General features: G+C 34.2%; 2 protein-coding genes and 5 long non-coding RNA genes across 8 annotated transcripts; all 7 read right to left on the reverse strand.

Moving 5' to 3' along the window:
• Nucleotides 1-2,844: 2,844 nt before the first annotated feature.
• Nucleotides 2,845-6,927, reverse strand: LOC123923494 (WRKY transcription factor WRKY24-like). 2 transcript variants are annotated; one of them, XM_045976183.1, is made up of 5 exons: nucleotides 6,415-6,927; nucleotides 5,750-5,941; nucleotides 4,594-5,270; nucleotides 4,154-4,312; nucleotides 2,845-3,547 (listed from the first exon to the last, which is right to left on the reverse strand). In XM_045976183.1, the coding sequence occupies exons 1-5, from the start codon at nucleotides 6,739-6,741 to the stop codon at nucleotides 3,127-3,129; spliced, it is 1,776 nt and encodes a 591-aa protein (XP_045832139.1). In that variant the 5' UTR covers nucleotides 6,742-6,927; the 3' UTR covers nucleotides 2,845-3,126. The 2 variants fall into 2 exon arrangements, with proteins under 2 accessions (XP_045832139.1, XP_045832138.1); XM_045976182.1 differs by having other exon boundaries at nucleotides 4,594-5,267; nucleotides 6,415-6,846.
• An 11,047-nt stretch (nucleotides 6,928-17,974) lies between these two features.
• LOC123921941 lies at nucleotides 17,975-18,673 on the reverse strand. Its single transcript, XR_006814199.1, has 2 exons — nucleotides 18,206-18,673; nucleotides 17,975-18,113 (listed from the first exon to the last, which is right to left on the reverse strand). It is a non-coding gene; the product is annotated as an uncharacterized LOC123921941 (long non-coding RNA).
• An 8,457-nt stretch (nucleotides 18,674-27,130) lies between these two features.
• Nucleotides 27,131-27,829, reverse strand: LOC123921914. Its single transcript, XR_006814197.1, has 2 exons — nucleotides 27,362-27,829; nucleotides 27,131-27,269 (listed from the first exon to the last, which is right to left on the reverse strand). It is a non-coding gene; the product is annotated as an uncharacterized LOC123921914 (long non-coding RNA).
• An 8,043-nt stretch (nucleotides 27,830-35,872) lies between these two features.
• LOC123924522 (U2 small nuclear ribonucleoprotein B'' 2-like) lies at nucleotides 35,873-41,937 on the reverse strand. Its single transcript, XM_045977451.1, has 5 exons — nucleotides 41,796-41,937; nucleotides 40,521-40,693; nucleotides 39,905-39,998; nucleotides 36,633-36,712; nucleotides 35,873-36,482 (listed from the first exon to the last, which is right to left on the reverse strand). The coding sequence occupies exons 1-5, from the start codon at nucleotides 41,866-41,868 to the stop codon at nucleotides 36,207-36,209; spliced, it is 696 nt and encodes a 231-aa protein (XP_045833407.1). The 5' UTR covers nucleotides 41,869-41,937; the 3' UTR covers nucleotides 35,873-36,206.
• A 4,221-nt stretch (nucleotides 41,938-46,158) lies between these two features.
• Nucleotides 46,159-52,938, reverse strand: LOC123923589. Its single transcript, XR_006814427.1, has 3 exons — nucleotides 52,847-52,938; nucleotides 52,376-52,543; nucleotides 46,159-46,435 (listed from the first exon to the last, which is right to left on the reverse strand). It is a non-coding gene; the product is annotated as an uncharacterized LOC123923589 (long non-coding RNA).
• An 11,516-nt stretch (nucleotides 52,939-64,454) lies between these two features.
• On the reverse strand, nucleotides 64,455-65,043 carry LOC123923725. Its single transcript, XR_006814484.1, has 2 exons — nucleotides 64,888-65,043; nucleotides 64,455-64,597 (listed from the first exon to the last, which is right to left on the reverse strand). It is a non-coding gene; the product is annotated as an uncharacterized LOC123923725 (long non-coding RNA).
• Nucleotides 65,044-69,062: 4,019 nt separating this feature from the next.
• Nucleotides 69,063-70,674, reverse strand: LOC123924692. Its single transcript, XR_006814817.1, has 2 exons — nucleotides 70,494-70,674; nucleotides 69,063-69,399 (listed from the first exon to the last, which is right to left on the reverse strand). It is a non-coding gene; the product is annotated as an uncharacterized LOC123924692 (long non-coding RNA).
• Nucleotides 70,675-72,089: the final 1,415 nt, after the last annotated feature.

Genomic DNA, 72,089 nt, shown 5'->3' on the forward strand with positions numbered 1-72,089 from the left:
AAAAAATTTAATGCTTCAAAGATATAATACACATATTTCGAGAGAATATTTCTATAATTATATTCTTAACATGTGCCTTAGATGCACATGTTAACATTTGTCTTGTTGCAAATTGCTGACATTATTAGTGGTGTCATTATACGTCACCATTATATTTATGAACACGACATGAACTATTTAAATTAGATCACAAAATAAATAAATATTAAATTCCCTGTTAATGTATCGTATAGTTCTGTTTTGGATAATTCAATTCTAGTCAATTTCATTTATGGTAATTAACTCTCTTCTTAACGTGAAAGAAAATTGTAACCTAGCTAACATTCGATTGGAAGTTAATAAAAATCATTACGTAGAAATTGAGTTCAGGTGATTATGAGTGTAACAAGTTGGTTTAGTTATGAAGTTGTTACGATAATACTATTAACTACTACAAAAATGTGACTTGTTATCAATAAGTTTAGTTCAGTTGACAGAGAATGATCGCATCATATTTTTATAGAAGTTAAAGTTCGAATCCGAACATTACACTTATTCACCTTTAATTTGAAATTTAAAAAAAAAAAAAATTGTGAATAAAAAATGTGTCTTGTTAAAATAGGTGATACACGGAATGTCTTTGCCTGAAGTAATCTTATCCAATTTTTTATTTCTACAATAGATGGCAAAGCCATAGAAAAAGTATATATTCATAAGAATCCATAAAAATACTAAAATTTATAAGCCCATTAATTAGCACTCATGTTGCTAATAAGGTGAGAAATGCGCTCTTCAACACCATGTCGAACTCAAGGTAGAACATTTACACATGTGGACGATCACAAGCACCAATCTTCCTAATGTATCATTTAATCATCATCCATTTAAGCTCACCTTGAAAGTGAGCAAGATATATCTCTACAACTTGAAAGCTCATCTGCTCCCTTGTAAGCTCTATCACATTTGAGTTTAATCTTTTGTGTGGTCATTTTCAATTTCAACCAATGTAGAGAATAATCTTCTATTTTTGGATTCTATACAAAGATTGAATAGTATTATTTGTCAATCTTTTTAGTGAAATTTTATATCACTAAAGAGGATTATTAAACCTTCTTCAAATATAACTTTGTTGCGCCATATCCACAAGAACCGGAGTATAGTCCTGAAAGTTGTTTGTCATCTCCAAATTAGGTCATCACTTGATAGTATAATACAAATTTTTTAGGTCGTAATTCAAAATTTGATTTATTACTTCGTCACTCAATAACAATATATTATTTTATTTCAGACTTCACTCCAACATATTTATGTTCCTACCAAGTGTAGGCTCATCTCTATATATACAAAATATTATAATATATGTTTAAATAAAAAATTAATGAATTACTCCAATATGACGAATCATTTAGAGGAATCTAAATTCAATTCGCCAACAATTTTTTGTCAGACTTTATAACCTCATTACCGAATTCTAAATTATCAAAGATTGATAATGAGAAAGTTGATATAAAAATAATAGAATAACTATAACATAGATTTAAATCTTAAACAACACTATATGCACTAGATTATTTGCGTGAACCCCTCTTCTGTCATTCAATTTAATATCCATGATGTACGGCAAAACATAATTGGATGGGCTCAAAAAATATGCTAGGTCGGCGGGGAGGGAAACTTGGGAAGGCATGTGTACCTACGTGATGACAATGAGCTAAGGACAAATCAATTTGAAATATTTGGCATCAAGCATAGCATAAGGATATCAATAACGTGTGTATCACGTAAATGTCTCATTCATTTCCACTTGTCATGCAATATACTCTTATGCAACTCATTATTATAGAAAAAGTTCCAAAAGTGATTTTTTTCCAAAATTACCCTTTTTTAATATGGCATTTAGATTTTGTAGTAAGATACGGCAAGAGGTTAATTGTGTCATTTTGATTGTAAAGGACAACATTGATGAGAAGACTGCCCCACTTCATGGATGGATAGATGAAGATGCTAGTAACCTCGAAACATCCATTTATGTATAGAGAAATTAAAAAAAAAGTTAGGAAACTACCAAAGTTGACCTTGACCCAACCTAACTATCAAAAAACCAATTTTATTTGGTATGAAGAAAAAAAAAACAATCTAGCACACATATTTGACCAAAAATGTAAATTCGTGATAAGAGTCACATATGCACTTCCTATGTATGAACATAGTCACCCTCTTTAAAATACATTTCTACTTTAAACCTCCTGATTCGATGTCTCTTTAGTTCATCAATTGTGAAGTACACATTTGCATCTCCTAGCACAAATGTAGACAACAACATTGAAGTTTTTGATGTCTTGAGACAACTTCATCGAAATGTGATCGATTACTTCAATTTAAAATTTTGCTTCAAAATGTTCAATTTGAAATTAAATCATTTGAGAGAATCTTAATTTAAATAGTTTTGTCATACTTTAATTACCTTTTGATACTTTGAATCACTAGAACTCCTTCCTCTAGAAATCAAAAAGGTTAGAATATAAAAGGTATAATCGTTAAAATAGTTTCAGTACTGCGCATTTCTTGTGAAAGTGTGCTATTTACGGATTGTCTCCAGACATTCTCTTCATGTTTCTTGTCCTACGCTGATTTGAATCGTCCATCTATCATTTTGTACCGTTGACTGCTACAATAAATTGAAATCGATGGCCGAAATTTGTGCAGGACCCTCCACTGATGTGAGATGATCCGGTTCCCTATTTAGCTTGTGAACAATGGCCAAGATAAATGAAATAAAATTAACAAAATCCTACAAAACATTAAAATGAGGCAAGCAATCCTATCATCCAAACTAGAGTCAAGCCAAGATAAGCCACAAAGTAATTAAAAAATTGCACAAACACCTTGTATAGGAAAATAAAATCTTTGAATTGTATACTAACCACTCCTTTGGCTATGAAATGTAAACTAAACCAAAACCAATCCTTTGGCGATGAAATGTATACTAAAACCACCCCTTGTGGTTGTCTAAAATTTACATAAAAAAAAACAAATGCAATAAATGGAATGAAGTTTATCTTATTTGTCAAAATACCTAAAATCCAAAACCCACTTCCCAAAATTTCCAACCTTCCATGTATCTACTAAAAATGAAAGAATCCTTTTTCAGCACAACAAAGATGCAAGGAAATCTTTAGGTTCATCATTAGCTCTAGAGGAAAAACCATTTTCAGTCATGTGTTGCTGCTGTTGCTGCTGCTGATGATTCATGTAAGGCATCATTTGATTCCCAAATCCTGAGATACCATAGTTTCCTTGACCAAGAAGCAAGTCAGGGTGGAAAGGACGTACTTGCCCTTGTGGCAATTGCATCTGTAAAGGCCTTATGGAATAGGGAACATTGGATTGATGTAAAGGGTTGCTTGGAGTTGGTCTGTTCATAGAATTGCTTCCGCTTCCACGAGCTGCAGGAACATCATGGGTGTGTTTTCCCTCATAAGTTGTGATCACTGCTTTTATATCATGTGATGCACGTTCAACATGTTTCCTTACAGGACAACCTTGGTATGTACATTTGTAGTAACTCCTGCAAGTCATAATTGAAACACAAAATTAGAGCGAAACACCGAAACAGACACAAACAAAGTATTGACACAACATTGACACTAATACTAACAAGTCGACACTAGTAATCACAAAATAGTGAAAAAATTTATAAGTGAATGTAATCAGATACTATATTGGTATCACTGACATTTGTTACATTTGTCGGACAATGACACTTATCAGACATTGACGCATCTCCAATAAGAAGTGTCGGCGTTACATAATCTTTTCCTAGATGGCATGCATTTGAGGAAAAAAATACTAAAGTTGCCAAATTGGACCAAATAGTTAAATTAGGATAGGCAAAGAAAATTGGTACAAGTGTAGATATAGTTGATTTTCCAAAAGAGCAAGCCTTTAATATGGTAAGTACCTAAAAAAGATAGACAAATAAACACAATTCATTGTAAAGTTGTAATGTTTTTACCACATTTGACTAGGTACATTTGTGTATTACTTGCATGGGAGTGAGAAAATCTATCATTGGATACTCAAACTAATAATAGAACTACAAAGCAGAACAAATTTCAAGAAAAATAAGACAAAAGTAGAATCTAAAGTTAGTAGTATTATTTATTTTTTTTACCTAGGATTTGGATTTCCCTTGACAACTTTCTGTCCATATTTCCTCCATTTGTAACCATCATCAAGGATATCAATGTCACTTGTTGTCTGAACAACAACTCTAGGTTCTCTCACTGTCCTGTGTCCAAGGACTATACCCTGATTTTCACTTTCATTTCTCCTAAAAAAAATTATGAAAAAATAAATTAGCCATGATTAATGAACAAAAAAAACTACATAAATGATCATATTAAGAAAGGTCGATGTAGTTTTAAATTATAGTCCGCAATCACAATATAACAATTTTTAAGAGTCTCAGACATCGTAACTGCAATTGTGGTCGGTCACATTTGCCTGCATTTTACCGTAAAATATATAAAAGTTCGCAGTATAACACAGTTGTGACTGCATTTAAACCCGTTATTGAATAAAAAAATAATCATAATAATGATAAAATCTTACCATCTTTTAGGTTCAGGTTCCTCTTCAACAAATTCATCAGCACCAACAGATCTAGCCCTCTGAAGAGAACTCTGCTCGAAATCATCATCTCCTCCGATTGATATCGATGAATTCTCAGGAGTAGCAACAGAATCCATTTGTCCATTACCATGTGAACCATATGAATGATCATGGATTTCATTACCATTTGGATTAACAGGAACAATAACAAGAGAATTAGAAGATGATGATGAGTTTCTCCTAAAACCAGCTTGAGGTTTAGGATGATTATGATTACCCTTATAAACTATCTCAGTAATTTGCCCTTCAATTGATCTCTCAACTTTCTTCTTTGTAGGACAATTAGGGTAAGTGCATTTGTAATAACTTCTTGGATTTTCACTTCCTCGAACTTGTTTTTGTCCGTATTTTCGCCAATTGTATCCATCATCTGATCTTCTGCTTAAGATTGTGTAATTGGTGTTATGATCTAATTGGAATCCATTGTTGTTTGTGATGGTTTGAACATTAGCAATCTCAGGAGAAAAACTCTGCATTGAAATGTTGTTTTCAGCTTGGATCATATTGGTTTCAGGTGAAAAACTCTGCATTGAAGAGTTGTTTTCAGTTTGGATCATATTGTTTTCAGGTGAAAAACCATTCTGATTTGTGATTTCTTGATAACTCCATGGTTGCTGCTGTTACATGAAAAAATTGAACATTATTAGATAAGAGAAAACATAGGTTTTTGAATAAATGAGTAAATGTATGTTTCGATTGACGGTAAGTTTAACGAAATCAAACTGTCATGTCATTTTATTGGACTTGGATTTGATGAAATTACAAATCCAAGCATTCACGCAGTCAGCACATTGGTTACATCGTGACAGTTGAATCAAAATCGGACGGTGCAAAAAGAAAACAAATAATGTTGCTTGAAATTTAGACCATCCGATCATGATCCAACCATAAATAATGTCGACAAACAATGTGTTGACATGTGAATGCACGGAATTTATAACTGCACGAAATCCAAATGCAATTTTATTAAAACTTTAAAGCCTACTATAGTTTTTATCGAAATCACAATCGGACACGGTAATTTTGTCAAACACACCACGAATCCTCACAAATACAAGAATGCAATAAATGCATTTAAAATTGGTTCCAACAGTACCTGTTCAACTGCAACTGTTGATGATTTTAAAGTAGTATTGGATCCAGTAACAGCAGGTCCTTGTTGGGTTTGAAAAGAGAAATTTGAGAAGCTTTTGTCAGATTCCTTTGGAATAATCTGATTCTCTTCAGAATTGTTCATCCAATTGTAGCTTTGACCAGCAAAAGAACCAGTTGTAGGAGATGGCAAAATCTGCATTGGAAAAACAAAAGTCACGAACCAAAAGCAGAACATAAAATCAACTAAAGCATGTTCAATGATAAACCTTTCGATTATAAGTAAATGAAAAAAATAAATTAAAGGTGTTAAAAAATAAAAATAAAAACTAAAGCATGTTCAATCACAAACCAATGATTTCTTAATTATTTAGTAAACTCGTGTCAAAAAAAAAAAATGAAAACTTTCATTTGTTCAAAGTTTTCTTAAAAAAAGAAACAGTCAACAAAACAAAAACAAAAAACAATCTTTGACCAAAAAACATGTTCAAACTTCTCATGTTTCAAATCAAACCCATTAAACATATCACTAATAAGATTATGAAAAAACAAGTCAACCCAAGTCAAAAAAATTAAAAAAGATCAAAACTTTCATTTCTCAAGAAAATTCTTTTATCAAACAAATATAAAAAACAAACAAAAAAATGAAGAGAATCAACAAAAACTAACATTGGAAGAGTTAAGCATAATAGGTGAATCAAGTAACTCAGCAGGACTCAAACCAGGAGGAATAGAAAAGTAAGAAGAAGGAGAAACAGGTGGAGGTGACAAAGGCAAAGAAGGAGGGGGTATAGACTTAAATTTTGGCACACCCCCACCATTTCCACCACCACCATAACCATAACCATTTCTTTCACCACTTGATTTCTCTTCTATAGTAGAAGCTAAAAGGTCAGAGAAAGATGAAGTAGTCATAAAAGGGTGTGTTGAGAAGGTAAAATTGTTTAAAAAATTGTTATTGTTATTGTTTTCTAAACTACTTGATGAAGATGTCATGGTGGTGAAGTTTTTGGTTTTGGGTTTAGGAAAAGTTTGATTTTGAGAAATGAAAGGGGTTAATATAAAGAAGAAAAGAAATGGGTCATGTTCATAGTACTACGTAATGTACAAGGTTAGTGTTTCTATTGGCTGACGTTGTTTCTTAGAAAGATGTAATTAAAAGGAATGCTTTTGTTTGACCATGGAAAGTTTTCCAACGTGGATTTTTTTTATATACTATCGATATCCGGACGACTGAACCGCTTAATTTGGTTCGGAAATAAGTTCTAACATCAAATGGTTCTAGTCTCACAATCACAGTGGCAGATAATTGAATCATGGTCCTCCCTACTAAGTTCAGGACCATCACCATTGAACCAACTAACGATTGGTTCAACGTGGATCTATGAAGCTCAAATACGTGACACGATACCGATATAGCGATATGGGAATATTTTCAAAATTCCTGATACGATATGGTCGGATACGTTATTTAAAAATAAAAATTAAATATATATAAATGCACAATATATAAACATATCTAAAATCGAAAAAATGATAAAAAAATCAACATTCAAACTACTCAAAATAAGCAAACCAGTGACAATTACGTATCAACCTTAGTACTACCCAAAAAGGACAATTATTACCCAAAAAAACATCATCAATACTACCAAAAAAAGACATAGTAGTTGGTTATTCATAAAGAACATCATACTCTAATATTCACCACTTAAGAAGAAACATGAATTGTATCGATTTCATCTCCTCCATTCAGTTTCCATTATCAAAGAGCATTAATTGTCTAATACTTCTCTAATACGCGTATCGGAGAAGTATCAGACATGTATCAGTTATATTTTTTTTAAAAAAATAATATTAATTGATAATACTTCTCCGATACGCATATTGAAAAGTATCTAACGAGTATCGGTATCTAATACGTGTTGGACACGATACTTCGTCATTTTTAGAATATCGAGTTTCATAGATGTGCATATTTATTATTGGGAATTTCTTTTTATTTTATTTTCATTTAATGTTTTTTATATTTATTATTGTTTTTTTGGTCAAAGGTACGTGAGTTTGACTGGATTGGCAGGTACTAGCACTAAGATATGCTGCTTTGTGAGTGTAGGAAATGGAATGTAATGACACTTTTCCATAATAATTTTAATATTTGTAAAAAATATTTGAGTTAAATACGTTAAGAATTTTACATTGTATAAGAGATAATTTGTAGATATGTTTATAAGTAGGGATGATTTTTATTTTATAAATCGATTTTGTAGAGATAAACTCAATCTAAATATAAAGAAATTTTTTTAAAGTTTTTAATGTAATTTTAATTTATTTTTTTGCAAATATGTATTTTTTTTTTAATGAAATTTCACCATTTTTAGAATATCGGGTTTCATAGACATGCATATTTATTATTGGGAATTTCAAAGATCTTATTGAGTAGATCAACTCTACAAATTTTTATAAAAATTCACAAAATGTAGTTATGTATTCAGACTATTGAAATTCAACGATTTTTTAAAAGTTTGGCGTACGTTCAATTGAAGTTGTTAGAAAATGTATCAAACGGTTTTGAATTTTTATAAAAAATTGTGGAGTTGATCTACTAAATGAGATCTTTGAATTCAACGGTTAGATTGAAGAAATATAATGTCGATATCGAGTTATTAAGCGGGGTAAGTCAATGGAGACTTACTCTTGGAGTCAATGGATCCCTCCTCTGAACTAATACTTGCATAAAAACACAATGAAAATGATTTTGCTTATTAAAAAAAAACAATGAAAATGATTTTTTAAAAAAACAAAACAGATAAATTCAAAAATAGAGTCAGGACTCAGGAGGACTCAAATTGGCACTTCACTCCTAAAGACACAAACTTTAACCACTTGGCCAACTACATTTTCGTGTTACTTTGTCACGTTTATTAATATTTGTAGTGTACCCTTATAATTTTATATATGTATATGGTATCTAAGTAATTTCCAATTTATGGGGGTGGGCCATGACCCACCCCCAGCTCCGCTACTGAAAGTGGAGAATATAAACTGAGTGATGATTACTATAATAATTGGAGAGTAAAATTTAAAAAATAGCAATTAATTTTACATTGGAAAGTAAAATTACAATTATTTTGGACAAATATTCGGATTATAAGGGGCAAATGGATTTACGGTAGTCGACTTAATCAGCTAAGACGCAGTTAGTGCATGTCCGATTAAAATTAGAAGGCTTGGATTTTAAAATAGTTTTGAATTTTTAAGATATTAAAATTCTGATCATAAATCTAAACTGTCTGATCTTTGATTAAACGGTCTTGATTTCACCGATCGCATCCAATTCAGATTTATTATGAGGGCACTAGTTAAGAAAAAAATTTACATTGAAAACAACATTTTATATTTTTAAAAAATAAAATACACAAATTTTAAGACTTTTTATCATATTTAATTCCTTAAGTAGTACCACATTAAAAAGAAAAATTCCTTAAGTGGTACCCAAATATATTTGTTAGTATTTTCTTGTTTTAAAATGTGATAATTTTCTTGTTTTCACCTGCGCTTCTGCTCAATCCAGTTGGCAAGTGGCTGGACTGTCATCTTTCTTGGGTTCCACAGCTTGTCAGCAAGGTAGTGCGGCAGATAGAGTGTTTGTCTTGTGTCGGAATGAGGATTACGCTACTATAGGTAGAGTGGCTATGCTGTTATGGTGTATATGGCATAACCGGAATGATAAAATTTGGAATGATAATGTTAGAAGCCCAAACCAAATTGGCTGGGCTGCGTTTGATCATTGGAACGAGTGGATTGCAGTCCATAAGTTGTGAAGTAACGATGATCATGATGTTCCGCTTGTCAGCACAATTCGGTGGGAAAAGCCTCGTATAGGATGGTTAAAGTGCAATGTAGATGCATCATTTTTTGTCGGTGCAGATAGGACCGCGATGGGTGCTTGTTTTCGTAATAATTCTGGTGAGTTTATGGCTGGAATTACGCAGTGGCAGCAACTGACTTTATCAACAGAGGAGGGTGAAACATGGACACTATTGCAAGCTATGAATGAAACTAAGAGTAGAGGTTTTGAAAGCGTCCAGTTTGAAAGTGACTCTCAAGTGTTGGTTGATGCTATTCGTACCAAACGGCGAGGAAATTCAGAGTTTCTTTCAATCGTTAATGAAATTATTCTTGTTATGTTATCATGTGTGAACTTTGAAGTTAAGTTTATTAGGAGACAAGTGAATTCGGTTGCTCACACTTTAGCTAGGGCGACCAATTCCTGAACTAGTTTCCATAGATTTGAGATTATTCCTTCATGTATTGAACTTTTGATAATTAATGAAATGCAGTAAGTTTGTTTGGTTAAAAAAAAAAATGTGTGTTGGACATAAATTTGGTATTTATCAGTTAAATATAATTGGTGGGTCCAACATTTATTTTGAAGGTTATATTGTCAAAACAAAACTTTCAAATATTGTGTCGAGGTGAGACTACATCGAAACACAAGAGCGCTTCGAGGGCGTCGAAAGGCGTACGTTGGGTTTGGCTTTGCCAGGAATCTGTCGAGAGAATGAAATAAAGTCGACGAGGTTAGTTGGGCCAAGCCCAAAGGAGCAACAACGGCCCAATAAGCATTGGCGCGCATTGAAGGAATGAAAGATGAAAGTGGAGAACGTGGGTCGACGTGGCAGAGCGAAGAGCGTCCAGATGATCAAGAAGCAGATACCACTTCGTTGTAGTATTTATAGCAGTTTTTCATTCAGAACAAGGGTCACAAAAATTTTATACAAACACTCTCTCTAAAATTCTAAGTACTCAGCGATCGAACGAAAGGAATTCAGAGGAGAAATGTATGTTTTGTGAACCATCTTTATTTGTAATTGCTTTTCATTTAATGCAATTTACTTTCCAGCAATTTTCTTTAGTTTAATTCGAATACTTGCTTGAGAAACTGCTACTTCGAGGCGATTCGAACTAGTTTCTCTTGTATTAATTGAAAACGTTTCAATCTCTAAGTGTTTGTTTCCTTGTTAAAACGAACATTCAAACATTTCTCTTAAATAAATAAAACACAAAATTGTCCTGAGATTTACTAGTTGGTCTCGCGAGTTTAAATACTTAAACTAGCGGTTGTTTACCAAATTTCCACGTAAACAAATTGGCACGCCCAGTGGGACTGGTTTTGTGTTTATTTAAACTATTTTCTTATGTTGTGGAATGAGAAACTTGTTACTCGCATATAACTGATGATAAGTTAGGTTATGGTTAGAACTACTCAAAGATCTAACTCTAATAAAAATCAAAATTCCAGTGCGATGAGTAGCGAAGCAAGTTCGAGCGGTGGAGTCGATCCACCTCCACAGAGTTTGGGCACATCTGAGTTGGTAAATGTTCCAATATTCTCCAGCCCAGCCATCTCGAATGTGCATGATGTCATTCCAACTTTGCCAATACCAACTATGGCAATTCCGTCCGTGACTGCTGGTCCTGGACGTTCGAAACCACCATCAGGTCATAATTTTATGTATGGGCCTCCCCCTACACTTGGCTTAGGGATGCCAGTTTTCGAATCTGATAGGTATACTTCATCAAGGGTGACTCCCACACCCTTAACGACTGCGTCTGTGTTGTCTTTGAGGCAACAAATGGATGAGAGCAACCATGAAATGGTTAATCTCTTAACACAACAAATTAGTACTGTGTTTAATCCATTAATTCAGAATACCAACGAAAGTTATCAAATGTTGGCATTTCAAATGAGTCGAATTGCTGACTTTTTTGGGACTCCCCCACCACCTCCTAGAGTAAATCCTGTTACTCCACAAGTGATATTACCTGCAATGTCTTCAACTCCAGTACAGCAAAGGCCAACTTATGTGGCCAATGAAACAGTTCCTAACCCAACACCTACACCAGTTGTACAAGAGGAAACTCATTATCCTCACGAGGTTAACCAAATTCCTCAAGTAGTCAATCAAAATCCTCCTGTTGTTAACCCAAATCCACAAGTGGTTCATCAGAACCCCCCAGTGGTAATGGTTAGGAGGAACCAGGATCCTGATGAGGTAGTGCGAGAAGTTCAGAACAATAACTTACTTGGCCAGCACAATTTGGCTAACATGGTCGAAACGATTTTGGCCCAAAATGGCCTAAATACGGGTTGTCGAAGGCCAAATTTTGTCTCTGCCTTCAATGAATATGTGCTGCAAACAGAGTTACCAAGAGGTTGGAAAGTCCCAAAGTATACTAAGTTTGCTGGGGACACTAATGAGTCAATCGTAGAACATATTGCTAGGTACTTAGCTGAATCTGGGAATTTGGCAAATAATGAAAATTTGCGAATGAAGTATTTTCCTAATTCGCTTACCAAGAACGCGTTTACTTGGTTTACAACTTTGCCTCCCAATTCGATCCATAGTTGGGCCCAATTGGAAAGAACTTTCCATGAGCAATTTTATATGGGCCAAACTAAGATAAGCCTGAAAGAGCTAGCCAGTGTAAAAAGAAAAAACCAAGAATCAATTGATGATTATTTAAATAGGTTTCGTTTGCTGAAGTCCAGGTGCTTTACCCAAGTGCCTGAACATGAACTAGTAGAAATGGCTGCTGGTGGGTTAGACTATTCGATTCGAAAGAAATTGGACACCCAATACCTTCGAGACATGTCACAGTTAGCTGACAGGGTGAGGCAAATCGAAAGACTAAAAGCTGAAAAAGCTAGAAATTCTAAGTTTCAGAAAAAGAAAGAAATTGGTTTTGTTGACTCTTGTGATAATGAAATTGATTATGAAATGAGTGATGAATACTTAGAATTTGAAGATAGTGATATTAATGTCGCTGAATTAAAGCCTGGGCCTCCTTACACTTGTAAGTTGTTAAGGCCGTCGAATGGAAAAAATCCAGTCGAACCAAAAAATGATAAGTTCGTTACGAAAACTTATACCTTCGACATTACTAAGTGTGATGAAATTTTTGATTTATTGGTGGCTGACGGCCAAATTATTGTGCCAAAAGATATGAAAATACCATCGATAGAGCAAAGAAAGAAAAGAGGTTATTGTAAGTTTCATAATTATTTGGGACATAAAACTTATCAATGTGTTGTTTTCAGGGATTTGGTGCAAAAAGCGCTGAATGAAGGAAGGCTGAAGTATGCTGATAAGGCAAAGCCTCCAATGAAAAGAGGGTGCGTGAAGTGTATCCCAATGTTGAGGAAGAACTAGTGGACTTCCTGAATAGGTGCAAGCTGAAGAATGCTGAAGTGATGCTTTGCCCTAGATGCAGTGCTGTGTGCGACAAAGAGGCCACTGCAGGCCTTCAGAATGTTGTACCTTACACTGAAAATAAGAGAAAATGGCCAAAAGCTAGGCCAAACCAAAAAGCTTGGCCTTACAAAGGAGCCAATTGGGGAAAACCCATCACCAAAGGCCTTTCGATCCAGCAAAGGCTAGGCCCCCAAAACACTTTCAAACCATCTGGGAGAGCACCTGTTAACCAATGGGTAAGTGGACAGCATGTAACTTTCAATCGAAGAATGATGGAAAATGGAAGTTCTAGCAATGTCAATGTGAACATTGTATCTGAGCCCAAGGGTTCAAAAGTGGTAGCTGGAAAAGAAACAGTAAATGCTGCCACAGAAGTCAACAAATACTCTTATAGGAACAACTATAAAGGAAAAAATCCTATGACTCGCACTCAGTGGCGAAGGTTTCAGAGGAAACAGAAGTTGACAGCAAAAGATGCTGAGGCTGGGGGCAAGGTTATTGCAACCCAGAAAGCTGAGAAGGTTGAAATGGCCAAGAGGTCAGCGAAAGAGAGACTTTCCATAGTATTGGAAGAGTCAATTGCTGAAAATGCCCAAGAAGGGGCAGAAGGTGAAGATGACATGGAGGATGATGATCTCCTGGATGAGGGGTCTGATTTCGACGTTATGGTTAATGTAGTGTCCATCTTGCCGTTGGAATATGATGTGCCTACGGAAGTCAACGAGTTGGAAGAGGACTTCGAGGCCCTTAATTTGGCTGATCATAAGCCAATGTGTTACTATGTTATGCAGAATGGTTGTGTCGAAGAGCAAAAAGCTGTCTTCGAAAGGCCAGACCTGGGAATGCAGAACCACTTGAAGGCTTTGTTTATTAGAGCAAAAGTCAATAATGTGGGAATCAACAAGGTCTTAGTTGATGGAGGAGCTGTGGTGAATATCATGCCCCACTTCATGCTGAAGAAATTAGGTCTCTATGATACAGACCTTCATTCCCACAATGTGGTGTTGGCCAACTATGAAGGAAAAACTGGCCATTCCCTGGGGGCAGTGCAATTGGAAGTATGTGTTGGTAGCACGGTTCGAAAGACCTTGTTTATGGTCATAGCTGCCAAACCCAATTACAATCTGTTGTTAGGCAGAGAATGGATTCATGGTGTTGGAGCTGTTCCTTCAACCATGCACCAGAGATTAATCATCTGGAGAGAAGATGGTTTAGTCGAGAATGTGGAAGCAGATCAAAGTGCGTATGTTTCAGAGACAGGCACTGTTACTTTGCAGAACTTCGACAAGAACCTGGCTTCAATTGCTCCTTGTGGTGAGCAAGATGCTGCCTTCGATCCAAATGAAGTGGTGTCAAAAAATGTATACCATTCAGTTAAGCTGCATCCAACCCATGGCTTTTGTTGGGAAAGGGAAGACATAGAGAAGCCCTTGTTTGAAGATGCATACCCACCAGTGTCTGGATGGGTCAACCATAATGAGCATGATGATTAAGTCCCTAGCATGATGATTAAGTCCCTAGCATGGGATCGAATTACGGCTTACGCAGCCGAAAATAGAATCAAGATGGCCCTTGAGGCCATTAACGTTCAAGATGATATGGCTGTCGAAGCCAATGGTAACTTAAGAGGTGAACTGGCCTTAGAGGCTAGTGAAGTAAATGATGGAAAAAAGCAAAGGTTAGACTGTATCTATGATGATGAGCCTTTGGGTTTTGAAAAAGATCCACACAGTTCGATTCAAAGAATGCAAGCCCAAGATCCTTTGCAAGAAGTTGATATTGGAGATGGCTCTGTTAAAAGGCCAACTTATATTAGTGCCAATATTGATCCAACCCTAAGGGAAAGAATGGTCGAGTTGCTTAAGAAATACAGAGATTGCTTTGCATGGGATTATAACGAAATGCCTGGGCTGAGCAGAAATCTGGTGGAACATAGGCTACCCCTTCGACCAGATAAGAAACCTGTGAAGCAGCTTCCAAGGAGGTTTGCGCCAGAAATCATGACAAAGATCAAGGCAGAAATTGAAAGGTTGCTCAAGTGCAAGTTCATTCGAACAACCAGGTATGTAGAATGGTTAGCTAATATTGTCCCTGTCATTAAGAAAAATGGGTCACTTAGGGTTTGTATAGACTTTAGGGATTTGAATAATGCTACACCAAAAGATGAATATTCCATGCCTGTAGCCGAAATGTTAGTTGACTCAGCAGCAGGACATGAGTACTTAAGTATGTTAGATGGCTATTCAGGTTATAATCAAATTTTTATTGATGAGGACGATGTGCCAAAAACCGCATTTCGTTGCCCTGGTGCTTTAGGCACCTATGAGTGGGTAGTGATGCCTTTTGGTTTGAAAAATGCTGGAGCAACATACCAAAGAGCCATGAACTTGATTTTTCATGATTTTATTGAAATATTTATGCAAGTTTATATTGATGACATTGTTGTGAAATCCTCTTCACAGGATGAACACATTGAGCATCTTAGAAAATCATTCGAAAGAATGAGAAAATGTGGATTAAAAATGAATCCACTGAAATGTGCTTTTTGTGTACATGCAGGAGACTTCCTTGGCTTTGTTGTGCATAAAAAAGGCATAGAAATTAACCAAAACAAGACAAAGGCTATCATGGAGACCAAACCTCCAGGAACGAAAAAACAGCTTCAATCCTTGCTAGGAAAGATCAATTTCTTGAGAAGGTTTATATCAAACCTAAGTGGCAAAGCTCAACCTTTTTCTCCACTGCTGAGGCTCAAGAAAGGTGATGTGTTTGAATGGGGAACGGAACAACAAAAGGCATTTGATGATATTAAGGCATATTTGTCGAGGCCTCCAACTTTAATGCCTCCTATTCGAAACAAAGCAATGAAGTTGTTTGTCGCAGCATCAGATTCGACTATCGGAAGCATGCTCGCGCAAGAGGATGAAAATGGCGTAGAAAAGGCTATTTATTATCTAAGTAGAATTTTAAATGATGCTGAAACTAGATATAGTTCAATTGAAAAACTTTGTCTATGTTTGTATTTCTCTTGTACCAAACTTAAGCAATATATCAAGCCAGTTCATGTTTATGTTTATTCTCATTTTGATATCATTAAGCATATGTTGTTAAAACCAATCTTGCATAGTCGAATTGGGAAGTGGGCTTTAGCTTTAACTGAATATTCATTGACTTATCAACCTCTGAGGGCTGTAAAAGGCCAAATAGTGGCTGACTTCCTTGCTGATCATTCAGTGGTTGAAGTTCCGATAACATATGTGGAATCTGAGCCTTGGGTGTTATACTTTGATGGCTCGAAGCACAAACATGGTACAGGAATTGGAATCTTAATCATTTCTCCCTTAAGGATTCCAACAAAGTTTAAGTATAAGATTAGTGGAACATGCTCCAATAATGAGGCCGAGTATGAGGCTTTAATTGCAGGCCTAAAGATTCTTTTAGACTTAGGGGCAAAACATGTTAAAATCAGGGGAGACTCTGAGTTAGTAATAAAGCAATTGGCAAAAGAATACAAATGTATTCAAGAACACTTGATGAAATACTTTGTTATTGCCTTCTCGTTACTAAAACGGTTCGATTCATGCGATATTCAACATGTGCCTCGGATCGAGAACCAAGAAGCAAATGATTTAGCCCAAATTGCTTCTGGCTATAAGGTAACAGGAGAAAAATTAGATGAGTTAGTTGAAATTAAAGAAAAACTAATCTCATGTGAAGTAATATCCCATCAGCTGGGGGCAAACGAACAAAGTGTTGAAATGGAGTCAGAAATGGCAGATGCACACTTTGATGAAGTGATGACCGAAATTTTCGTAATTGACAATTTGGCTGATGATGATTGGAGGCAACCCATTGTTAAATACCTAGAAAATCCAACAGGTATAGCCGATAGAAAGGTTAAGTATAGAGCCTTAGGTTACACAATCATGGGAAATAAGTTATTTAAGAAAACACCTGAAGGAGTTTTATTAAAGTGCCTCAATGAAAATGAGGCGTACGTGGCAATTTCGAACGCCCATAGTGGGGCTTGTGGTGCCCATCAAGCAGGCCACAAAATGAAATGGCTTCTGTTCCGACAGGGATTATATTGGCCCTCCATGCTTAAGGATTGCATAGAATATGCGAAAGGGTGTCAAGAGTGTCAAAAACATGCAGGGATACAACATGTTCCAGCTAGCGAGTTGCACTCGATTGTCAAACCTTGGCCTTTTATAGGCTGGGCTTTAGATTTAATTGGTGAGATTAGACCTGCGTCATCAAAAAACCAACGTTATATATTGGTTGGGATTGATTATTTTACCAAATGGATAGAGGTTGTTGCCCTAACAAATGTGGATCAGGAAACGGTGATCAATTTTATCCAAAACCATATTATTTATAGGTTTGGGCTTCCTGAGACGATCACTACAGACCAAGGAATAGTGTTTGTTGGTCGAAAGATGCAAGATTTTGCTGAACAATCAGGTTTTAAACTAATAACTTCGACGCCTTATTACGCTCAAGCAAATGGCCAAGTTGAAGCATGTCGTACCCCAATTTTTGACCTAAGATCCCGTTGCATTCACTTTTTTTTTTCATATCTTTTGTCCGGGATATTCCTTTATTTTTTAAACGAAATTTCGGCAAAGAGGTATTTTAAAATACCTCATTTTCGTTTTGGTTCAAGTGTCCTTTCGTCCTTTTTCTTAGTGTTAGTCTTTTTGTTTTATTTTTATATCTTTAGTTCTATTATTACCATTATAATTATTATACTTATTATTATTATTATTAAAAATAAAAAAACATATAAAAGAAAAGGAGCAGCACGCTGCTTTCCCTTCCCCTTTCTTTTTAAAAAATTTCCTTTTTCCTTTTTATTATTATTGGTATTATTATAATAATGAAAAAAAACAAAAATCAAAAGGAAAAAGAAGAACAGCAACAGCACGCTCCCCTCCCTTTTATTTTATTTTATTATTTGTTATTTTTTGTTTAATTTTAAACAATACAAAAAAAGAAAAAAAAACACGCAACAGTACTGCAACCGGTACTGCTGCGCCTCCTTGCCTCCTCTTTCTCTTCACCTTTTGCTGCAACTTTAACTACAACAAGCAACAGTACATCCCTTTCCTGCAAAAAATCTCACTTTAATCAACAAGTTCAAACAGCAGCAGACCAAACATTTTGCTTTTGTAATTTTCCATAAAACTTTGTTCACTCACACACTCTAGATCAAATGTCAACTTTGATCTTGAAAGCTCTATAAATAGAGCCAAAACACACGCAGAAAAAAAAAAAAAAAGGAGAAGAGAAAATTTCAATTGAGAGAAAACACATAAAATTTTCACAAGAGTAAAAATATATCAAAGAAAGAAAGCAGTGAAGAAGAGGAGTCCGAATCTTTTGGTCTTCAAGGGTTAGTTCGACCTTAACTTATCTTTTTTTCCCTATTTTGTTTAAAAGTCTTCCTTTTGGGTTTGTTTTGATTTTTGTGTGTTTACCAGAATAAAAAAACGAATCACAGAACTTAGATCAAATATTTTGAATAATTGCTTTTTGTCTTGGTTCGGATTTGGATTCGAAAAACAGTTTCTTGGGTTTGATTTTGGGTGTTTTGAGGGTGGATTTAGTGTTTAACACCAAAAAAAATAAAAAATAAAAATAAGAAGAAAAGTGTTCCGGCGGCACCGCCGTACTGTTACGGCAGCCGCCGCGCCGGAATCTAAGCTCCGTGGTGGCAGCCCACCGGAGAAGATGAAGATTCATCTCTCCTTATGAACCCTAGCAGAGAAGAGGGAACTGAGAAAGAGAAGAAGGAGGAAGTGAGAGAAAAAAAAAAGAAAGAATGAAAAAAAATCGGTAGGATTTGGGTATTTATACCCCAGCCTGATCCTGTGTGCGCGTGTCTATCGCAGCACGCCATAAGCCCTTTTGTTACTGCCGCTGATCTTCATCACACGGCTTATATTCTTTTCTTCCCGGACCAGATCAGGACTGTCTGATCAATCACACGGTCAGATGTGATTCCTGACTTTTGTTTGTTTTTTTGGGCGTTTTGGGCCTGTCTGGTCTTGGGCCTGTGTGTTTTTACTATACTCGCACCCCCTTTTATTACAGGTTTGCACTCCCTTATCATTTCAATTATTTATTTAATATAACAAAACAAAAAGATCAAAATATGTTTTATTTAGGGTTTATTTTTGTTCGGGATGCTTATGTCCATGTCCAAGGGAATAAATAAATTCTTTTTTTTTTCGTTAACCTCGCGTCACGTTTTTTTTCACTTATCCCTTCAAAATAAAAAAAGTTTTTGTTTTCTAGTAAAGAGGATTTCAACAAAAGAGGAGTGGTCGGACGGATGACTTTCCACCCCTCGGTTGCTTTGGATTTCTTGCCGGATGGCTTGCGGTCCGAGTAATCGACGCTAAAAAATAATACTTTTCTTTAAAAGATAATAAAAAACTTTCAAATAAATCAAAAATACTTTCAAAAAATAATCTTTTCCTAATAAACTTCGACTTTCGTCGAGAGACTTTTTTTCAACCTTTTTTCCAAATAAATGCTTTAATACACTTAAGCATGTTTAAATATTTTTCAAAAGAAACTAAAAAATAAAAAACAAATTCAAACATTTTTGCCGCTTGGCTTTTAATTTTAAAACATTTTCACAAAAGAGTTTAGATATGAGTCATCTCTATGGTCGAGAATTCTAATATTCTCCATAACATTAAAACAATGAAAAATGTGATTTCTTCTTCATTTAGGAGAGTTAGTGGCATACTCGACGATGAATTCCGAGTGAGAGCCCTTCCCTATTATGAAGCAAAAATCTCATTTTAGCATGTTTGTGGTGGATTAAAAGGAGTTTAAAACTTAAGATGACGACTCGTCTTTCCTCCTAAAAAATAACCAAACAAACCATTTTACAATTTTTACCCCGAACTACGGGATTTTGATCCTTAACGGGTACGTAGTGCAAGAGACCTTGCGTCTTCTCAAATCAAAATTAATAAAATATATTTTCTTTTTCTTCTCATTATCCCAATTATTTATAAATAATTATTTACAAGCAAATCCTTTTTAGCACAAAATACACATAAGCACAAGAGGTTCCCGTAGAGTACTACGGATACAAAGGGTGCTAATACCTTCCCTTTGTATAACTAACCCCCGAACCTTTTAATCTCTAAAAAATTTAATTTTGGGTTTATTCGATCTTTTTCCCTTCCCTTGGATAAATTAAAGTTCGGTGGTGAATCATTTTTTGAGAACCAAAGCTAGCCAATAGCTTGGCGTCCGAAAATCACCGCGACAGAAATGGCGACTTCACTGGGGAATCCCCAAGAGGGTTAAGCCTAACTTGTGTATATGTCATTTTGTGTTATATTATTTGCTTGTATATCTTGTTTATTTTATAATACTGATTTATTTGGGCTTATTACTTATGAGAGAAAAGTCCTCTACCCGGACTTGAGCAAACACTTAAGATAAGTTAGTGGCTGAGTGTTGACCTTTGAGGTGGATGCCTCGTAGGGTTAACATGAAAACCACGCCTAGAGTAGACTCTCTTGGAGATGTCATTTGTCTTGCGAGGATTTGCAATGACGACGATATTTTCTCGTTGGGTCCATGACTCTAGGGACCTTTTTTGAACCGGTCTAGAACCTTGAAACATGTTATTAAGGACTTATTTCTAGAGCCCTAGTTGGTGGTTAAGCGTTGACCTTCGTGGTGGATATCTCGTAGGGTCGACGCGAAGGCCACACCTAAAAGAGATCGTTTGTAACGATTGCAGTCTTGTGAGGATTTGCAATGGCTGCAATATTTTCAAATAAAGATCAATGATTTTAGGGACCATTAAGAAACTTAGAACCAACGTGTGAGGGGGTGGTAGTCCAAATGTTTTAAAAGTTAACACTAGATGACTTGAAATTATCCCGGACCATACCCTTGCATCCATAACCATGCATCCATGCATTCATGAAAATTTTTAATTTGGTTTTCAAAGAACTTGGGATTCCCTTTGCAAACGTCATAGGTTCTGTAATCCTTCCATTATCAATGAAATGAAGTTTTTTCTCTTTTCCACCTTTAGAAACGTTGGTATGCTTTGTTACCATTCATACTCGTTTTTTCTCTACCATTAGTAAATGTTGGTACGTTTTTCTCTTTTCCTTCAGTAAAAGGTGGCACGTTTTTCTAAAAAAGGAATTGTGTCCTTATGATGTTTGCAATTAAAATATTGAGTTCCTTGAAAACCAATAAAAATAAATCATGGGCATTGCATTTCATGCATCATTCAAGTTTTCAAACTCTGGGAACTATTCGTGCCTTTTCTCTCCAATCTTCGAGTCGGTCACAAAGTACAACACCGTGCAAACCTGAAAAAGAGAATGGACGCATCCAAGAAAATATTGAGCTTCATGAAGAGGTAACAACGTTCCAAACAATTGTCAGTTCAGAAATTGTTGCTACTCCAGCTTCTGTGCCTCCATTTAGTGTTTCCTAGCATCAAATAACCAATGAATTTTTCGGGGGCATGCCTTGAACACCGATGCAATCAAGAAATACTTCGCCAAAAAAAAAAAAACAGCTCGCTAGGTTGAAAACCCGAAAGGGCGGCTTAGGCAAAAATGAGCGTCTCGGTGGATCGAAAACCTGAAAAGGCGGTCTAGGCAAAAATTAGAGACATAAACAGAAAATAATCATCCCGATAGATCGAAAACCCGAAAGGGCGATCTATACAAAAGTTAGGGATTATGGCAAGTAATCACACTTGGCAAAGTTTGACCATCTTGGAGGATTCTTCACCAAAGACTCCCAATTCAATGCCTAAGGGATACCGACCTGCATGCTTATTTGTAATTTTTCTTGTTTTGATCAATAACAGATTGCATGCATAACTTGTTTATATTTGAATTCTAATCTTAGTACAATGAATATATTTGTCTTGAAGAAATCCATTTGTTTCACTCATGTTTGCTTTCAATTAAACTGTTTTTTATGATACCTACCAATCCTCTTGCTTAGGCAGAAATTGGAGGGAGGATGATGATTGAAAACGCAAAAACTATGATTGTGTGCTTTTGAATAAAACCCTGTTGATGATGTACAGGCATTGTTTCAATTCCCAAACACCGGAGATATAAGGAAGATAATCCCTCGTTAACCTTGTTGAGCCTTTGAAGTAGGAGTTTCTTTTCAATACAAAACATAACCCTTTCATTTAACCTGGGGCATGGGTAGTATTCATTTTATTTGACCAAGTGTTCAGATTTCATTAAGATATGTACCTATGAGGATCAACCGCAATAGCTATCCTTCATTCTTCAAGAGATGAAAAAGGGGTGTGAAACCACAATGGTTATCACTCATCCATCAAGGGATAAGGCAGACAAAACCCTTTTCAACTTAAGACAAAGTGATACGATTTGTTCAAAATCAAGATATCAAAAGACCAATCAAAAGAAAGAAGCAAAAAAAAAAGCCCGCTAAGACCAAGCTTGAAAACAAGTGGCTTAGGCAAAAATTAGGGCATCCCGCTGGACTACCAATTCAAAAGAAGGAGTTCAGGCAAAAGTTAGGGAAAATGAAAAATGAAAAGTGAAAGGGTTACTAAAGCCAAGGTCTTCAATACCAAAAAGAACAAATCTGTGTGACTACAACCACAAAGACAAAAAAAAAGGGTGACTGCTACACCGAAAGCCTCATTGATTCTTTAAGCGTCAAATTTTTTTTTTTTTTTTTTTTTTTTTTGAGAAATGAACACTCTGGTTGAATGAAATGAACATAGGACTGAAGAACATCACGAAGAATGGGTGGGCACAAATAACCTTTGAGCCTTAAAATCTTTTTTTCTAAAAACCGTGAACCAGGCCACGTTACAACCCTCAAAAGTCCTAATTGAAACAAGGTTTATTTCGATAGCACACTTTTAAGCGCTCCTGGCTCCCATAAGTTTTGCTCAAAATCTGTGATGGTATCATATGCTTTTGTATATTTGTTTTTCAAAAAATCAATGTCATATCTTTACCAGTGATTCAATCACAAGGTTTGGCGACATCCTTTTAATAAAATCTTCAAGACTCACATAATTGTTGCATTAGAATTCTCATTCTTAGAATAAACTTTTTTTGCTTGTAAAACATTTGTTTGATATCAAGGAAACTTACAATTAAGCATGAGCAAGGGGCATTTTGTCTAGAAGATTTGTTGAGAAAATAATACGTCAAGCACCGTCAATCTGGGGCAGTTACCTCGAGATTTGATGAATCTCTCTGTGAATCCATTGATCAAACGGTTTATCGCAGAGGCCATACGGTCTGGGGCAAGTTGTGAATTGAAGGCTACCATGATCAGCACAATGAACTAGGGGCACCCGAAGTGGTTTCTAGGGGCAATCCAGATCTGTCAAGATGGTTGTTGTGTTTCTTCCTCTTTAAGCCAAGAATCATTCTCCGATAGAGTTGATCTTTTGGGACATGTGCAATTTCTCTGAAGTAGAGTGTTGGGTATATGATCCAGCATTTCCCGCAACTAAATACTGAGCTTGAACGTTCCCCAGTGGTCCCCGACTAAGCCTCGAAGAAGAATCCTCGTTGTTATCCTTTCGACAGGATCTGAGGTATTAGAGGTTCCTCCCCACGAAAGTATTATCCTCTCCCCAGTGAGAGTTGAGCATTGTAGAAGGACTCTACTTATCGGTGGTCTGATCTCTCTCTAGTGATGTTTCCATCTTGATTGAGAATGGCTGAGTGTTCAGTTGTACTATATTGTTTGGTCATCGCCAATTTGTCTGTTTTGTCTGTTTTGTCAGCGTATACATGATACACATCATAACATTCATGCATTTATTCATTCATCATGCATAGCCGAATGTATATTCGTTGCTCTTTTTTGCATTTTTGATGTTTGTTCCTTCTCGTCATAAGGTGTATGTACTCCTCTCAATTAGAGTTTACCCCTTAAGCAGAAAATTCCTCTGTTTTGAATCTCCATTAAGTTTGTCCCTTATGGAAGTATTTTATTCAGTGTTCTGCTCCGGTTCACATTTGGATAGAACAACCCCTTAGTTGAGTTATTTTCTCACTAAAGTCTTCTTTGACTGTTTCTCTCCAGTTCATTCCTGGATTGAATGTTGTTTCCCCAGCAGTTACTGTTTGGAAAGTGGTTCAGGAGATTGCATTTATTTTGCAAACTTGATATTTCACAACACAGCTTTTATTTCCCCAGAGGAATCACCAACATTAGCTCGCCTTGCAAAAAATTATCAATTATATCCCCAACAAGTGGTAGTCTCTTTATTTGGACAGCTTGTGTCTTATGGATATCTCAACTATCAACAGCAAATGGCAATCTCTTTGAGAAGTTTGCTTATCAACAGCAAATGGCAATCTCTTTGAGAAGTTTGCTCACCGACATCAAATGGCAGTTCTTTATTTGAACAGTTTGTTTGTCCCCGGATTATCAACAGCAAATGGCAATCTCTTTGAGAAGTTTGCTTATCGACAACAAATGGCAGTTCTTTATTTGAACAGTTTGTTTGTCCCCGAATTATCAACAGCAAATGGCAATCTCTTTGAGAAGTTTGCTCACCGACATCAAATGGCAGTTCTTTATTTGAACAGTTTGTTTGTCCCCGGATTATCAACAGCAAATGGCAATCTCTTTGAGAAGTTTGCTTATCTACAACAAATGGCAGTTCTTTATTTGAACAGTTTGTTTGTCCCCGGATTATCAACAGCAAATGGCAATCTCTTTGAGAAGTTTGCTTATTGACAACAAATGGCAGTCTCTTTCTGAAAAACAGTTTGTTTGTCCTCGAATTATCAACAACAAATGGCAATCTCTTTGAGAAGTTTGCTTATCAATAGCAAATGGCAATCTCTTTGAGAAGTTTGCTTATCGACAACAAATGGCAGTCTCTTTCTGAAGAACAGTTTGTTTGTCCCCAGAAAAAGGGTAAACCTCATAGCCGGACTCTGCTCCACCAATGGCTTGTACTCCATCTCCAGCAATGTCTGCACTCTGTCAAGATCTGCCGAGTATTGTTGGCTTATCTCTTGTTTCAATTATCCTATCAGTTTTGTCAGTATACACAATGCATACATGACACTCATACATAGCATTCATACATGTTCGCATCAATTCATGCATAATTGCATTTGGTTGTTCAGTAATTCAATTGTCTTAATTGTGTCTATCCCAGAACTTGTATGCCACCAAATATCTCTTCATTCAATTTCCTCAAGTGTTTTTATCCCTAGTGAGTCTTGTCTAGAGATTCTGTTTAATAACCTTACAAACGTTTTTACGATCTAATCCACCCGCGTCACTCTTAAAGGTCCCCGGTGGAGTTATTGATTCCCAATTCCTAACAAGTGGCAGTCCCTTTAGCGGGAACAGCTTGTATTTGTTACCCTCAGTAAAAGTTGGTAATTCTCATCCTTTCTTATTACCTTGATAAGCAGGTAATTTCGGTCTCATTGTCTTGATAAGCAGATAATGTCCGTCTTTTTCATATTACCTTGATAAGCAGGTAATTTCGGTCTCATTGTCTTGATAAGCAGATAATGTCCGTCTTTTTCATATTACCTTGATAAGCAGGTAATTCCGGTCACATTGTCTTGATAAGCAGATAATGTCCGTCTCTTTCTTATTACCTTGATAAGCAGGTAATTCCGGTCACATTGTCTTGATAAGCAGATAATGTCCGTCTCTTTCTTATTACCTTGATAAGCAGGTAATTCCGGTCACATTGTCTTGATAAGCAGATAATGTCCGTCTCTTTCTTATTACCTTGATAAACAGGTAATTTCGGTCACATTGTCTTGATAAGCAGATAATGCCCGTCTTTTTTACCTTGATAAGCAGGTAATTCCGGTCACATTGTCTTGATAAGCAGATAATGCCTGTCTTTTTTACCTTGATAAGCAGGTAATTCCGGTCACATTGTCTTGATAAGCAGATAATGTCCGTCTCTTTTCGTATTACCTTGATAAGCAGGTAATTTCGGTCTCATTGTCTTGATAAGTAGATAATGTCCGTCTCTTTCTTATTACCTTGATAAGCAGGTAATTTCGGTCTCATTGTCTTGATAAGCAGATAATGTCCGTCTCTTTCTTATTACCTTGATAAGCAGGTAATTCCGGTCTCATTGTCTTGATAAACAGATAATGTCCGTCTTTTTTCTTATTACCTTGATAAGCAGGTAATTCTGGTCACATTGTCTTGATGAGCAGATAATGTCCGTCTCTTTTCGTATTACCTTGATGAGCAGGTAATTCCGGTCACATTGTCTTGATAAGCAGATAATGTCCGTCCTCTTTCCATATTACCTTGATAAACAGGTAATTTTGGTATCATTATCTTGATAAGCGAATAATGTATAACCTTTTCCCCCAATGAAGCTGCGTTGCTACCCCAGTGGAGTCGGATCTTTTTCTTCTCCCTTTCATTGTTCTTCTCCCCCAGTCGGGTCACTTTTGAACATCCATGTGTTCCCCAGTAATAAAATTTGTCTCTTATGATCCCACTTTCCCACAGGATCCAGAGTCTTGCATTAACATTACATAAGCATTATCGACATCTTAGGTCCAAAATTGGGTACTCTATATTTAAGTCTCTTCATCCTGTCGAGACGAAGATTTCATCTTCATATCTCCAGATGAAGAAACTTAAATAGGGGCATCTGTCGTACCCCAATTTTTGACCTAAGATCCCGTTGCATTCACATTTTTTTTTCATATCTTTTGTCCGGGATATTCCTTTATTTTTTAAACGAAATTTCGGCAAAGAGGTATTTTAAAATACCTCATTTTCGTTTTGGTTCAAGTGTCCTTTCGTCCTTTTTCTTAGTGTTAGTCTTTTTGTTTTATTTTTATATCTTTAGTTCTATTATTACCATTATAATTATTATACTTATTATTATTATTATTATTATTATTAAAAATAAAAAAACATATAAAAGAAAAGGAGCAGCACGCTGCTTTCCCTTCCCCTTTCTTTTTAAAAAATTTCCTTTTTCCTTTTTATTATTATTGGTATTATTATAATAATGAAAAAAAACAAAAATCAAAAGGAAAAAGAAGAACAGCAACAGCACGCTCCCCTCCCTTTTATTTTATTTTATTATTTGTTATTTTTTGTTTAATTTTAAACAATACAAAAAAAGAAAAAAAAACACGCAACAGTACTGCAACCGGTACTGCTGCGCCTCCTTGCCTCCTCTTTCTCTTCACCTTTTGCTGCAACTTTAACTACAACAAGCAACAGTACATCCCTTTCCTGCAAAAAATCTCACTTTAATCAACAAGTTCAAACAGCAGCAGACCAAACATTTTGCTTTTGTAATTTTCCATAAAACTTTGTTCACTCACACACTCTAGATCAAATGTCAACTTTGATCTTGAAAGCTCTATAAATAGAGCCAAAACACACGCAGAAAAAAAAAAAAAAAGGAGAAGAGAAAATTTCAATTGAGAGAAAACACATAAAATTTTCACAAGAGTAAAAATATATCAAAGAAAGAAAGCAGTGAAGAAGAGGAGTCCGAATCTTTTGGTCTTCAAGGGTTAGTTCGACCTTAACTTATCTTTTTTTCCCTATTTTGTTTAAAAGTCTTCCTTTTGGGTTTGTTTTGATTTTTGTGTGTTTACCAGAATAAAAAAACGAATCACAGAACTTAGATCAAATATTTTGAATAATTGCTTTTTGTCTTGGTTCGGATTTGGATTCGAAAAACAGTTTCTTGGGTTTGATTTTGGGTGTTTTGAGGGTGGATTTAGTGTTTAACACCAAAAAAAATAAAAAATAAAAATAAGAAGAAAAGTGTTCCGGCGGCACCGCCGTACTGTTACGGCAGCCGCCGCGCCGGAATCTAAGCTCCGTGGTGGCAGCCCACCGGAGAAGATGAAGATTCATCTCTCCTTATGAACCCTAGCAGAGAAGAGGGAACTGAGAAAGAGAAGAAGGAGGAAGTGAGAGAAAAAAAAAAGAAAGAATGAAAAAAAATCGGTAGGATTTGGGTATTTATACCCCAGCCTGATCCTGTGTGCGCGTGTCTATCGCAGCACGCCATAAGCCCTTTTGTTACTGCCGCTGATCTTCATCACACGGCTTATATTCTTTTCTTCCCGGACCAGATCAGGACTGTCTGATCAATCACACGGTCAGATGTGATTCCTGACTTTTGTTTGTTTTTTTGGGCGTTTTGGGCCTGTCTGGTCTTGGGCCTGTGTGTTTTTACTATACTCGCACCCCCTTTTATTACAGGTTTGCACTCCCTTATCATTTCAATTATTTATTTAATATAACAAAACAAAAAGATCAAAATATGTTTTATTTAGGGTTTATTTTTGTTCGGGATGCTTATGTCCATGTCCAAGGGAATAAATAAATTCTTTTTTTTTTCGTTAACCTCGCGTCACGTTTTTTTTCACTTATCCCTTCAAAATAAAAAAAGTTTTTGTTTTCTAGTAAAGAGGATTTCAACAAAAGAGGAGTGGTCGGACGGATGACTTTCCACCCCTCGGTTGCTTTGGATTTCTTGCCGGATGGCTTGCGGTCCGAGTAATCGACGCTAAAAAATAATACTTTTCTTTAAAAGATAATAAAAAACTTTCAAATAAATCAAAAATACTTTCAAAAAATAATCTTTTCCTAATAAACTTCGACTTTCGTCGAGAGACTTTTTTTCAACCTTTTTTCCAAATAAATGCTTTAATACACTTAAGCATGTTTAAATATTTTTCAAAAGAAACTAAAAAATAAAAAACAAATTCAAACATTTTTGCCGCTTGGCTTTTAATTTTAAAACATTTTCACAAAAGAGTTTAGATATGAGTCATCTCTATGGTCGAGAATTCTAATATTCTCCATAACATTAAAACAATGAAAAATGTGATTTCTTCTTCATTTAGGAGAGTTAGTGGCATACTCGACGATGAATTCCGAGTGAGAGCCCTTCCCTATTATGAAGCAAAAATCTCATTTTAGCATGTTTGTGGTGGATTAAAAGGAGTTTAAAACTTAAGATGACGACTCGTCTTTCCTCCTAAAAAATAACCAAACAAACCATTTTACAATTTTTACCCCGAACTACGGGATTTTGATCCTTAACGGGTACGTAGTGCAAGAGACCTTGCGTCTTCTCAAATCAAAATTAATAAAATATATTTTCTTTTTCTTCTCATTATCCCAATTATTTATAAATAATTATTTACAAGCAAATCCTTTTTAGCACAAAATACACATAAGCACAAGAGGTTCCCGTAGAGTACTACGGATACAAAGGGTGCTAATACCTTCCCTTTGTATAACTAACCCCCGAACCTTTTAATCTCTAAAAAATTTAATTTTGGGTTTATTCGATCTTTTTCCCTTCCCTTGGATAAATTAAAGTTCGGTGGTGAATCATTTTTTGAGAACCAAAGCTAGCCAATAGCTTGGCGTCCGAAAATCACCGCGACAAAGCAACCAACAAGGTCATAATTGGTTTAATTAAAAAACACATTGCTCAAAAGCCAAAGAACTGGCATAAGACCTTGGACCAAGTCCTATGGGCATGCAGGAATTCTCCTAAGGAATCAACAGGTTCGACGCCCTTTCGACTAACGTATGGTCATGATGCTGTGTTACCTGTTGAGATAATGATGCAGTCAATTTGAGTGCAAAGGCAATTGGAACTACCTCCTGACCATTATTGGAATTTAATGTTAGACGAATTAATAGATGTGGATGAGGAGAGGTTACAGGCGTTGGATGCTTTAATTCGCCAAAAGGAAAGAATTGCTAAAGCATATAATAAAAGGGTCAAATCCAAACTCTTCGACTTAGGAGATCTCGTCTGGAAAGTTATCCTTCCCATGGACAGAAGAGATAGAGTCTTTGGAAAATGGTCACCCAATTGGGAAGGGCCATTTAAGATTTCCCAAGTATTATCAAATGGGGCTTACGAGATTGAAGAGTTAACTCCTGAGAAACGTTCAGTCAACATGAATGGCAAATATTTAAAGAAATACAAGCCAATGTTGCAAGAAATATGCATAAAAAGTGAATAACGCAAGAAAAAAAAATTGCGAAATGGTAAAAGAGAATGCCAAAAAAGGATAAATTTTTATTCATAAAAAAAATCAACATTACAACCAATCATTCAAGAATATTCAAGAAAGTACAAGAACTGGTTGAATGTTGAAGAGTAACCACTTAGGGTTTACCCTGAGCTTGAGCTCCTTCATCCTTTGAATCAGAATTAGAGAGTTCTGAAATCTGAGAGTCTTCGTCCTCAGAAGAGGGAGTCGGAGTTCCTGGGTACTCTTCGTCAGGCTCTAGGGTGCTGAGGAACTCAAGGTAATCTTCATCTTCATCATCCGAACTGGAGCTTGAAGAGTCAGAAGAGACAATGATGGTTTCTACCACCTTAGCTGTTGCCGGCCTAGGGCGAAGGATTCTAGTGCGTGGAGGTTTGGAAGCTGGAATCTTGATTCGTCCCCTTCCAAGAGGACGTGGAGTGTTTGAATCTAGGGTGGAAGAAGAAGGATTTTTCTTGTTATCCATTCTTTGTTAAGAGATGTTGATGCGATGGTATGTGAAGAGTGATGAGAAAAAAGAGTTGCAAGGCATGAGTATTTATAGAAGGATTTAACGCGCGTTAATGCTTATGCAGTTACAACTAACCATGGTCAGTTTTCATAGGGAAATGCCATGGCATTAATGCCCAAAGCCGTGTAGTTAATTATGTTGACTGCTTTGGAAACATGTTCGCTTCATTCCTTACAAAATGCCATTAATAAGGCTTGGGATAATGACCCAAAAGAGGGAAGCAAACAACAACAGAGAATAAAATACTTAGCCAAAATATAAACATGCAGCATTAAAAAGCCAAAGAGGGCATACATTAAAAAAGCATGCCCGAAATTGTTCGACAATTCCTAGGGTTAAAGGATTCACAATTGAAACATTCAAAAGAAAAAAAAAACCTAAGACTGAAAAATTACAAAGTCAAGGTTGTTGTTGAGATGGCGAAGGAGGCTTTCGATTGGCTGCTTGGAATTGGTAATACTGGGTTCGAATGGACACCAGTTTACGTTGTAGCATCTCTTTGTCACTGGTAAGATGATCAACCCGCTTCTGGACAGCTAGACCATCACTGTAATGCTGGATGCCTTCGCGTGTTAGCTCATCAAGCTTGACCTTTTGTGCTTCGATAGCTACTGTAGCTAGTTTTTCCATCTTAGCCTCTTCCTGTCGAACCTTTTCCTTCAACGTTTTGATTTCAGATTTCCATTGAGCAATATTGTTCTCACAAGTCACAAGCTGTTCGAGAGCCTCATCAGAAGCAGCTTTAATATTTGTGACTTCTGCATTGCAATTATTGGCTTGCTCGAAATGGTGTTGCTGTGTTGCAAGCAGAGATGTCAGAAGGTTGCTGGTTCTGGTCAAGAGTTGAGTTTGACTAACGAACTGTTCTAAAAAGGTTTCAGCTTGAGTCACTAGGAGGAACATTGCTTCGTTAGTCATTGGGTTCTGGAGTTTGCGGAAAAGGGCTTTGATGTTGTAGTATATGGAAGAATCACGTTCAAGCAGGCCCAGCATATCCCCATTAAGAATCTCTCGCCTAAATCTGATTTCATGCCCAAACTGTTCCTGCGCAAGCGCATCTTCTTTGCCATTTGTGTCTTCAGCAGCAGAACTAGAGGTGCCATGGCTTGACAAAAGCTTGTTGAGTGCATCGGCTGGAGTTAAATCTTTTAACTCTCGAGCAAGTTCAGCTGGCAAGACAACAGTATGGGGCGGCTTCGACACAGAGGTCCCTTCTTCACCAAGCGAATCACCAATGTAAGAATTACCATCATCGGAGTCGAAAGTACCAGCACTTGTCGAACTAGACTCATGGTTTAACCCACTTAGTTGCGGTTGATTGGTAGTGGAATGTTCGCCATCAACTGTTGGCCTTTGTTCAGTGGAAAGATTGGCAGCAGGGTCAGCTTGAAGGTTGGTTGGAGGATCATTATCAGTTAATACTTGGGCAGGATTTGACAAAGGATCTTGTTGCGTTAGGCCTTGGTCAGTTTGGTTCTCTTCATTGTTAGGCCTAAGAGTATTATCTTCCAAAACACGGTGAGGCGAGACAGGCGCTTTGGGTGATGATGATATTTCATTGAGAATGGTCGTTTCGACAGGCTGAGGGGATGGAGATTTTTCTAGCACACCTTCAGGCTGCGCACCAGTTGGTCCTTCGACCACTCCTTCAGCTGCTTTGCTAGGAGAAGGATTATCTTGAGGAATAGCTTGAGCGGAATTTTGTGGCTGAAATAAATGAAGCCATAAAAGAATAAGTAACAAATTCAAGAGCTAAAGAAGTAATAAGAAGTGGAAATGGCTTACTTGGGCTTGATGGGCAACAGAAGCCTCAAGCTGTGAAGTTGTTTCTTTTGCAACAGCAGGAGCCTCGACAATAGTAGCTGTAGCAGGAGATTTTCTGAACCTGACGCCATTGATGAAGGTTTAAAGATTGTGTGAAAGAACGACGATTAGGGTTGAAATTGGGAATCACAGGTTGTTTGGGACAGTTTAGAAAAATCAGAGGAAAAGGAAAGTCGATGATTTGGTGATAAACAGAGTTGTGGAAATAGGAGACCTTTGGAAGCAAGAATCCAAGAAGAAATCGCAGAGGATGAAGAAGAAGATGAACAGTTGGAGAAGCAGAATTGGGAAAAGCGTAATGAAGAGAAAATCCAGCTATTTATAGAGGCGTGTGATTTGAAGATTAAAATAATCCAAAAAGGGAAAATAACAAATTCTTCAACTTCCTATGTTGAGAAGTGTTCAAATCCCTTGACAAGTGGGAAAGAAACAATTTTTGGAGCCAATCCAAAGTTTTGAATGTCAGCCTAAACGATAGGAGAGATAAATGGAAAAGAAAGATATCCATTAACACTTTCAAAAATGCCACTTCCACTTTTGATAGACACAGTCGAAAATGGCATTTTTGGGGGGCAATTTGTTGGACATAAATTTGGTATTTATCAATTAAATATAATTGGTGGGTCCAACATTTATTTTGAAGGTTATATTGTCAAAACAAAACTTTCAAATATTGTGTCGAGGTGAGACTACATCGAAACACAAGAGCGCTTCGAGGGCGTCGAAAGGCGTACGTTGGGTTTGGCTTTGCCAGGAATCTGTCGAGAGAATGAAATAAAGTCGACGAGGTTAGTTGGGCCAAGCCCAAAGGAGCAACAACGGCCCAATAAGCATTGGCGCGCATTGAAGGAATGAAAGATGAAAGTGGAGAACGTGGGTCGACGTGGCAGAGCGAAGAGCGTCCAGATGATCAAGAAGCAGTTACCACTTCGTTGTAGTATTTATAGCAGTTTTTCATTCAGAACAAGGGTCACAAAAATTTTATACAAACACTCTCTCTAAAATTCTAAGTACTCAGCGATCGAAAGAAAGGAATTCAGAGGAGAAATGTATGTTTTGTGAACCATCTTTATTTGTAATTGCTTTTCATTCAATGCAATTTACTTTCCAGCAATTTTCTTTAGTTTAATTCGAATACTTGCTTGAGAAACTGCTACTTCGAGGCGATTCGAACTAGTTTCTCTTGTATTAATTGAAAACGTTTCAATCTCTAAGTGTTTGTTTCCTTGTTAAAACGAACATTCAAACATTTCTCTTAAATAAATAAAACACAAAATTGTCCTGAGATTTACTAGTTGGTCTCGCGAGTTTAAATACTTAAACTAGCGGTTGTTTACCAAATTTCCACGTAAACAATGTGATAATTATTTTGAGAGAGAAAATACTTAATAAAAAAATAATATTGGTGATCTAGAATGTGTAACTCTAGAAGCCTTATCTTTTCTACGGCTGAGACAATGGGTGTGAGATTCATTCACCCAATGTGACAACGGTCATGCATATATATAGGTTAAAAATTTGCACGGAAAAAATGCATATAGGTTAAAAAGGAAAAGAAAAATAAAATATAGTTATTGGGTTATTTTCAAAGTAATATTCTATGTAAGACTTTTTCTTAGGTCATCATTTTTTATTTTACTCTAATCTTACTTACGTTGGAATTTGAAATTGACCTTAAGAAAATCATACACACACTATATATATATATATATATATATATATATATATATATATATATATGTATGTGTGTGTGTCTCAATAGTGTTAACCTTGTTTTTATTGTATTTTAATTTAATACTCTAAAAGAATTAGTTAACTTTTTTACCAAAAAAAAAAACTATATTTTCTTTACAATAAAAATTCTATACTTTTAAAAAAGAAGAAAATTCAAACAAGTGTTATAGAGTTTGTTAATTTTGTATCTAATTTATTACTTTGAAAATAAGTTGGAATAAGCTATATCGATGAACTTATGAAAATAAAATAAAAATAAATTATTTTTAATATATCCTACGGAACTATTTTTATAAGCTTTTTTTTGTTTTATGAAAATTGTCCTATTTTTATAAGTTCTTCGAAAATGTACTATAAAATTTTAAATAAATAAATCAATTCAAACAGATTTTCTTGATTAAAGATGTTCTTGTTTAAACCTTTTTATTCCACGAGTCAGATCAAATTGCAAGAGACAATGAATATAAAAACTAAGTTTGATCTAGTAGTAAGAGATTTGGATATATATGAGGTCTTGGGTTCTATCTTCAAATCTATTGTAAACAAAAAAAAAAACATATCAAAAAAATTATTATTCTCATTACAATTGAAAGCAAAAATACATTGAAATAGATTTTTACAACCTAAAAAAAATTAATTTTTAAATTAGACAGAAAAATTACATCAACTTATAGGTTGTGCGAATGAAATCTTCCTCCAAAGAAAATTAGGCATTACACATTAGATAGAAAAATCACATCAAATTTAATTAAATTAACAATAAGGACCATAAAGAGGAGCAGGGACCATAAAGAGGAACATGTTCCACCTGCCGATGTTTATCGACTTAATGGAAAAGAATCAGGCCAAAATTTTCATCACTTTCTACAGGTTTGCACTCAAAAGGCCCAGGTTTTATTTTTAGTCCTGCAGGCAGCCACTTAGCTACTACCACGTATCAGTTTAGCAACATGGGACAATCAAATTTGTGCATGGAAAAGCCCCATTAGAGTAGCATCTGTTTCGGCTAGTCATATCGTTACCAATTTGGCCACAAAAAAAATCCCTCGTCGATTACCATAGAGTTCCCAATAATGTTGACTAAAGAACACCAGTTGAAATAGTATGAGTAGCCGACGACGGACTATGCGGCTGATTTCACACGAAATAAAAAAAAAAAAACTAATAAAAACTAAACTAACTAAAAAAAAACAACAGAAAAAAGGGGCTTTTCTAGAAATTTTGGCTACCTCCCGTTGGTGAACGACATGTCACGGCCGCACAAGTCGCCAATCAAAATTGGCCACTTGGCAGGCATTAAGACTTGACTACCAACCGATCCGCTACTTAGCGGACGATGTTTTCAAAATAGCATTAGGATAAAATAGAAAACAAACAGGCGCACGAGAGCAGCACCGCCAAAAGAAATTCTTTTCCACAATAGACACCAATTCCGATTGACCTGCCTTAATAAAAAATTCATTGACCCAGTACATAGCTGAGGAGAAACACTCATTGACTGACTAAAATATACACTCACTAAAATAAGATGAGCGATATATTTTAATATGATCCTAGTACAGAAAACATTATGAAACAGGTTTATTTTTTATAGTCAAAAGTGATTGTCGTGCAACAGGGTCAATCGCCGAACCGAGTTAGTTCAACAATAAGAAAACCATTTAAAAGTTTTGTATTGATGGATGCTATTTCTGGGAGAAAAAAAATGTTAGATCATAAACACCAGAGTATTTTCCAGGCCGATGAAAGGAAACAACTCATAGAATCTAGTTTACAAAGTTAACAAGAAAATGTTTTACAGAGAAAATAACAATAAAGCACATACAATCAACGGACACAATTATACGAAGCACTATCTCAATCATCCCACAAATTTGGTAGATTTCTCACTTTCTGTCTACTTGTATCTAACTTCCTGTAAATTACAACTTCTGCAATTGGTTTTTAAAAGACCTACACCAATATAGTATGCAAAATTTACTTCAAATATTGATTGCAGAAAATCGATTAGTTGCTTCTTGGAAAAGTTGATAATCATGAGACTTTGCAGGAAAAATCGACTAGTTACTTCTTAGCAAAGTTTATACTCATGGGATTTTGAGGGGTGATTTTGAATCCTTGAAGAGCCTGCATTGCCATGGATGATTGCACATCGTCTTCAAAATCTATGAACGCGATACCTGGCTTTGCATCAATCAAGCGCACTTCCTTAAAACCTGGGTATTGTTCGAAGAGCATTTCAAGCATCCTTCCGGTAGTTTCGTAAGGCAAATTTTCTATGAACAAAATATTGTTAGGAGCAACTGCTTCTTGGGCATTAGACCCTGGGCGAAATGAGGCCTGCAGATATAACAGTGCATATCATGTGTAAGTTGCATGTAATACAAGATAAGCACGTGAAATCCAATATTATTATCATATTTATAGACTGAGTTAAATTGAAAAACTACCGACAATCATCATCATCATTCATAGACTAAAGAAACTTACTGCTGGACCACCATTACTTGCACCATGTGTTCCATTAGGCACGGCAGATTGTTTTGATTCATCATGCCTCTTTCTCTCAGCTGAACAGGCAAAATAAAGTCAAACAAAAAAGAGAAAATACTGTCAATTCAATGAAGAAACTAACATTAATTCTTAAGCAACAAGATCAGAAGGTGATGATGGAAGCGATATTTAAGATCTTTAAACTATATAGTATATGCAGCTTAGCATTTGACGTCCAAAGTTTTGATATTGTTCTCTTAAAAAATTTTAATATGAGCAAATGAAAATACTAGTAACTTATGTTTAATATGAATTTGTAATCACAACATGATATATTGATCACATGTGGGTTAACTTCACATTAAACAGTAAACTTACAACAGAATATTTCAAACTTGTCATAGGCCGATGAAATCCAGTGATGTTAGGTAAGATTGGTCACAGTTCAGAGTCACCAGAAAACCGACCAGACAGAACCAAACCAGAAATGTGCTTCAGTTGAACTGAACAGAACTGGTTCTTTGGGAAGGAGATTGTCTCCAGTGAAAAGTTTCTCCTGTTAAATCTCAACCCCACATATTTTTTTGCAGCAAATGATTATAATATTTAATAAAGTATTGAATGGGCAAAATAGTCACTGGACTCCCTCCCGTTAAATCGTCACGGGAGAGGATCTGCTCCTGGTTCTTTGGTATGATGAACCAGTTAGGAAACCAGTTCTTGGCCTACCAGACCAGACCTAATGATAGGATAGCTCAAAAAGCTTGGTTAGAGATGAGGTATAGGACAAAACTAAAATTTGATACTCAACAAACCAACCATGAGATAATTTGCCACTCCTCCCTCCCCTCTTTTTCTCTCGTATACACAATATGGACACATGTTTATGTATTACATTATAAAATACAAACATATTTAGCGCAAAATAAATGTTATATAGTAAAAAGGTTATTCCTGTAAATTTTACATAATAGCTTCGTGGTGTATCGACCTCCAACCACTAATTGAGACAATTGTGTTGTAACTGTAGTATTTGATCTGCTCGTGTTGCACTACTCCAGACACATATAAGCAAATGGCAACTAATTTATCTACATTTAATGTTATTATTCTAATAGTACCAATATATTAATTTCTTAATGTTGTGAGGAGATGACCATTATATGTAGAGGTAAGTTAGGAAATGTGTTGCTCTTTACATGAAATCAACAAAACTAAATGCACCATAAAATCATTTTTAATAAGTGTGAAAGTAGTTATTTTTGCTTGCAATTGAGTCCAAAGGGAGCAGTGTATCATAGTGTGCCTAAAATGCATCCTGAGGTTTTTTTTTGGGGATAAAGGAGTGGGAGGGGAAAGGAGGATAGCTTTCCTTCTTGCATTGGGGTTTATATTTCTTCATAGAACTAAAACCCGGCAATATGGGGGAACTCAAAATATGAATTGAGAGAGGACCTTGGAGTGTTTTGGATGTCTTTGAAAAATTCTCCAAATCCTTTCCCACTTCTTATACACTCCCAAAATAAAGAAAACACCACTCATAAGCCTCTTTTTCCTCCCTTCTAAAAACACTCCTAAACAAGGTGGGGGATTCCACTGTTTTTCCCTCTCTCCCCTTCCCCCAAAAGCTCACCCCTCCCATTCTCTCCTAACTCCCAAACAAAGACTATGGCTCTATTTGGGAGTTTAGGAGGGCAGAAGAGGGCTTTGGAAAAAAAGGAAGGGTGAAGTGGAAAGAATGAAGGACCAGGAATTCATTTATAATTCTTTACAAAAAAGGAAGCCTCAATCTATGTTGTTAAAATACTCTCGGTATTAAGAATATAATCACAGCATAGGAATTAATTTATAATTCTTTACAAAAAAGGAAGCCTCAATCTATGTTGTTAAAATACTCTCGGTATTAAGAATATAATCACAGCATAGGAATTAATTTATAATTCTTTACAAAAACAATAAAAAAAAAATATGAAACATTTTTCTATTTTATTCTCTACTCCCTTCCAAGGTAGTCATAGTCGAGATCCTATGCAGGACCAGGTAACGGTCACAAGATCGTGAGTCGGATGATCATAACACGGATCGTAAAATAATTAAATAAAAAAACTTCAAATCACACCCATAATAAATTAGGATTATTAGAATCATAACATAAAGTCATAAATGCCACCAACAACTAAAACAGTTCCAAATAAACAAATCCAAAACCCGAATTTTAATCGTAGTCATAAGTCACTCAAGTCGCACGGTACAAACAGTAGCAAGGAAGAGAATTTTGTTGTTTTTCATAAAAAAAAAAAAAGAAAAATTGCAAAACAGAGCCACAGACAGTAGCAAAGAGAACTCTGTTTTCTAGTATCCGAAACAGAGCAGAGCACAACATGTGAAAGGGTGTTCGTACACAGAAAATTTGGACGGTTTCCCACAACTAAATAGGATTACTGATTAAGAAATAAACCCTCCCATATAGTGAGGTATATTTTAGGTTTTTTTAATCCCAAAAGGCTTGTTTAATGAACCCGGTCGGGTACAACCCACAAACACAAATCAGGGAAACCCAAAAGCATAATCAGCAGTCTCACGATTCCAGCGTTTTCACGGTTCTGCGCGGTGATCCCAGCTGTGCCCACCAGACTGTGTTTCCAATCATGCACGAACACGCCCATCAAGATTGCAGACTCGCGCGACTTTATTACACTTTGACTCATGATTTTGACTACCATCATCCCCTCCCTCCCCTCCCCTAAAGGGAAGGGGAAGGAGAAGTGGGAGTAGTAATCCACTCATCCCACCTTGATTGAGATTTTATCTTTCTTCATTATAGTAAAACCCTCCAATATGGGGGAAATAAAAAAAGCATTGGGGGAGGATGATAGTTATGACAGTTTTATAAAAGGAAATGTGGGCAGAAGGATACAGCTAATCATACCCTTATAGGAATGTTTCCTTATTCAGAGAGGGAAGAGAAAGTAGATCTAAATCTGATTGATTAAATAGTAGAATGTTCCCTGCCATTGTTTTTTATGCAATGATTTTAGTAGTCACTCTACTTGGGAGATTCTAGGTGTCTCGAACTACCTAGCCTATCTTTACATTTTCTGCATTTTATCATTCTATTTCAACTGTAATTTCAGCCATCGCAAACTGACACTAACACTTCACAGGGACAAACAATAATGGTAGATTGAAAATGCTAGAGCCCAACAACATAATTCAAAAAATGTGGAAGACTTTGGTTTGAAAGGAATAAATAAATGAATATCCTTCACCTTTCTCCTCTTGTTTCTTTTTCTTCTCTCTTGGAACAAAACTTCCCTCTTCTTTAGCAATACAATCTGACTTTGATTTTGCATATTGAATTCTCTACATCAAATTATTTACACAAAGCTTTTAGAAGCCATATCATTGATGGAAAAATAGACAAATCAAAATACAAAGCAACTTCATACGAAAAACAAAGGGAAAAAATAGAACATGACTACATGAGATATCATCCACATATTTCATTCTCATTTTTAATAATGAACATACTTCCTACAGGACAAGTGATGTTTGGATTAAAAAAAATTAAAACATAATATTTAATCAGGAATTCTTAGAAGATAATGATACTATTGCATACACACAGGACAATAGATGTTTGGATCAAAGAAAAATAACATATTTTAATAATAGATAATGAACAAAAATAGATTTTGGCATGAACAAAAATCCATGTTAAACAATAGATAACGAAGAGAAATTTCAATTATTTCAAGAGTTAAAATTAAATACAGCAAGATAACTGGAGCAGGCAACAAGAAAAGGTTCTTAAAAAAAGACATAAAACACAATAGATATATGAAATGTACAGAAATTAACAAGTATAAGCAGTATATTGATTACCATAGGTTTTTCATAGAACGGGAAGTTTTGCATCTGTCGCACAGCATTACTGGCAGCAGTTACTTCACTAAAACAAACCCATGCCTGTCCTCGAAGCTTAGGTGTCTTTAGAGCAATAATGTCCAAAATCCTCCCATATTGAGAGAATAAGCAGTACAAAGATCTCTTCAACTCTGCCAGAGACAACAAAGTTATATCATAGTGCCAACATCAAAGATTTATTAAATAAAATCCAATTACATTATCTGAAATGAAAAATCATCTACAATCACCAAACAACTCCACTAATACATAGGGATCAAGTCCTTATATTACATTTCAAGATTAACATCATTTAATAAAAGTGCATAAGAAATTAATCTTAACGTGCTTCAATAACATATCAAATGATTTTAGATTTACGTAAAAATTAATACATGTAAATCTATACAACATACACTTTCAACTCAAAAGTAAATTTTGTGATACAGATATCCGGTAAAAAAATTAAATTTATTCAATGAAATAGAAACAATACTTTAAGTATTACAACGGTATAACTTTGCAATGCTACATTGAAATTAACTTCAATGATGTCCAACTGAGAAATGTCTAATCCAATCCAATTAAAGGCCAAACCACCATTCTAGTCCTTGAAAGTGTAATTCTCGCTGTCACAATAATCCTTGAATGTATCAAAATTACAAATTCCTCCACAAGCGTCTCTCTTTTAAGTCAATTTGGTCTTCAAATCTGTTTTTAGCGTTAAGGTTCAAGACTTAGCCGAGCATTAGCGAAGCTAGATTCTCATAGCGAGCCGCTTCGAGTTAGCGAAGCTGATAGTCAGTCAATTTAGTCATCCGACTGTATTTTTTGTTTATCAATTTAGTCCAAAAATTACTAACAAAAGATGAACTAGGGATTTGTTTGCAATTTCAATATATTTAGGACTATAGTGACAGCACAGGGACCAAAATGGTGATTTGAGGTTAAATTAAATTTTCCTAGAAATTAATCTAAAAAAGTTCAGCATTCAGCATACAAAACAAAACACATGAATCAGTAACACGACTCCTAAACCAAATCCAAACCTATCCTAATAATTCAGCAAAAACTTAAACCTAGTTAAAGCTTATAACCACAACTCTAAATCAATCAAATTAAACTACAATAACCAATTGCAACCTCAAAAAGTTCAAAAACCACAACAAAGCCATGAAAAACAGTACTAAATACAAAATTGAAGCAGAAAAGTAAGCAAAAAATTGGAATGTAAATTGAATGAAATAAAGTTACCCTCTTTCTTGATCTTTTCATTGAGATTCTTAATGTAAATGGTTTGATTTGGAGGTATATCCCCTGAAAGCATCCTCTCTGAGATTCTGATGGAAGAATGGTGAACGGTGTAAAGCCCTAGCGAAGTACTCGACGAGACTCGAGTGTTACAGAGTTTGTTTTTGGGCTTTTTTTATGGAAATTCAAATTTCAGAACACGAGCTTGGCCCAAGCCCAAGCACACTTTTGCTAACCAATTTTCTTAGGGTATTATTAACACCATCTATTTTTACTAAATACCCCAAATTAAGGAATACAAAGTAATTATTTATGGGTCATGTTAAACAGTGTCCCTGGAACACTTGTTAAACATAGCAAAAAAGGAAATAAAAAATAAAATTAATATTGAAATTTTTGAGGTATTGAATGCACGCATTTTGATGCAGACTTTCTATTTTTAAATGATTAATCAGTGTCCCGGGGCACTAGCATTTTCCATTATTTATTTAGTATATATTTGATTTTATGTTTTTATATATATTAATTAATTGAATTATTTGGTGGGTTAGAGATATGGGATTATCAGTGAGAAAATAATAATTAGCAATTAAGGCGGGACGTTTACTCGTTGGAAAATTAGTTAGTAGAAGAGATGAAAGAAAAATAGAATTAATTAGGATATATGGTTGTTAGTAAAAGAGTGGGGTGTGGAATGTGGATGGCTAAAGGAAAATTAGAAAAAATAACTAAAGTGGAGGTGTAAAAATAACTAAATGTGGAATGACGATGTATTAATGCCTCATGCATCCATTCATATGTGTCTATGTCTAATGACAAATGTTAAATGACGATGTTCTCGTGTGTAAGCACAAAATGACGATGCAAAATGACGATGGGAATGTTCGGTAACTTCCAAAAACCGGCACTGGCCACATGCATTTAGGGTCTACGTGTTGGTGTAAGCCCTAGAGGCCAATTATTTATAATTACATAATAAATGTATTGAATAATTTACTTATCAAATAAAAGGCTTTTCTTTATTAATTTTATATATGTTAAAATGATAAAGTCCCTAGAATAGTCAGTTCACTTATGGAACGTTAAGTATGACTTAATCGTGAGATTCCATTAAATATAAGAACACTAATCTTAAACATATCCATAGTCAAGTTTTATTGTGAAATGGGATAACGATAAAGCATAAAAACTATTATGTTGGTAGACTGATGATCATATCTCACTGATCATGGATAATGAGTTATCAAGTCTTCACATAGATATAAATGTTAAGGATAACTTTATATCGGATTGACCCACCATGAGAATACTACATAGAGTGTTATGAAATGTCATAAGTTTTCTCATAGTGATAAAAGGTGTATTCCACCCTTCGACCTGAAACCACTATGTACCCTAGATGCAAGAGTGTAATACATTGTTGCCATTCAAACGTTATCCGTAACTGGATAATTATAAAGTTGGTTGATGGGTATCCCACGAATCATGCTGAGGGACATGAGTGACCTAGATGGAATTTGTCCCTCCTACATAACGGGAGATATGTCTATGGGCCCAATATTGAACTAGACAAGGATGACATACTATGTCTTGTGTTCAATATAGACATGAGGGCAAAAGGGTAATTATGCACAAGATATTTATCACGGAAAGGTTAGTCAGATCACGTGACATTCCTGTGACTTGGGTAACAGTGATGTGTTGCTAGATACCGCTCACTGTTTATAATATTACGATTAATATTATTGCCAACGTCATAAGAACCTACAGGGTCACACACATAAGGACAGTTAAGAAAGGGAAAAATAAGTAAGACTTATTGTGGGGGTGCAGTTAGTGACAAACGGTTATTGGGCTTAAGAAGCCCAATTTCGTGTAAACTAAAGACCTCATAAGAAACTCTATAAATAGAGCCTTATGAAGTTCAATAGTTACGTTTTGACAAACCCTAACTGAATTTAGAGAAATTCTGAATTTCTCTAAACCCTAAACCGCACAAAATTCCCTCAGCCTTCATCCAAGAACAGCTAGCACTGTGAGATCGAAGGTTCCTGTTCGTGTGGACTAAGTGGAGGTGCTGCAAGTGCGGTGCTTGTGATCAAGAAAGGCGGCCACACATTTGTTCTTCAAAGGTAATATTCTAGACCTGATCATGCTCATTCACAAGAATCCGTTGATGGGAAATTTTAATTTTAAAAATCCGCTGCGTTTATAAAAGTGTTTTATGAAACGATTTCCCAACACTACGATGGTACCACATCTCATACATTTGACGTGTGTTTAATTCTTTTGTTTATCTTGTAATTGATGAGTTGATGTTGTTGGTGTATTTTATGTATTGATGGTGATTGTTTATGCGTTTTTCCTATTCTTGTTGTTAATTATATTGCTTTATATATAGATAACATTCTCACCCCTTTTGTGTTTCTTTTCAGGCTTGTTGATAATTAGTTGAAGTAAGTCTGAAGTTGGCATTGGAGTCTTCTTCAGTCTAGTTTTTATTTACCAATCGTGTCGCCCTGGTAGTGTAACATCGAGTTCCTTTAGTTGTTTATTTGAAATTCTCAAACTTTATGACGATGTTTGATTTATTTTGAAGATTGTTAATCATTCAAACTTTCGGAATGATATTTGATGTTTGGTTAATTTCCGTTGCATGCTTTTATTATTATTTATGTTTGTTGTTATGACAAAGATGTGTAACACCCTAGGTGGTGCAAATTTATTTATGATATTTATATTTAAATTATCAGTCACAATTAGGGTAAATATCGGTTCAGTCAGAACAAGTTATAACTTTATTAATCCTTTTAAGCGACATGTGTGTAAATATCGTCGATGCTTAATTCCTCTGGTAACTACTAGTTGTGCAAAAATGACCGGAGGTAGAAACACACCCTTAAGGTGGATAAGTGTGGTGTCCGGGGTTCGAACCTCGACCCTTGCATATAATATGTGATGTCCTTTACCAATTGAGTTAAGTTCATAGGAGACAAAACCACATTTTATCTTATTAAGTGGCTTTGGTGAATGGGAAAAAAAAAGGAAGATGTATATTTTTTTTAATAAATGAAGTTGTGTTGTTAGTCAACAATACTTGGCAAAAAATGATTTTGGAAAGAAATAAAAAATTTGATTAATTTTGAGCTATTTGATTCAATTAAAATGGAGAACAATATTTTCTGGCAAAAATTACTCTTCAATTTTTAAGAGATAACTAGACCCTTACCCGTGCGATGCACGGGTGTGATGCGTTATTAAATATTATAACGTGGAAAAATTGAAATAATAAATATTATTAAAATAATAATAATAATAATAATAATAATAATAATAATTAATAATAATAATAATAATCAAACCAATAATTGTGTAAAAATAATTATTAGAATTAACAAAAAGTGTGTACATGATCAAGACAGAGTTTCAAGTTTTTAAGAGTATATAATCAAGAGAGAGTTTCAAGTTTTTAATAGATAATGTGTAAATGATTTACAGTCTTCGACGCCCCAAATGAAAAATGAACAGACCAATAGCTAGTTGATCACCTAATATTGATCAAGAAGTCACATCCTCAGATCCTTCAACGAAAAACTTTTTTTTTCATTATCGTTCACATTCAGTATGACATCATGACAATAGAATTCTCGATACATAATAAAAAAACAATAGATTATAGAATTTAAACAAAATATGATTATTTAGTGACAATTGTTTAGCAAAATATGATGATTTAATGACTATTTTATTTTCTTTTGATTAGATATATTCAATCATTATAGTGACTATTTGCTTCCATTAGTCCATACATTTTTTGTCTTATATAAACATATAATCGGGCAATTTTTTTTTTAATATAATTGGCCAGTTTTTTTTTTTGATATATTAATGCATCATTACACATATAAATATAAATATATGAAAAGTTGATCAATATGACAATAATGCAAGGAGAAATGATGTGACATTGTAAGTGAATGACATGACTAAATGAAGAAATTTAATTGGTTTAAGTAGATTAGGGTTTAGAGAACTAATAGGATAACTATCTAGGATTTATATATATAGATTTTTTTTAATAAATGAAGTTGTGTTGTTAGTCAACAATACTTGGCAAAAAATGATTTTGGAAAGAAATCAAAACATTTGATTAATTTTGAGCTATTTGATTCAATTAAAATGGAGAACAATATTTTCTGGCAAAAATTACTCTTCAATTTTTAAGAGATAAATAGTGATCTTTTTGACATAATGACTTTTAGTGTTCATCATATAATTAAGGATATTCTTATGTAAATATAATTAATGCAGCCTGAACTTTTTTTTTTGATAAGCAATGCAGCCTGAACTTTGAAAATATTCTTATTAAATAGGACAACAGAATTTTGCATAAGCTCTTTTACACATATTGAAAGAGAGGAAGCATATAACAAGATATTTTAAACCAAAATTATTGTATTTATTATTTCACACTGGCTTTTCAAAACATAGTATGTCTAGCATAGGGTTGAGTGAGTCATCACAACAACAAAAATCTCCATAACATTGGCCACGATAGCCACTATTTGAACAATCCATGCAACACGCCATATCATTATCCGGACATCCATCAAAACGGGAGCAAAGAAGTTTATTACTTCCTCCTGCTAATAAAAAATATCATTAGATTTTGTATGTGCATCACAATAATAAATATGATAAATATTCAATGAATATTGACTCTTTCAATTGCTGCTCATTCTTTGCATATATGGAAGGTAATTGTTCGATTAAGATCTGACAGTCCAAAATTAAACTCGATATTTTTGAATTATGAAACTAAAGTTTATATTTTTTTATTGTCTGATTTAGATGGAACAACTCCCGATGTCTCTTCTTTGATTGATTGATTGCAGGGAAGTCAAATTCTTATTGCAAAATACAACAATAATGGGATTTAATGTTCTAATGGATATGAACTTAAGAAGCATAAAACAGCTCACCCGAAATTAGAAGAAGCATAAAATAGAAAATGAATTTGACCTCTAACACATAAACAAAATGGATGGCAAGTAAAATAACATTAAAGAAAAAAATCATACATTGAGTATTTCTATGAATTTGAATAAATGAATATCGTTATTTTTGAGTAAAAAAAAAACATACGTTGAATACTTTCTTGTAGGCATTTCAAACTATATGCATTTTAAGAACAATAGTTTTCGAAGACAAACATATTTTGTATTTCAAACACCATTTCAAATAACATATATGATCATCAACATGTACATAACAAAATTATATTATAAAGATAACCTGAAGCAACAATCGAAGCAATGCACAAAATTGTAAAGATAAAACAAAGACTCTTAATATTGGAGGCCATTCTACACAATACACATGAAAGGTTGACTGACAAGTCCTTGCAATAAGGCTATTTAAGATGGTTATTAGAGAAGTTAATGAAATGGATTTTTTTTTATCAAAATTAATTAATACAATACAATGAATTAAAAAAACTAATAAATTAACAATTTAAGATAATATACTCCGTCCGACCTTAATTATAAGCAAATTTTCACTTTTTAAATTCATTGAATAACCAATGTATCATGACTTAATTATAGACCAAATACATTAGTTTTTCAATGAATCTAAAAAGTAAAAATTTGCTTATAATTAAGGTCGGGGGTAATACGTTATGTGGATAATATTTCAGAAAATGTTGAAAATGTCAAGGATTTAATAATCCCTTCGATATTTTTTATAAGAAACACCTCACTTTTTAGATTAATTAAATAACTGATGTATCTAGTCTATAATATTGACCAGATATAATATTGACCAGATACATCAATTATTTAATGAACCTAAAAAGTCAGTTGTTTCTTATAAAAAGAACAAAAGGCAGTAATAATATAGTCAGTCAAAAAGATATTAAATTAATAGCTATTTCCTCATGCCACAAATATAAGCAAAAATGTACTTTTTAGATTCATTGTATATAACATATGTATTTGGTCTACATTATAGTCTAGATACATCAATTATTCAATGAATCTAAAAAGTGCAATTTTGCTTATATTTGTGGCATGAGTAATTACTAACTTTGACCATTTAAAAGAAGAAGGGAAAAAACAACCAATCATTATAGTTGGTCCAGTGTGGTGATTGACGCTGAACTTGGTAGGAAGAGTCACAGTTCAATTTCCCGCAACTGCGATCGGGAGAGGGCTGAAACCACTTGATGTCAGAACTGACCTCCGAACTAGATTAGACGGTCCAGTGAGTCGGATACTGGTAGTGAAAAAAACAAAAAAAAAATACTAAAATGATTTTTAAAATAATTTTGAAATCTAGTCACTCAATAATACTAATAATGTTGACATAAAACCAACAATTAATTGGTACCGACATAAAACCAACAATTAATTGGTACAAGTGGTAATGGTCTTGGTCCCCTTAAGCATGTGGTTAGGGATTCGATATCTGACTCATGCCTATGAAAAAAATTCGGTTGGGAAGGGAGAATCCACCTTATATGCTCCACACACACACACATATATATATTTAGAGAAGAAAAAAAATACGACTAGAGTTATCCCAGAATTAAAAAGGAGAAAACATCGACATCAATCATATCTATAAGTAGTACTAGAGAGTCCTAACTTATCCCTTAAAAACACATTTGTAAGTAGTGATGAAACCATAAATTTTGAATAGTGGGGGCATGACCAATAAGCGATTTTTTTGTTTCTCCAAACGATTTGTCTTATAGGGAGCTCGTTAATCACTCGATCTCAATTACTTGATTTAATTGTTATTACATTTACTCATAATATGAAAACGTTTAATGACTTTTTCATTTTCAATATCAATAAAAATATCTTTCTCTATAACTAAAACAACCATGCAACAATTTTTATTTTTAGATGGATCAATTTTATGATCTTAGATTCATGATATACTTGAGAATTAGATGTTAATGATAGCTTTGAACTTGACTTTCTATTGAAAAAATAATAATATTTATTACAAAAAAAAAGATGTTCAGTTATTAGATTTAAGAAAAAAAAATGGAGTGGATGAAGGGGGAAGCAATGGAGTTCAAGATGGAAGAAATCCTGCTGCAGAGTTTGGTACCGGAGAATATACAGTGGATCCAACAAGCACAAACATCAACCAAATCACAGCAACAATAATCTACACTTTTCCCTGTCCGTAGCCGCCACCCCGCCCTCCAATGATCGACAAAGTCTAACCGCAGCTGTCACTCTCCATCCGTTACTACAGACCAACATACAGGACCCACAATCATCAATTCGCCCAGCAGCACAATTATTACCCACTAATTGCAATTACCAGCCATCAAGTCAGAATGTTACAAATTCATTAACCATTAATCCCATTGTCCAGCCATCATTGAGCAATAACAACCTGCCCCACAACACATCACCAGCAAACAACACAAGTAGTAGGCAATTATTAGCCAATAACACCTTAGCCGCTACATCTCTCAATCTGTCCCCTCTCATAACCGATGCCATCAATCACAACCCAACATTTTCATTCCAATCATCACCTATGGCCCATCTATCACAAATTAACAAGCCCATGAACCGTACTATTAAAAGCAGCCTGACCCTAAAATTGAACCCGCCTACATCTCCTAACCTGAACCGAACTGCTCCAAAAAATACTCCAACAGAACCGAAAAAAAACCCAGATGGCCCAAACCCAACCCTTATCCAAAATCCAACAGAAGCCATGGAAACCCAAACCGAGAAGAAGAGAAGAAGCGAGGAAAACAACAAGGAGATTGAAGGAAATTTTGGAACCATCCAACATTTTTTATCGGCAGGTCCTGGCAGCCAGTCCTGCCGGGAACAATGATTATTCTCAGTTGGAATTGCCGGGGGTTGAGCGTCCCGAGTGCAATTCCTAACCTCCGAAACTTAGCTCAGGGCCACAAGCCAGACATTCTATTTTTATCTGAAACACTGTCTAGAACACAACAAATGGAGAACATTCGAGTTATGCTAAAATACCATTCATGTTTGTCGATTGATGTGGAAGGAAGGAGTGGAGGATTATCCGTAATGTGGAAGGAAAGTGTGAAATGTAGAGTGATGAACTACTCAAGAAATTTTATCAATATCATTGTGGAAGATAGAGAAAAAGGTGACTGGAGGCTAACCTGCTACTATGGTTATCCTGAAAGGAGCAGAAGAAGAATGGCATGGGAGTTACTCAGAGAACTAAGAGATATGTCAAGCTTACCATGGTGTGTGATAGGGGATTTCAATGATCTCTTATCACAAGAAGACAAGAAAGGGAGACTTCCACACCCAAATTGGCTGTGCTCAGGCTTCCGAAGCGCAGTTAATGATTGTGACCTAACTGACATTCATTTGGAAGGATATCCATTCATATGGATTAAAAGTGGAGGTACCGATCATGTAATAGAGGAAAGGTTGGATCGAGCATTAGTATCCACTGAATGGTTAGCTAAGTTCCCTAATGCTAAGCTGACCAATTTGTTGTCATCGAAATAAAAACATATAAAATATAATAATAATTTAACTAAATAAATAGCACATTTTTAGGTGTATCATATACTGAATGACTTAAAAATTAAAATCATTAATAATACATTTAAATTAATACTCAACATATAAAAAAAATTATATTTTTGGGGTGGGGTGGGCCGTGGCCCACCTCAGCCCACCCCTAGGTCCGCTAACCCAATATCATAGTAACCCAAAATCCCCAAAACTCACATAAATCGACATAATGTTTAATTCACATTCAAACTTAACTCTTAATACTCAAAATAACAACAAACTGTTAGGTCACGAGGGGCAGTCGGAGATCATCCACATCGGGTTTAAGAACAATCTCACAAATGAGTTGGATACCACACTTTAACCCCAAAATCTTAAGGTATTAGGTTTATGGGTCTTCTCACTTATAAAGTGTTCAACCTCCTATTTTTTAAGCAATGTGAAACTTAATGCTCCGCTCAAGCGGAAACTTTCTTTTCATCCACACAGTTGTATTTGTACCGCCGTTGTTGTGCGTGGGTTGGGATATTAAGTTGACGAAATTACATTGAGAATTATGTTGAGATAACATTTTTAATGACGTTGGGAAGCCATGAATGCAGATCGTGAGTGGTTTCCAACAAAACAACACACAGAGATGAACTAACCAAAGTGAATTTAAATTTAATTACAAGGGTGGAACACCAAACAAAGCTTCAGATAATATCAATTGCAAAACCAATCAAACTTGTTCTCATACTCACCGCTTGTCTGTCCAATGGCATATGTCAGTACACAAACCATAAACGTGATTCAACACTTGGAATTAATGTTCTGAATTCTGAAATTATTCAAAATTGTCGTTCTGATCAAGATCAATCACCATCATTGTCTTGCGATAAATTGGTGAATTCCTTTCTATGACCGTGTATGGTCCAGAGCAACACAAATTGGAACCGCCGACGTCTTCCGAAAACAACCCCATAAGGGGTGTAAGGATGGTGGCATCGCGAATCCAAGAGAACTGATCGCGCTACCGTGAGACCGAGGCTATATCGCGATTGAATCGTTTGGAGTGAAAGGAGGCGGTGAACGATGGTGTGGCAAGATGAACGGCGACGACGATTAATGAGGAAGATGAAGGAAAGGTGGCGGCAACTTTGTTGCTAGGGTTTGAACCCTTGCAGAGCCAAAATACGTGAAAAATGATAAAAAGAGGATATTGATTATCATTCATATAATAATATGAGAGATTTTTTTGTAATTTATATGGGGACCTATATCATATATTAATTTTTTTATATACTTCATATGCTACAATATAATTTTTTTTTATAATTTATACGAAACTATTTTTGTTATAGAATATATTATTTTAGTAATTTATACGTGGATATATATATTGTGTTCATTGTGCGACAAAATCACATTAAGACTTTAACCTATAAAATTATTTGACTTTTCAACACTTTTGTCGTATTAAATATTATTTAAATTTCACCGATGTACTCTCTCCAATTTTTTGAAATTGTCCAAACCGATTATCCATTAAATTGGTGGACCGATCCGATTTTTAAAATATTAAATATTATTATTGACTTTTGTGTTTATTTTTGGTTAAGCTAGTTAAGCTAAGAGTTATGAAGTTGGGGGTTCAGGGTTCAAGTTCTGAAAAGTAGAAAAATTCTCCACTCAAAAAATCAAATATGACAACTTCTCTCTCTAACTCAACCTTATATACCTAGGTTTTAGTAATTTCTTCCAACACCCCCTCTTTACTCATTTCACCATTTAAACTAGTTAGACCCAGTTACTCATTCTAGCCCAATAACATAATTCTGCCTAACACACTAAATTCTGTTATTTAACTCTACTACCTTATAATTATCTTAACTAACTAAAATTACCCAAAACTCATAAATACTTACTTACGAAACTAATTACGCGCCATAAAACTAATTAAATAAATAATAGTAAAAATATGATGTTACAAATAACGTTTGAAAAGTAAGCTATAAACTAGTACAATAAATTATAAGCTCATAATGAAAAGACTCTTACCAAGCCGAGCTTTTAACTTATAAACTATAAGCTAGTGTATTATCCTTCCCAAACCGGGCTCTGGGTCTAGTTTGAAAACAAATATACATTTGTGAAGAATGCACATTAACTCATAATAGTAGTCTTCAGACTTCGGACAATCGGCATCTATGTCACATACCATAGGTACTGTAATGAAAAAAGATACGGAAATAATGTTTCTAAAATCTGATAAAAGACCGTGTACAGACTACAAAGAAAATAAGATTTTTTATTTTATTTGTTTTCACCACTAGTATCCGGCCCACCGGACCGTTTAATCTGTTTTGGAAATCAATTCTAGCATCAAGTGGTTCTAGCCCTTTCCTGATCGCAGTTGCGAGGGATCGAACCATGGTCCACACTACCAAGTTTAGTGTCAATCACAACTGGACCAACTAACAACTCGTGCAAATAAGAAAAATTTGATAAAGAGAAAAAAAAATGTCTTACAATTAAGTCCTTCCGTCGAAAGAATAAATATGAAAAAAAATAGTATTATATCATACACAAACTTGATAATTTTAGCCATTTTTTTTTTCCTCTTTGAATGTGAAAAGTAAAATATGGTTTGATATATTTATGCTGTGTAAAGTTCTTGCTCTCTTAAAAATAATTAAATAGTTTTTTAAGAAGTTGTAAAAGCCATCATAAAATTATAATCATTATTTAGTATCTCTTAAGTATAACGATGGGTTGTGTTTGTCCCTTCAGTGAACCTAGTAGGTCACATAACAAACTCTTAATCATACAAGTTTATAATTTTTAACTAATTTATTATTATTACTACTACTACCGACTATTATTTTAACCTTTCATGATAGTATTTTGTGTGAAAATAGAACATATTGTATGACCAATTTTTATTGTTAATTAAATCATACACACACCTCTCCCTCCCGAATTAACGTCATCGACGCAAAGCAACACCAGTGTGGACGGACATTAGAGGTTTGTGTATGTGTCTAGTGGTAGACTGGTAGTGATCTAACTACAGTGATATAAGTGTTCTCACTTTCCACCATTTTAGAGATTTCGATTGAATTTGGGGCATGTTTGTGGTCTTATATGTTGCTGAGTTTGCTGGTTATTTTATAACCATTAAGTAACAAAACAAGTGTGAATTTGTGATGAGCTCAACTACTATCAAGTACAAGTACAGCAAGAGGACGAGACGATGGTATACATTTGTTGTGCAAGTAAAATTATGTTAACACATAAATAAAGTAAAATATTTGTCCATAATCCTTCATGAGCCAACTCTCATATGTATGCAGTTTTGTTTCAAGACACAAATGATTTAATCCCCCAAGATTTGTTGTTCCATCTTTCCCATACCCTACGCGAAAGCAACAAATGGAAGACCTCCGGTGATGGTGCTTCAATTTCAAGACTCTTTCTCTGACTCTTCCCTCTCTCTTTAGTTCTTATTGTTATTTTTTCTTTGTTATAGCGTTTATCATTTGTGTTGTTCATTAATATTGGTTCCCATTTTTCTCTTTCTACAAAAGTGTTCAAATGGCTTCAACCATGTATATACTCGCTATTTGGGATATTTTATTATTATTTGAAACTTGAGAATGCTGGTAAAATATACTCATTCTTTGCTTCAATTTTTACTACATGCAATAATCACATTTCATGTTTGGTCGAGTCTTTGTTACATATATTGCTTCATTTATAATGTTTTCCTATTACGAATAAAAGAATAAAAGGTTTGTCACGCACCAGGGGCCTCACACCTACGAGTTTATGCTATAACATTGAAGGAAAACTCACAGGCAAAAAGTATTTTCTACTCTTCTAATTAGTTTAATTGTTGCTATAGTTATTTTCAGTTTTGTTGATTGATGTCATTGTATCTTAATGTTAATTGTCTCTTTTGTACTTCTATTGTTTAACAAAACTTATTGTACGCTTTACAATCTCATTTTTTTCTATTGGTATCTGTTCAAAGTTGAAGAGGAGAGAAGATACCATCAACAACAAAAAATAGGTATAGAAAGAAAGAGGAGAGAGCGGGAGAAGACTATAGCAATGAAAAAAGTATGGAAACATAGGGCCATCTAGGCCATATCCTTATGGAAGTCGCACAAAATTATTAAAGAAGAGGTAGACGATTAGAGAGAGGTTTGATTATTGTTTTAAGTCAGACTCTATTTTTATCTTCACAAAGACATGCATGATCATGATGTCAACAAACATATAATTTTTCTTATTGCTTTCTATGGTTGTATATCACAAAGAAAGTTGTTTTAAAAAATCATGTCATCAATTGTTAAAAGATGCATAAAATTTATGTATTTTAAGAAAAAATATTTTCATATTTTAAAATTGATCTATATATTGCTCTCACAATATCTAATTATGCTTTAGTATTTGTGTTTTTTCCTTTTTCCTTTTTGCCTTATAGAATGATTGGAAGATGACTGATACATGAGAAAGAATGACCAGGGAGGATTTCTTATAGGGATTTCATTGCTACAAACTCATGCAAGTATTTTGGTACATAAGTCTTTGGGAACATTACTAAGAAGATTCTTAATATTTGTTTTAAACTCATGACACAAATCTTATTTTTAACTTAACCACAGTCTCGAATCTAAGTTTGGAAGTGAAAGTGACAGTCTTAACTCTTCACTACTATTATGAAGAGTTTTTCCCGCCGATTTAAATTCCACATGACTTAAGGGTTGAGTGTGATCATTATCTTGAGTGTGATAAAAAAAAATTAAATAAAAATCAAATTTATTATACATATTGTTTATCATTTATATATGATAGTGCAATAAAAAATGCGGATGACACAAACGGGCACGGAACGCACCCGTTTGGCCACTAGTTAATTTAAAGTAGGCTTAAATGCAGTTTTGCCCCCCCTATTTTGATTAAATCGGAATTTTACCCCCCCTATTTTAAAACGCGGACTTTTACCCCCCCTATTTTATAATTTTTTGGATTTTGCCCCCCCTAAATTTCTGCTTTCAAGTCACAACTTCAAAACTTCGCACACAACTCAATTTGAATCAATAATTCACCAAACAGATATCGAAATGACCGTAATCGAGTTATCTTTCCACAAAATCAAAAACCACTAAATTTGGAGTTACAAAGAGAGATTAATTACTGTTTTAGTGAAGGTATGTCCCCCAAAATTCTGCACAAAATCTGCTTTCGAGTCACAACTTCAAAGCTTCGCACACAACTCAATTTGAATCAATAATTCACCAAATGGATATCAAAATGACCGTAATCAAGTTATCTTTCCACAGAATCAAACCCCACTAAATTTGGAGTTACAAAGAGAGATTAATTACCGTTTTAGTGAAGGTATGTCCCCCAAATATTCTGCACAAAATCTGCTTTCGAGTCACAACTTTAAAACTTCGCACAGAATTCCATTTGGATCCATAATTCACCAAACTGGTACCTAAGTGACCGAAATCGAGTTAGTTTTCCACAGAATCAAACTCCACAAAATTTGGAGTTACAGAGAGAGATTAATTATCATTTTAGTGAAGGTCTGTCCAAATCAATTAATGTATGGAACTACTACTGGTATTTTTGTCATGTCTCTCACCCTGTAGCTCATTTTTCAATAGTATTTACATTTCCGGAAAGCTAACGAAATTACCCTTGTTTTCATTTAAATTTCGTCAAATTTGGAGTTACGATGTGTTTGGTAGACGATGTTGAATTTAAAGGTCATAAGTAGATTTCTGCAAAATTAGTAATTGGACAGACATTCACTAAAACTGTAATTAATCTCTCTTTGTAACTCCAAATTTAGCGGGGTTTAATCCTGTGGAAATATAACTCGATTATGGTCATTTCGGTATCCATTTGGTGAATTATTGATCCAAATTGAGTTGTGTGCGAAGCTTTGAAGTTGTGACTCGAAAACAGATTTTGTGCAGAATTTTGGGGGACATACCTTCACTAAAACGATAATTAATCTCTCATTGTAACTCCAAATTTAGTGGGGTTTGATTCTGTGGAAAGATAACTCGATTACGGTCATTTCGATATCCGTTTGGTGAATTATTGATCCAAATTGGGTTGTGTGCGAAGCTTTGAAGTTGTTACTTGAAAGCAGAATTTTAGGGGGGCAAAATCCAAAAAATTATAAAACAGGGGGGTAAAAGTCCGCGTTTTAAAACAGGGGGGGTAAAATTCCGATTTAATCAAAACAGGGGGGGCAAAACTGCATTTAAGCCTTTAAAGTAAAAACAGTTTTTAAAACATTTAGTGTAATTAATTTAAAATAAAAAAAATGAGAGAATCATATTTCAAATTGCATGTAACAGGGAAAAGATTTGCTGAAAAATAAAAAACAAAAAAAATACTTGTTTGGTATGTTAACTAGAAGAGGAAGCACAAGATGAACCGGATGTCAGAGTAGGGGCGGAGAGGAATACTTATTGATGGATAATTAATTGGGAAGGTAAGGATGAAGGTAAGGATGAGATTCCAAAGTGTTGATCAAGAGTCTTCTAAGCAATCAAGTTTGCCGAAGAAACAAGGAACAAGATCCTCACAGTTTCCGATCGCAGTTGCAGGGATCGAATCGTAGTCCTCCCTATCGAATTTAGCGTCAATCACCACTGAACCAACTAACGATTGATAAAATAAATCAATTTTAACAAGCACAAAAGGGAATTTGAACGTGAGATATTTAGGAGTAAAACACTTAAATTATTATACTTGATCTTAAAAAAAAAAATGAACATCATTTTCATGCATCAAAAAATTATTTACCAACTATTTTATTTAAGAAAAAAAAATAATTTCATTATTTATAAACATTATGCTAATATATAAGAACATCCTTATTAGAGTTGTCAAAATGGGCTAGCCCGAATGGGCCGGCCCGCCAAGCCCGATTTTTTCCCGGGCTCAGGCCTTGAAAATCTTAGCCCGAATTTTTTTTGGGCTTTTTAGCCCGGCCCTATAAAGCCCGATTAAAATATGGGCTAGCCCGAATGGTCCACAGGCGGCCCGCAAGCCCGAAAAAAATGAAATTAAAAAAAATATAAATAATTTTTTTTGTATGATTTGAACTTAGTTCGTAATATAAATTATAAAACACCTCCGCTACTTAAGTAGCGGATGAGTAATAACAAGGCACCTGAGAAACTCGTAGGTAGCGGATAAGTTAAAATAGGGCGCGCGAGAAACTCGTACGTGGCGGTTGAGTAAAAATAGGGCGCGCGGGAAACTTATAAGTAGCGGATGAGTAAAAATAGGGCGCGCAAGAAAGTCGTAGGTAGCGGATGAATAAAAATATGACGCGCAAGAAACTCGTAAGTAGCGGATGAGTAAAAATATAGGGCGCGAGAAACTCATAGGTAGCGGATGAGTAACAATAGGGCGCGCGAGAAACTCGTAGGTAGCAGATGAGTAAAATTAGGGCGCGCGAGAAACTCGTAGATAACGGATGAGTAAAAATACGGCGCGCGAGGATTATTATATATATATATAAGTATCGGATGAGTAAAAATATGACGTGCGAAAATTATTGATCATATTTATAATGTTGAGTTTGAGCACTAAATGTAAAATAAAAAATAAAAAAATAAACTGGGAGGCCCGAAAGCCCGACAACCCGTACCGGGCCTGGCTCGGGCACTAATTTTAGTAGCCCATTTTTTATCCGGCCTTTTTACCCCGGCCCGATGAAACCCGAAGCCCGACCGGGCCGGCCCGAATTTGGTCGGGCCGCCCGTTTTGACAACTCTAATCCTTATCACTTCACTTCTTCTCATTCACCTTAGTCACCAAACTATTCTTATAACTCCCAAATCACAACCATTGTCAATTAAGAACAATAATTCTCGTCTTAATATACACAACATAATAAATCATATATTTTTTTATCGTCAACTTTCTGCAAATATCATTTCCAAATTAATTGTTAATGATTTCAAGTCACTTGATACACGTAGAGTACTATAATACTATTATAAAGTATTTAATTAAATTTTTTGATGATCAATCTTATGCTTATTATAATTTAAATTTTTGTATACAATATAATTTTCGTTTTAATTCTTGTTTTATAATTTTTACCCGAATATTATTTCCTGGCTCCGCCACTGAATCCAATGGATAAGAGACTATAAGACAATCTATCATATCTATGTTCTTCTTGTAACCGCGGCCACAGTAATTATCGTCGGTCGAACCAATTTATTTCACACATCACGCCTGTGCAAGATAAAATGGAGGGAAAACGAAAAAAGCAAATTAGAATTTAGAATTTACTTGTGTATACAAGCTTATAATATAAAAGATAGATATACATTATAATCACACTCCCACGAACAAAAGAGTTATATATATCACGGGTACAAAATTTTTGTCACACCAAATCCAATTTATTTATTTTTTACAAAGACCCCACCATCTATTTAATAAAAATTATCTCATAGAAATCACATAATTGCACCGAAAGCATTGATTTGTTAATTCCCTTCTGCTTAGAAGTATATGTGTTAAATTTTTTTTCACAATAGAAGTATATGTGTTAATTAATTGTTCAATAACGTATGATACAATTTCTTTACATTGATAGAGGATGAAGTCTAGGTTTGGAAAGTAAACTAGGTCTCCCATTGTGGGTAAGTATTAATAATAATCGTCCGATTGTGAGGTTTCATGGTTGTTATGATATACTATCAACACCTTATACATTTACTTTCTCCCTCTTCTCTCTCTGCCTTCAATGCCCATCACCACCACCTTATTTCAAATGAAAAACCCAACAAACTTTGAAGAAGAAGAAGAAGAAGAAGAAGAAGAAGAAGAAGAAGAAGAAGAAGAAGAAGAAGAAGAAGTAGAAGAAAATGTGGTTGCTTTATACTTCACTGCCAAGATGAACGAAGGCCCATAAGATTTTAGTGCTTTAATTAATTCTATTTCCCTATCTTATATTCATCCGGGTTCTTCAATTTTCACCTCTTTTTTCCTCTTATTTTGTATATTTGTTTTCAAAATCAAATTCAAATGCTTTATTATGTTTATGTGTCACAACAAATGCTCATATTTCAAGGGCTTTCATCATCACCTAAGCATTTTTTTCAATATTTTTGTGAGGTTCAGTGTCATTTCAACACAGTACATAAGCTTGACTTTTTGCAAAAAGGAAGCAAACATATGGGACAAAAGTGCTATTTTAAAAATTAAGAGGCTAAAATTACAAGTTTGTAAAATTTAGAGGGCCAAAAATACAATTTAGCCAAAACTTTATAACAAGTAACCTAAAGTCCAGCCCTAGTTTGTGTACCTTGGCCTCTTTACTTCCTAGCATAAAAAATCTACCATTCTCTTGTTTTTGTAGTCGTTTAGCAACGAACGAAATCGATTTCAGATGATAAATGTTTGAGTATTGTAGTGTTTCTTCTCTCAAATCTCAGCAAATTTGATCACCAAGGCTTTGTTTGGATTGGTGGTATGAGATGGAATGGAGTGGTATGTGGTGGTATGAAGTGAAGTTCCATTGTTTGGATTCTTTAAAAATGAATGGAATGGAGTGGTATGTGATGGTATGGATTCCATCCCATTCCATCATTTTCTCTTATTTTTCTTCCCCTCCAATTTGGGGTGTATGGGATGGAATACAAAATGTCCAAACAATGGAATACATTTTATGCTTCATTCCATCCCGCTCCGCTCCATTCCATCTTATTCCATTCCGCTCCATTCCGTTATGTACCATCAATCCAAACATAGCCCAAGAGGTACACACAATTTTACTTTAATAATGTTCAAATAGTAGCTCAGAGTCAGAGGTGAGTTTGTTGACTAAATTAGACTCATCCAAGTCGTTTAGATAGGTTTGAAATAAGTCGTTTAGACAAATTTGAAATAAGTTTAAATTTAAAATCATGAAAATCTAGGATTTTGTTGCAAAAGATAAGATATAAGTTGGTTCAGTTTTGAATTCAAATTCACGTTATAACTTTTCTATTAGTTTTCGCTCAAATTATTGAGTTATTTACTAAAGGATATACTCACTTTAAAATAAATCCTGTAATAATTAATATTCCTCTAATAATTAATATAAATTCAATCATCAAGTGAAAGTAAATTAATAAATGACTAGGAAACAAATTAAGCAAGAATGGTCATCCTATCTTATTCCCCCCAAATTGATCAATTAGAATAAATAAATTAAATAAATAATTAAGATATATAAAACGAAAGTTTCTAATTAATTAAACATAGAGTGTTACATCACATGAAATAGATTGATAATTAAATAATCAGTAGTGCTATATAGCACGACACGTTTGTCGCACGACATGCACGACATCATATATCAGTTACCACGTGTATTTTATATCTTAGTATTTTTCATAGTACTTTTCTATTAAAAACTGATTTAGGCAATTTTGTGTTTTTAACTTTTACCAACAAGGCAATCATGGCAACAACAATTACATAGCAGGTTTTGGGTAGATGTGATAAAATTAAGTTATAAGTTAGTTGGTAATTTATTTTAATGGCAAATATATTATATATTAATATAAAGTCGAAAAACATACCAGACAAGGTTCAGAATAATAAAAATATATCAGAACTACATTTCACCAGAACCCAATAAAACATAAAAACGTACAGACAAGTAAACGTACAAGAAAACACCAAACAAAGTAGAGCCCTCAAATCGAAATCACCACCACGAGAAGAAGATTGTCATTAAAGAAGATAAAGACAAAAATCAACTACATGCAGGACAAAATAATAAGTGGACCTCCAATCCCTCTGATCTATTGAGACCCAACATGACAGCCGAACAAACACTACCAGATCCAACATAAAGTATGGTGGATGCCCCACTCGTAAAAGGAACAGGGGAGCCAGATTTTTACCTAGAAACCACTTTCAAGATAAAAGTTTCACCCTATCAATCAGACACTCGATAGAAAAGGTCCTCTAATTTTATGAAACAAACTTATTAGTTAATATAACAAACTATAAGTTAGTTTATTTGTGTTATCAAATAGACAATTTAAAATTTATTTTGTAGTAATTTTTTTATGTTATTTCACAGAGCCAATAATTAAATCAAAGCTTCCTATAGCACATAAGTTCTCAGGAAAATAAAAAATTAAAGCAAAAGATAAGCTAACAAGTAATTAATAACATTAAAAAGAGAGAGAGAAATTGCGGTCGTGCAATGTGACGAGGCGCTAGTGTCGTGCCTTTTAGCATTATTCTTAAACAATACATCAAGAAATCAATAAGAATAAGATTTAAATGATCAATTCGTCCATGTAAGTTTGCAAGTTTTTTGATTTTTGTCCCTGTATCTTTTTTGTTTTAAAATAGTCCCTGAATGTGTAAATCCTTTTGGTTTTAGTCCATAATGTTAAGTGTCGTTTCAAAAATGATGACGTGGCAAACGGAGGCTAATGTGGCACCGTGTAACATGGCAAACGAGGATGACGTGTCAATGATGATGCACAGTCATCCACTTAGAGGGACCAAATCCAAAAATAAAATTGCAGGTGAGGGACCAAAACCAAAAAAACGAAATTAAATCCAAAAACATATTTTTCTTCTTTTTTCTCTAAACTAAGAAATTTACTCATATTTCTATGAACCCATAAATTGCAAAACATGTTTTAATGGATGCGATTTGAGAGATTCAAAAGAAAAAAAATGACTAAAAATGAGTCATTTTATCTTAAAAGTTTGTAAATTTTTTTGTTGACATTTGAGGATACAATGGAACTCAAATTTTACAATATATAAAGTTGTTTGATTAAAAATTCATGTCAAATTTTAAAGATGCTGATTAGTAAATTAATATGGTCTTTTGATTAAATCAAAATAAATGGTGTATCAGGAAACTCACTTTTTTTGTTGGTTAAAGAGTTTTATGGAATTTTAGGTTGGGGGAGAAGAAAGAAGAAGAAAATATCGTTTTAGTACGTTCAACACAAATTTATGGATTTAGAAAAATATGAGTCCATTTTTGGGTTTAGAGAAAAAAGAAGAAAAATATATTTTTGGGTTTAATTTCATTTTTTAGTTTTGGTCCCTCTCTGCAATCTTATTTTTAGATTTGGTTCCTCTAAGTGGATGACTTGACATCATTATTGACACATCATCATCGTTTGTCAAGTCATACATTGCCACGCCAGCCTCTATTTGTCACATCATCATTTTTGTAACGGCACTTAACGTTAGAGACTAAAACCAAATGGATTTGAACATTCCGAGACTATTTTAAAACAAAAAAAGATGCAGGGTTGAAAACCAAAAACTTCTAAACTTACAGGAACGAATTGATCATTGAAACCTAAGAAGAACTTATATATAAAATTTTGGATGGATGTTAGATTATTAACCCCTTAAAATTGTTCTGTCCTCGAAACTAGCAAGTCAAAAGATTAAGGTAGAGTTCCCTCTCTTAAAATCAGATGGATTTGGATTCAGTAAAGTTGACAACATGCAGTCAGTAAATTTGGACCGTGTCATCAAGATCAGACGGTCTACATGTGACCGACTGCACTGCAGTCAGTGTATTCCCGACTGCACTGAACCCCTATCCATTAAAATCACATCCAGTTTGTACTAACTAATTTAAACATTAGAAACTTGAGGGACCAATTTGAAACGTTTAAAATATAAGGGACTAACTTGAAACATTTAGAACATAAGGGACAAGCACGAAACCTAAAATAAAAGTAAATGATCATATTTGCAATTAAACATAGTCTATTTTTTTGGTTTACAAAGGAGCCGAGGATCAAACCCCACCACCAATAGAATATAATTAAAGCCTAGTCTTTACTATAAAATGAATGAATTAAACATTTCACTTAACCAACAATAAATTATGCTCATTTAAGTACTCCCTCCGGTCTTAAATATAAGCAAAAAAACGTATTTAGGCTAAATTGTTTGGTGTAAACCAGGTATCCTCTGCGCGCAACTGCAGAGACTAATCCCTCGAGTCTTGTGGGACCAAAATGGGTCGCAAACTCTCCCTAAGAGTTTTAACACTGCTGCATGCCCAAACCAGGGATCGAACCCAGGACCTTGGTTAAGCTAGAAGATATCCGCGCCATCTCATCTAAGTGCTCTTGGGTAGACCAGAGGGAGTATGTGTTTATTACGACTTAAATTTTTGGTATAGAATACTATAATTTTCATATTTAGCTTATAAATTATAATCTTTTTACGGCCCACCCGAATGTTTCGGTCAAACTTTGCAACTTGTTGGACGCATTTCTATTTGTCCAATTAGCTGTTTGAAAGTTGTGCTGAAAATCGTTAGCTTGATTTTACAATCTCGTAAAATGCGACGAGGTAGCCGACAATGATTAGAATTGATTTCTGTGTGAACATTTTTTTTTTGATAAAAACAAAATGATATTCATTCATTCAAATTGATAGATTACATCAAATACAATTACATAATCACTATCCCAAAAAACGTAAAGGATGAATCTGCAACAAAACTCACAACATCTGAGTTAATAGCATACAACGACAAAATGCCTACAACAAATAATATGATAAAGTTAAAGTCACCGGAATATCCACGTCTCCGTATCTTTAGTGTTGATGTCCAAATCATTGGTTGAAGCTGTAATTAACTGAAGCCGATCTTTCAATAGAAATCAAATGAACACCGCAACAATACGGAATAACAAAAGCATCGCACAAGACGACCAACAACACAACGCCACACTCAGACGACGAAATCACAAAAAACACAAAAGAAAAAACTTGATCAATATAAAGATCACTTATTTATATTAAAAGAAGAAAAAAAAAAACAGATGTAGATGAGTGATTCTACATCAAAAATGATCTAAAACCACTCCGATGAATAAAGGAGAAGAGTGTCAGTTTCCCAATGGAAAACTAGGGTCGGCCAGTCCAAAAATACATGATTTCTGTGTGAACATCAAATGCTAAGATTTATAAAAAAAACGTAATCTATCTTGCAAACAATGCGTTCATTTCAAGAGTAGTACTTGCATTGCGTATATTTTTTTTTTTTGGTGATACAGAAAATAAATACATTACTGGATCAGTACAATAACTAAATGACAACTCATGGAATATTTTACCATAATGGGTTTAGTTTTGAAACCCATTCACATTTGTGAAGAATGCACATTATCTCATAATAGTAGTCTGAAGATTTTGGACAATCGGCATCTGTTTCACATACCATAGGTGCTGTAATGAAAAAAGATACGAAAATAATGTTTCTAATATCTGATAAAACACTATGTATAGACTACAAAGCAAATAAGTTTTTTTTTTCAGCGCCAGTATCCGGTCCATTTGACCGCCTAATCTAGTTCGAGGTCAGTTCGAACAACAAGTGGTTCCAGCCTCCTCCCAATCGCAGTTGCGAGGGATCGAACCGTGGTCCATCCTACTAAATTCAGCGCCAATCATCACTGGACCAAACTGATGATTGGTGCAAATAAGAAAAATTTGATAAAGATGAAAAAATGACTTACAATTAAGTCCTTCCGTCGCAACAATAAATACGAAAAAAAATAGTATTATATAATACACAAACTTGAGAATTTTAACCATATTTTTTTTCTCTTTTGTATGTGAAAAGTAAAATGTGGTTTGATATATTTTATACTGTATAAAGTTCTTGCTCTCCTAAAAATAATTAAATAGTTTTTAACACTTATGAAGTTGTAAAAGCCCATCACAAAATTATAATCATTATTAAGTTTCTCTTAAAGTATGTATAACCATGGGTTGCGTTTGTCCCTTCAGTGCATGGCAAAGCCAGAAATTTTTTTAGGTTGGTCCGCTAAAAAATTATAACATATAAATTAAATACGAAAATTATATACAATAATTGAAATTTTAATAAGTATAAAGTTGTTCACCGGAGATGAAATACCATAAGTTTGAAGGTGTGAAAACACAAGAAGGGGGGGTTGAATTGTGTTTTAGATAAGTTAAAACTTTTTCAAAGTTCTTAACTTAACTAAGATAGCAGCGGATAAATCAACAACAATAATCAAGATCAGAGAGAGAGAAAAACACACAACAGATTTATACTGGTTCCTCTCACAAAACGAGAGTAGTCCAGTCCCCTTGCACTTCCAAGGGATTTCACTATAATCACACAAGATTACAATTGTTCAAGCACACAGCAAGAGACTTCACCACAATGCTCAAACACACAGCAAGAGACTTCTCAAACTTAAGAAAGTAAATAAAGTTCGTTGATTGTAATACAAAACTCTTAAAAGAACCTTTAGAATAAAATACAATGAGTACACAAAGACTTCAAGGTATTTTGACTAAGAGTGAAATTCTCGGTTCAGAGGTTGAGAGCTTGTATTTGCGAATGAAGAATTGTTCGTGCGTGTTGTTGTTTGTTGCAATTCGCTTCTTCTAGTATATATATTACTGAAAGAGAGTCGTTGCAAAATGACCGTTGATGAAAATAACATTTTTGTCTTCATGCATCTGTCTTGATGCAGTTTGAATGTTACTAAAACTGAGTAAGAGTTTCAGTAACTTTGACCAGGTGCAGAGAAGACTTTCCTTAATAAGCTAAGAAACCAGACAAGTCACGTTCTCACTTAAGGACAGGCAAAATGTAAGTAGCTGTTCTGATCAAGGTTGAAAGGTCATTTTCTTCATTGATAAAAGAGTTGACCTTCAAATTCGAATCTTCACACAACCCAAGATAACATCAGAGTTTGATTAACCTCTGAGTTAACAAGTCCTGAGGACTTCATCCTCTGATACATGTAACTTCTGAAGATCCTAATCCTCTGAGTCACTGAGAAACTCTGATAGTTAACTTCTGAGCTTTCTTCAGAGCTTGCCTGTATATAAGTTCTGCACACTTAAAATAAATTTTTAGTATCTCCAATTGTACATTTAATACTTTGTTATCATCAAAACCTTAATGGATTTAGGGGCAACAATTTTAAATCAATTTTGTTCCAACAAAGTTTGCTGCCATAAGAAAAAATTGGTCATTCAAAAATTAAAGTGCGTACCTTAAGATAATATTTACGTGTACCAAGTGACACAAAATAATTTATAATTAAGTTTGAATTAATACTTGCATAAAATTGATCATCAAAAAATTATATTTTTTTATTAAATTACATATATATTAAAATCTTAAAAAAATGATATAATCCAAAAATAAATAATACTGTATTAATAAAAAAAGAATAATTGTTTTTAATTTATTAAAAAATTTGCTTTATTCACACAAAAAATTACGAAGAAGATAATAATGGATATATAAATATGAAAAGCTAATTTTACAAAAATAATGTGATTAATTTAGTGGTTTACGACATGAATCTGGTCTCGATTGGCATGGGTTTAATACCCACTTTATAGAAAAAAATTGATTTTTTTTAAAGAAAAAACTGAAAAATTAAAAAGTCTATTCAACACAATGAAATTGATTTTCTAAAGAACAAAATAGATAAATTTAAAACCGCCCAAGTGAACAAAAAAAAAACGCAGCCAAGAGAACCTGAACTTGCGACACTTTTTCCATACATATCCACCTCAACCGCTCAGCCAACTACGTTATTGTGATTCAGTTTTTTTTTTATTATGCTAAGTTGTGTAAAAGATTAATTATATTCTACTTCTTCTGAATCGGGTAAAAGTCAAACATACTAGAAGGCCCATCAAAGTGGAATGAAAATAAGCACGTGGCAAACGACCATGGCGAATACACAAACGGGCACATACCAAAGTTGACGAGCCTAAAATTCTGTTTGGCAAAAATAGCGGTTGGCTGATAAGCTAGCTGATAGCTTATGGCTGATGACTGGTGTCTGATGGCTGATAACTTCTAGATGATAAGCCGATTGAAGTGTTCGGTAAAATTAGCGGTTCAACTGACTGTTAAATGTAAAATGACATAAAAGGACATCTTTAATTCAATAATTTTTTTTGGATCAATTTTGGTAAAAAAAAATTGTCTTATAAGCCATATTATATATGAAGGCTAGCTTATAAGGCAAAAGACAAAAGTTATAATCTAGCTTTTTTGGCTTGCCAAACAGACCTTAAGTCGTCCTCAAGTGTCCATACGAAAGGACAATACAGGTGTTATCAGTGGTAGATCCACTCCACATGAGGGACCCCACGGTACTGTAAACCCTAATATTCTTCCTATAAATATGGTCATACATCAATCCCTAGGTATGACATTCTGCGCCTCCATTTACACTCTTTCAAAACTTCTTTCATATACTGACTGCAAGTACCCTTCCCCTTCTCATGCAACGGCCGGAATCGTCAAGCTCATCAACATCAACAACACTCTACCACTAGCCGAGACGTCTTTGTTTGAAGAAATATGAGAAGATGTGTAAACTAAAAGAATTGAACAAATGAATGGAAATTGCTAGTGTGTATAGTTGGTTTTGGAAGTTATTAAAGGAAGTTATTAAAGAAGAGTTTGAATAATAATAAAAAAAAAATTGTTATGGGTATTTTGAGATTTTTTTTAAAAATTACATCAAAACAATGTTTTGCCTTTATATATAGGTATAGATTATTATTATTATTTTAATTAGCCTTTCATGATAGTATTTTGCGTGCAAATAGAACATATATTGTATGATCAATTTTTATTGTTAATTAAATCGTTGAATAAAAAAAAAATCATATTTAATTTTGTAATTGCATGATTTATTCTAAAGGCTTAATTGCAGTTTCGCTCCTTTTATTTTCACCATTTTGCATAATTGGTTCCCCTATTTTAAAATTCGACAATTTTGACAGAGATAACGGTGGGAAGAGATAGAAAATAAATGTATATGGTACTGACAGTGCATGATAACATCTCTCATCCAACGGTTCCTATAACTCACCCACGGTGGGAGACCCATCTCACTCTCCCACCCTAGAATCCGCCATTGTTTCATTGTAAAATGACATACTATATATATATATATATATATATATATATATATATATAGAAGATGAGTGCGGGTCACACCCTATAACACACCCTTTTAACACACTCCACTAATAACAAGGCACATCATCCCACATCATCCCTTTCTTTTTTCCCTTTACCTAATAACCGGTTCAACAGGTTGCTAAACAAAATGAACTGACATCCAATCCTCCATAGCTACTTCTTATATATCCATGGCTTCCGATTTGGCAGAAGTTTGAGCATGGGTTATAAAAAAAAATTAACTACAACACACTGCTATGAGATTAATTGTTCCAAGCAATGATTTTTATTTTGACTGAGAATTTGGATGAACACGAAGAAACATTTGATCATGAAGATGAACAGTTAAAATCAAACAACGATTTTTATATTGGGCTTTTGTCTATATTGAACAACATCGCAACAAGGTCTAGTCAGCACATGTTGAGGCTTAAGACAAAATCTAAAATGAGTCATTTTTAAGTTAATTGTAATTTTTAGTAAAGTTAATACTATATTTTTACTTAAATTTATCTTTTGGGTTTTTGGAAAGCAAACTCATTTATTAAACTATTATATTTGATTTTATTTAATATTTAAAACAAAGAAAATTGAGAAATTTATGAGGGGGGAGATTTCTTGAATCTACGTATTGCATTATATGAACATCATATTCAGTCCATTGAAGTAACATTGTGAAAACAAATATGGGGAATAAAATTGAAGAAAATAGCATAACAAGATCTCAAAATTTCACAAACACAAACGAGAATAAGGCCTTCACCAGAAAACCCAAACTTAGTGATAGGAACAATAAAAAATTATACTTTCAATTCAAAGCTCACAAAAATCAATTTTATACTAATATTAATACCCAATAATAACTATTTTCCGCAAAAAGCTAAATTTGGAGGCCATAAGCAAAAGTCACGGTTGCTTGCCCCTTGGACCGTGCTTACACTGCAACAACATTTATTTTTGTAACATTTGCCATGTAATCCATAGATTGCACATGTGATGCAACATCCATAATCATTAGGAGCACAAACAACTTTTTTAGTCATACTAGTTCCTGTTGTTAAACAAAACATCATTAGAAATTATACGTGCATGCAAATTATGAATACAATAAATATTCAAAGAATGATTCTTTCAAATACTGTTGCTCAATATTCCTTGAGCACAAGCGGTTATATGGATTTACGATTCTTTTTTTTGTTTAGTAGTATAGAGGCTAGAAATTCTATCTTAAAGGTGAATAAGTGTCTACCAACTAAGTTAAGCTCACGGGGACTATGAATTTAGGGTTCTATTGAATATGAAATGGTAATTATTTTATGATAAATTTTTAAATTTATTAAATGATATAAAATGTAAAATAAACTTGGAGCTAGCTATGGTAGGAAGCACAAAACAGAAAATGAATATAATTGAAAATACATAAGCGAAATGCACAGTGAAATAACATTTAATCAAGAAAGACAATATATATATATATATATATATATATATATATATATATATAGAGTCAGGATCCGTTGACACCAACTAGTTTGACACCAAATGTTACACCTCTCAATAACGTTTTAACCGATATAAATTTTATAAAATCCACCGTTGGATTGAAAGTTTACATCATATAGATCATTTGTGTAAAATTTCAGACAAATCCAAAATCATTTGATATGCTATTGAGACACATAAAGATTAACGGCATTTAAAAAAATACAAAAACCGTTAATTTTGATGTATCTCAATAACATATCAAATGATTTTGGATTTATTTGAAATTTTACACAAATGATCTATATGATGTAAACTTTCAATCCAACGGTGGATTTTATAAAATTTATATCGGTTAAAACGTTATTGAGAGGTGTAACATTTGGTGTCAAACTAGTTGGTGTCAACGGATCCTGACTCATATATATATATATATATATATATATATATATATATATATATATATATATATATATATATATTGAACAATTTATTGAAAATATATATTATATCTAACTAATATTGTTAGGAAACTTTTGACTATATATGCATTTTAAAACAAATGGTTTTCAAAGAGGAAAAATAATTTGTATCCCAAAAACCATTTGACATACATGTTTCACTAAAATAGAATAAAATCATGTTATGAAGTTAATTTGTTACCTGAAGCTATTACAATGGATGCAATGGATATAATTGCAAAGATAACATAGAGACTCTTGATATTGGTGGCCATTCTACTTTGAAAGGTTTAAAGAGCAAGTGCTTCCGGTATGTTATTTGAAATGGCTAGAGAAGTGTATACCAAAAAAAAATAAAAATGGCTAGAGAAGTAATTGAAAGATTTTTTGTTTTTACCAAAGTAATTGAATGAATTTAAAACTTATATATATGAAGGGTCATTTATGAAATAATATTAAATATATATAATGATAACAACATTAGACATATATTGAAGGGTACATATATATAATATTGATAAACAATGAATCGGTCAAATAGTATGAGACTTAACCAGTGTTGTTATATGTCCACATAGGGAAAATTCGATTAAGAGAAGAGAGTTTACTTTATATGTCTCGTTTTAATTGCAACTATTCTACTTTAAAAGATTATTGTATGGAAACACCAAAAGATTTGGTCTTCTTGGAAAAAATCAAATTAAAACCAAAATGCTGTGTGGAGGTTGTCGACTCAATCAAAAGCATCTCTTGACAATGATTTTTGGGAAAATATGTTTGGAAAATATACTGTTTTCCAAAATCAATATATATTCTTTGTCTTTCAAAAAATATTCCACTAAATTGATCTTTTCATCGTCGCATTATCAAAAAAATGGCGAGCTAGTGCCTAGTGATCTAATTGCTATTTTGAACGATTCACGAATTTAATTTATTGGGTTCTATTTATTAATTTGAGGAAGTTAAGAATATTTGACGGTAAATTTTTCAAATAAGTGGTACTTAGAGATGGCTATGGTTACTGGTTAGGTTCCATAACACACCATTTTCACATCTTTGGTAATCTTCTATTATTTTTATGTGCTAATGACAAGGTTGACCGATTAAAACATCATAAAAACATCTCTTATGAAATTTCTTAATTTTTTTTAGGTTTAAATGCAGTGTTACCCCCTGTTTTGAAAAATGCGGAATTTGACCCCCTTATTTTAAAATGCGGAATTTGACCCCCCTATTTTATAATTTGTTGGGTTTTGCCTTCACCAAAATTCTGCACAAAATCTGCTTCTGAGCCTCAAGTTCAAAGCTTCGCACAAAATTCAATTTGGATCAATAATTCACCAAACTAGTACCGAAACGACCGCAATCGAGTTAGTTTTCCACAGAATCAAACTTCACTAAATATGGAGTTACAGAGAGAGATTAATTACCGTTTAAGTGAAGGTCTGTTCAAATTAATTATCGTATGAAACTACTACTGGTATTTTCGTAATGCCTCTCACCTTGTAGCTCATTTTTTAATAGTATTTACATGTATGGAAATCTCATTATAATATTTTACCCCGTAGCTCATTATAATATTTTTGTTCATTAAGCCTCTCACCCCTTGTTTTGTGAATTATTGATCCAAATTGAGTTATGTGCGAAGCTTTGAACTTGAGGCTCAGAAGCAAATTTTGTGCCGAATTTTGGTGGGGGGCAAAATCCAACAAATTATAAAATAGGGGCGATATAATTCCGCATTTTAAAATAGGGGGTGTAAAATTCTGCATTTTTCATAACAAGAGGGTAAAACTGC

Source organism: Trifolium pratense, linkage group LG4, assembly GCF_020283565.1.
Source record: "Trifolium pratense cultivar HEN17-A07 linkage group LG4, ARS_RC_1.1, whole genome shotgun sequence".
In the NCBI taxonomy this organism is placed as follows: domain Eukaryota; kingdom Viridiplantae; phylum Streptophyta; class Magnoliopsida; order Fabales; family Fabaceae; genus Trifolium; species Trifolium pratense.

Excerpts from the sequence above, each read along its gene's own strand:
- LOC123923494 (XM_045976183.1), bottom strand. The coding sequence starts at position 6,741 with ATGACATCTTCATCAAGTAGTTTAGAAAACAATAACAATAACAATTTT. Across the intron at positions 4,313-4,593 it reads GAACCTGAACCTAAAAGATG|GAGAAATGAAAGTGAAAATC; the intron begins GTAAGATTTTAT and ends AATTTTTTTTAG. Across the intron at positions 3,548-4,153 it reads AAGGGAAATCCAAATCCTAG|GAGTTACTACAAATGTACAT; the intron begins GTAAAAAAAATA and ends TATGACTTGCAG.
- LOC123924522 (XM_045977451.1), bottom strand. The coding sequence starts at position 41,868 with ATGCTTTCAGGGGATATACCTCCAAATCAAACCATTTACATTAAGAAT. Across the intron at positions 40,694-41,795 it reads TGAAAAGATCAAGAAAGAGG|AGTTGAAGAGATCTTTGTAC; the intron begins GTAACTTTATTT and ends TGTCTCTGGCAG. Across the intron at positions 36,483-36,632 it reads CAAGTAATGGTGGTCCAGCA|GCCTCATTTCGCCCAGGGTC; the intron begins GTAAGTTTCTTT and ends TTATATCTGCAG.